General features: G+C 39.1%; 1 non-coding gene across 1 annotated transcript; it reads right to left on the bottom strand.

Moving 5' to 3' along the window:
• Window positions 1-24,728: 24,728 nt before the first annotated feature.
• On the bottom strand, window positions 24,729-24,834 carry LOC121968747. The gene has a single exon (XR_006108285.1). It is a non-coding gene; the product is annotated as a small nucleolar RNA R71 (small nucleolar RNA).
• Between the last annotated feature and the right edge of the window lie 47,255 nt (window positions 24,835-72,089).

Here is a 72,089-nt window from a genome sequence, read left to right as displayed (position 1 = left end):
GTGAGCAACTATTTATAATTTATAAAGAACCGACAACATGATCTTTTGTGTGTGACACCACACACCATGTTGTCTACTAAATAAATTAATTGAACAAATTACATTTAACAAATAAATGTAGATATTTGACCATTGTGATTCTTTATTTCTAAATAAATGTTTATACAAAAGTTAGGCTTTTAGTATACACTCTAACAAGGATAAGTCTTAGATGGTCGACCAACTGCTCTAGGAAAAGAGGAGATTTTTTGAGAGGTTAACTGCAACTAGGGATAGTCTCCGGTAGCTAGAAGGAGGTTGTATTTTGGTTGCTGTTGACAGTGTAACACAAAGAAAAGTAGCAAAATATATACGGCTTCCTCTCCAGCATGACCACGAACTGTGCCTGCAGGAGGTCGGGCACGGGGTGGAGAGCAGTAGGAGGTGTTTCCTGCTGATAGCTCGTTGGAGAGGAAGCATGTGAGGGTTGCCATGGTTTGTTTCGGCCAATTTTTGTCATTTCCGGTGGTGGATGGCTACAGAAACCTTTAACAACTCTTCACTAGCGGTGACCATGAATGCTCTAGCAGGGAGGCCAGGCAAAGGATGGAAGAGCGATAGGAGGTGGATTGCGGATAGCTCATACACGACGAAGAAGCACATGCTGCCACTACCCGATCTCTACAATCGGGACTGCAAAGGTGGTCAAAAAGATGCAGCTCTGATGATTAGCGTGATCAAGAGCAGCACTGGTGAAGTCAAAGGAAGGTACAACCTTGAGGGGCACTTGGGCGAAGGGTGCTAATTTGAGAGGGAGATTCAACCATTCAAAACATTTTGAAATTTGAATTTCAAATGTCAAAGGTGGGCTGATTTGGGGAGAAACTTAGAAGAGGGATGAAGTTTGATTTTTTTTTTAATTTCGAACCTTTGTTAATGTTTCCCCTCATTGGATCTAAAGGGAGATTTCAAACTCCCACACATTTTCAAAATTCAAACTTGGAAGGAAAGTGGGGCTGGATGAGGTGGCATCGGGGGATTCAAAATTGAGTTTCACATTTGAATTTCAAATTTGAAACCTCCCAACATTTAGTCCATTGAGAGGGAAATCCAAGGTGGAGCCAAGTTTGGGGTGTCGTAATAGAGCTCCACTCGAGCTACACTCCATACCCATGAAGTCAAAGACCCTTCTCAACTCCGGTGACCACCAACTACTGCACTCCGATAGGCGGTGGAGAGCCTTTTCCTGAGGGTGGACTCCACAACATGGTGGACCATTATGATGGTATCCCCTGCTAGTGGGGAGATCTGGAGGTCATGTGGGAGGAATAGGGTTGCTGTTAGGGGAGTTCTTGATCGGCAATGTGGTGGCTGGGTGTCTAGCCAACAGTGGGTCAAGCCGACGGAGGGTAAAATGGAGGATGGAAGGGAGAAAAAGAAGGGAAGGATGCTATATTACACGGATCTGATCGTCGTAACACAAAGGGCCTTAATGGACTACTACCGGAGATTCTTACGTGTTGAAGGTAGAGTCTCATGAAGGGCTAGAGCATAGAAGGACTGCCAGAGTTTCGAGGTATCACTAACTAGCAAGAGCATCTAGAAACAGTTGATGGTTGCCCGGACTGCACATGTACCATGATTGAGGAACTCTATTGTGCATTTGGGTCTCTCGTCACGAGTTGGTGCCTGGAGATCACTGCTAGATCAAATGCAGATGGTTAGCGATATGGAGGATGCATGGATGATGTGGACCATCGTAGATGAGACGTCCTGGCTGACATGATAGCACAGACAATGATAGAGTACATATATGTGTGAGGTCGGTGTAAGAAATGTATGCCTATGGCGATATGTTGTGATAGTGTTGGGTTTATGATAGTGTTGATTTATTTGCGCCCTCAAGTATATGGGTGTCATCAAATAATAAAATATCGATCCCACTGGGACTGGTTATAAGCACTAGTGATTACTCACGGTGAATTAGTTAAGGATTAAGAGTCACACACTAAGAGAAGAGAAATAGATTGAGAAAGAAAGAGAAAGAGAAAGAGTGTCTAGGAACTTGGCTTGGGAAATATTCTAGGGGTTCGATTTCATTGTGATATCAATCAATATAACATAAATCACCTATCGTCTATCCTTCATTCCTATACACTTATAGAAAGTTAGATTCATTACCGGTTTTCCCCCGTGGAGGTTAAGCTGGTATGTTATCTCAATTTGTATCCTATGTTACTAAATAGAAGTGATTCCTATGAAATCCAGTAACGGAATACCTTTATTACTAGGGCCCCTCAGTCATAAATCATAAGAGCACACTCACACTCAATGACATAGAAGTAGAAACAATAATGATGTCCAATTCCCTACTTTCTTGTAAAAGATTACCTCTCCTTTCAAGGTGATGCCCTAGATGTCTGGAAATGGGATACCCTTATCACTATGGCCCCTTGGTCATATGATCTTGGGTATTCCCTCTATGAGATTAGCAAATCAACTAGATGAGATCAAATAAATACATACATTCAATCAAATATGGTAATTAAGCTCAAGCACAATGCATACATATAAGATCAAAATGATACAAGGCATAACAATGTCATATAGATAGGAAATTAATAAATCCATGAGTTTTTACATCAATTCACATCATAATTACTCCCTTAATCCTTGAATAATAGATCTACTCCATGACCACCGAGGAAAGAATCCAAAGATATTGGAATTAAAAGCATCAAAATCCAAACTAAAAGGAGAAGGGAGAAGAAGCTTATTTGATGCGTTGAATGATCTTTGGATCTAATCCTTTCTTTCAGGGTCGATGAGATGATGAAAATGGCTTTAGATCGTCGAACGAAGTCCGGAGAGGGTATAGATCAGAACTAAGATGGATCTCCCAGGGAGAGAAACTTCCTCCCCTTGGAAAGAGGAAGAAATCCCCTTAAGTAGTGTTGGGCACGGGCTTGGCACGACACGTGCCATGGCTGTGTGGCATCCACACGACCACCCTTTGCTTGGCTTATGGTCCGGTGGCATGGCCGTGTACTGCTTTATCTCTGGAAAATCCACATGGCCTGTAAAATCCACACGGCCAGAGTCTGCTCCTTCTCTGAAAATACACACGGCCATGTGGATCCACATGGCCAAGGCATTCTTCTTCTCTGCTGCAAGGCATGACCATGTGGAATCCACATGATCGGGTGTTTTCTCCTTTCTAGCATGTGGCATGATCGTGTGGAATCCACACGGCTGGACCCTTTTTCTTCATTTGTTTGCCAAGTCATCTACATCGTCATTTCCGCTCCAAAAGTGCATCCTGTCAGTAGAAAAGCACACAAAGAGCAAATCTCTGATAAAGAAGAGTAATTATGCTAAAAATATGATAAGAGGTGTAAAAATATAAAGATCAAGCGTAAATAAAGTATGTAAATATGAGTCAAAACATGTATAAAAGTGTATATAATCTACGTACATTACACCCCTAGACTTGAACCTTTACTTGTTCTCAAGTAAAATGCTGCAATCTAAATTCATGTGCTCCTATAATGCATCATAATTCCTAGTGCACTTGCGTAACTCTATCAACTAGTTTCATTTGTAAGCATGATTGTGGAGTAACCTAAGTATGACCTAAGCATAAGTCCTTATGCACAGTGCAATGAGTGGCCCAAGCTTTTCATGTTTCAATCTCTATCGTAGTCAAGTTGTCATCCAATTGAGTTCCTTATGTTCCCGGTGATAGACACTTACCTACCACACACTTGGTTCATATTTCTTAGACTATAAAAGGTCTCAAAGGACTAACTTGGAATCAAGAGAAACATAACATTTATTTTCCCAATAACCTAACTCTATCTTAAAGGGGTAAATTGTTAATTTCCACTCACGACAACTATTTTTTTATCCCTTATTCAAATGATTTTTTTTGTGTTTTAAAGATGTAACATTAACATATATGCAAGTATAATGCAAATGTAAGGATTTTGATTTTTTTTAAATGAGTTGACATGATCCGAGGTCATCCAGTAACCAAAATATAATCCAAAAAATCACCATGGGAACCTGAGTGTTGAACAATTCAGATGAATCATGACTATTCTAAAGTTATCTACTATTTAAGCTTAAGTGAAGTGAAGGTAAGATCTTTAAGGTTAGATCAAAACTCAAATCTATCTCCTTACAATACGTAGCTCACTTCATGCTATTAAAGATAGATAAAAGAGGTACACTAAACATACTAGTATTATCTCCACAACAATATGAATGAAGAAATCAACGTGCTAACGACTTTTCTATTGAGCAAGTTAGCAGTAATGTGTGGATTGATATTTTCAGAATGCCATAAAATAACTAAAAAGACAGTTGAAGCGACAATCAAAATTATTGAATAAAAACTAAAAAATACTAATATGAAAATAAGAAAATAACATGAAAACAAGCAAAGATGCAACATAGAACTGAAAATAAAAATAAGAAAGGCAAGCACAAGTACTGAAAATGCAAAGAAAAAAATGCAAAGAACTTAGAATGTGTAAACACCCCCTTCCCAACTTAAATTTTTTATCATCCTGATGGAATCAATATGGTAGTGGAGGTGGGGGAAATCGAGGTCCTCATCCATGTTGCCTGGAAGGGAAACTAGGCATACCAGGGAGCAGGCCAAGGTACTCATGGTAGTTATACAGAGTATCCATCTATTATCTAGTGATAGTCATGGCCTCCATAAACTCTCTCATTCGCGCTTGGTCAGTGTTGTAATCTTGAACAAATTTGACCACCTAACCTTGGAAGTTCCTCTTGAACTGAAAATGATCGCGTACCTCTTAGAGTTGTTCATATGATAATTTAAAGCGACCTTATAGCATTTGTTGTTGGATTCTATGCTTCACATAAAGATAATCTAAAGAGGCGTAGAAATTAGAAAAATCAAATATGGATGGACTCATACTACAAGCAAAAGAATGCTTAGTAGGTTCTAGATATCTGGACGGCTGCGGGTGTCCAGATGACGAAGGCACAATATGGGGCTCGGTGTCCTCTACAGGGGAAAGAGCAAACTCTAGAGTTTTGTCAGTAATAACCTAGTTAGCTAGGTTGCAAACTGTAGTACACTCGGGACAAGGTAGAGGATTGGAAAATCATCCCTCCTAGGAAATGTAAAATCGTTCTAATCCTAGCAAATCATTTTCATGGCATGACATGTATCTATTTCGATCCTGTGGTTGTCATGGATGGCCTCTAAATCACTAAGTTCACAAGCCAGATTTATAACTATTTGGGTGATCAATTGGCCAAAGACTATTAACCCTGAGGTTACTTTCCTAGCTCTCGTAAGGGTTTGCAGAAAATGAAAATCGGTATTAAAGTCAACTTTATTAAGCATTGCCCAAAGAGAGTAAAGTTCAACTTTCTTAACTACCCCGTCACTATCTCCTCTACCAAATATGGTTTTCCTCATTACACGGTGGAGGTATCTGAATACGGGATTTTACATGTGGGGAGCCTTAGTTCTAGAGGACTCATAAGGATCTTTAACCCGGTAATAGAAGTCCAAAAAATATTCCAACTAAAACTAGAATCTATTGGATCGTAAAGTTCACTAGAGGAGGGGTGAATAACGATCGTTGAAACTTAATTGAGTAAGCAGCAGAAACATAAAAATAAGGACAATGCTAACACACCAAGTGCTTACTTGGTTTGGAACCTTCGTCGACTCCTACTCCAAGGCCCGCACTCATCAAGTGCTTTCGTAGGGCAATCCACTAATAGTTCATGAAAAGAGTTACAAGATTAGTACAAGAACTATAAAACTAAATTACCGACAACAAAGAAATTAAAACTGAGTCGCAAGTCGTCGGAGGTACTTCGTAGCATTACAGGAGCATCTTTGGAGCAGTGCGCAATAGAACAAATCGTGGTAGAAAGTTGTTTTTCATGCTTTGGTGGAAGGCTTGTTATATAGGTAGCTCCGGGCACCCGGATCCCTTCCAGGACCTGGACTGTGACATCGACCCAGCCAATCAGCGCTCTCCATGTTTACTATGAGATAGACTTTTGCATTCCGAGCACTCGAGCCAGTTCCGGGCGCCCGGATCCCTTCCAGGTACCCGAACCACTTTTCCAGCAAAGCTTTTTCCTGCAAGAAAAAGATTAGTCCGAGGCAATAAAAATATACTACCTTGCAAAATAAAGTTAGCACAATATAACAAATAGAGTAGTAATTAGATTCGGTCTCCTCGAGACTAGAATCTAGTCAAGATTTCAACTTAGATTTTTCAAATGGATCTAAGTTGGATCGACACCTACTATTCCCTCAAATGGGGAATGTGTCCTCACAAAGTCACTCTCCTCCAGTGACTTACCTTAACTTACCATCTTGCCAGACATCCGGTCATCCCATCGACCTATCTGGACTTCATGTCAGCTATCCGATTGGATCGTTGACCTAGCTGGACTTCCCTGCAATACTGAGTTATCACAATAGATAAAACAATAAAGTAAGATAGTGTTAACAGATTTCAAGGTTTGCTGGTCCGTCAATCGCGCGCGGTCGATCGAAAACCAGTCGGTCACATATAACTTAGGGTTACTTCCCCTAGGGTTGTCCAACTTCACTCACTAGGACTTCTATTGTCTGGCTTCACTCACCAGGACTTCCACCAACTAGCTTCACTCACTAGGGCTTGGCTCCACTCACCAGGTCTTCCACACCTAGCTTCACTCACTAGGGTCTGACTTCACACACCAGGACTTCCACCACCTAACTTCACTCACTAGAGTTTGACTTCACTCACCAGAACTTCCACCACCTAGCTTCACTTACCAAGACTTCCACCACCTAGCTTCACTCACTATAGCCTAGCTTCACTCACCAAGACTTCCACCACCTAGCTTCACTCACTAGGGCCTGACTTCACTCATCAGGACTTCCACTTTGCCTAACCTCTAGTTAGGGCTAGTCACTCAGTAGACTTCTCACCTGCCTATCCTTTAAGTAAGACTTACCTTTGCTAGTCATCGATTCCTGACTAGACTTCTCTCTTCCAAACATCAAATCCTGTTTGGATCAACCCTTGGTCAAATTGACCAAACTTAGGTATATTGTCAAACATCGAAACCCTAGAGGTCGATTGCACCAACAGAATCAAACATGTGAGATCCACCAGTAGGTAAGTGATAATGGCCAATTTGTTGTGAATTGGTATCAAATAATCACCAAACCCCTCTAAACTAATGAAGCATAGGGAATGGCTCGGATCATCTCTCTCAAGGAATGTAAACAATGATTAAATCTTTGGATCAATTTATTAGAATTGGGGTTTTGGATTTTTAGTTATAAATCTAACAAATAAAGTAGCAAAAACAAGTATAAAATTTACTCTAATGAAATGAACGCCTATCTACCCATTAATAGTGATCTCACAATGTATTGTCACTCTATGCCACGATGTCACCATCAACGTGATTAAACTAAGAAATGAAATAGCAAAGAAATTATGAAACTAAATCTAATGCAATAAAAGAAATCATATCTATCTATTAATCATGAACTCACAACACGTTGTCACTCTATGCTATGGATTACATCATTAGCATATCTAACATATTAGAAACTAAACGAGAGAAAAACAAGAACAAGACAAGAACAAAGCAAACAATTCAAATTCTTGCACTTATGAACTAAACATGAACTCAAGAACAGATCAGATCTCCACTCAAGGAGTTAGCAAACATTCAAATGAATTAAAAACAAGGAAAACAGTTCTAAACTTCATCTAAACCTAAACAATTCAACCACATGGAATTGAATAGTAAAGAAGGTAGAAACAAAGCTGGAAATTAAAAGAAAACAAGATTATAGAACTCAGAGGAGGAAAATGATGAACCAATGTGAGTTAAGAATCCCAAGAACTCACAGATCAGTGGGAACCGATCAATTCAGACGATCAATTTTGATCCCGAGATAGCATCAAATGAACTATGATATGGAAGAATCAATCAACAGCATCAAAATAGAAAGTGCACAGCAGGAAACACTCTCAGATCCTGGACATGATCGGAGCTTCGATGAAAGAAGATCGTCGGCTGGAAGGCTAAGAAGCTAGATTGAATCTGCTTGCTTCTCATCTTCTCCGCTTCTTCTTCTTTGCAAGAAGTCGCGATGAGTTGGTAGTCAGATCTGAAATAGAGGGGTGAAGTGGCGTCGCCAGATTAAAGATGAATGATAACCAGAGGAAGGGACGCTCTTGACCTCACTTGCTCATCAGCGATGAAAAGAGGAAGGAGATCACCGAATCGCCTAAGGGAGAAAACCGTGATCACACCAAAAATGCCGAATGCCCGCTACTGTGAACGAAGCACAATAAAGTACTACAACTTCTCAATTGAACTGGGTTTGATCGGATGGCTGAAACAATTCAAATCTTGATCAACGGTCAAAAGTCACTTAAAATCTGATCCAAAGGTGTTGATATTCATTAAAGGTTCAGATCTACTCCTCCTTAGGTTGGATTGCCTGGATCATGATAAATGGCTTAAATCTCCTCAAGTCTTGGATGGATGATCTAGATTACTCCATCGCTTGATCTCTTCATTTAAGCTCGGATTTGAGCCTAAATTTGGTTTGATCTGATCAGGTCTATGACCCTTTGATGCCTACAAAGAATATATCCAAATATTAGCATCAAATACCTCAAATATAAGATAATTTGTAATTAAGTTCACAAATGAATGCAGCTCATGAAATGTGATATAAACATGGAATTAACACATGAGAATATCAAATGATATGCTTATATGAATCAAAATATCATAACAAAATGATGGTTATCAAATTTCCCCCACACTTATTCTTATACGTCGCGGGCAAGCAAACAAAATAGAAAAAAAAACAACTAAATTTATCTCTACAATAATTCCCTAGAAATACCTAGAAGATGATAAAAGAGATTTAATTACATCTAAAGATCAAAAACAATCCTGAATACAATCCTTACAATAATCAATGAACATGATGATTTCAATCCAATTGAAGAATTAAGCAAGATACAAGCTCACAAGGTATTCACCTATTCTAACTCTCACACTCAAATAAGTGGAGCTCACTCAATGTCACTCATAACACTTCACTACCATAAGTTTGCTTATTTTTTAATTTTCCACCACTATAAAACATATAATGCATGAATCAAAAGGATTTATTATGAATTGAAATGGTATCAAAAGGAACTAAGTGAAGCAAGCAAAATAAACAAGAGAGAAGAAATAATGAGAAAGTGAGAGAATTAGAAGAATAAACCTGATGAGTTGACCAATTTGATGGGAAAAGAGATGAATGCCACTTGTCAATACCAACACCAAAGATCAAGCCAAACTCTCCTTCAATTTGATAACCACCAAAGAATCTTGGCACACTATATTCTCTACTTGATACTCTTCATTATGACTGTTGTTGTTTTTGTTTTTTTTCACACTTCAATTTCGGAATTTGGAGGCTAAAATAATCTCAAATCACCTTATGAAGAAAAGCTCATGCATTCCCCCACACTTAAAATATTGTGCATCTTGGATAATGCAACACATCATGCTATCCAAATACTTGATACTCTCCATTAACATGTCTCAGCCATAGCAAATATCAAGTTATTGCCTTGGACATAAAACAGCTTCAGTTTGAAATTCAATGATCTAACTTAACCACATCAGATTTGGGAAGAGTTCATAATTGATGCATAAGGTTCAGAATTGGAAACCTAAGGTAGCTTAAGGTTAAATCATATAGAATTCAACTGGGCTAAGGGTATCAATTGATTTCGGAATGAAAAGAGACTGAATTTATGATGTAGCTAATCAAAAATAGCATAAAGGTTTGGCACGCAACAAATCAGATTGATACTCAATTTCATAATTCTATTTTTTTTTCTTCTTTTCTCTTTTTTTTTTCATGCGGGATTCAATCAATTTCAACACTTCAATATCTGGTTGCAATTCAACAATCAAATCATCCAATTTTATGTAGTTAAACTTCCTCAAGATTACACCAGATTTCGCCTCCAATCCAATTGAAACAGTTTGAAAAACTAACTGCAAAAACTCAAATTTTCTAGAATTGAAAATCTGAATTGATTTTCTGTAATATCAACTTGATTTCTACATCTAACACTTAATTCCTGCATTTCTTGAGGGTTACATTCACCTCTCATCAGTAAGGAAACAAAACCAAGACTTTGAAACATCAACAGCCCCTTAACTCAATTTACAACAACTTATAACAGTCTTGTTGTCCCTATTTTTTTTATTTGCTGAAACAACTTGACATTTCATCAGTAACACTACCAACATCATCTACAAGGTCTCTAAAATGGAGTTAATCTCTGTAATTCATGAATTCATAGATCAAATTCAGAAATCAGGCTAAAGAACTTAGAATTGAAGCTGCCCTTTTTGAATTTTGGTTTTCTAAACCTTAGTTTCAGAGTCTGGAATTCAAGGAGATCTTGGCCGGCTTCATGAAGAGTTAAGCTTGGAAGTAAACATCATTCAGCACTACATTAATAGGGAATTGAATTCACCTTATTCTTGATCAGAAAATGGGTTGAAAGGTTGGCACCATTGCATTACTGCACTTCATCAATTTCTGAAATCAAATTTCATAGGCTGTTATGTGAGTTCAAAAATGGTTTTTTTCTGTGGGAAATTTGTACATAACAAAATACCAATTGCTAATGAGAGAACAAAGGCTTTACTTGAGCATTTCACTGATTTAAGAATCGCAAGAGCAATGTGGCACACAATAGTTGATACAAATTATGTTTTCTATAATGCTTAGTAGTCAGGTCCAAGGAAGTTGCATACTTTGAGTCATGCAGAAGTTGAGCTTCAATTGAAATTGTCATTGTCAAAGACTGACATTCATTCAACTGTTGCTCCCTTTTTTCCACTGTTCTTCATCATGAAATGAAACACTTGGTAAGATTGTTGCTACATGTATTTAGACAAGTCAATCAAAGAGAATTCTAAATCAATTTTTCTTTCTTTGAATTCCAGCCAAATAGCAAAAGAATGAAAACCCCATAAAAGTGATTCATCTACTCAGCAATTTCTGAAACTCAGATTCAGTAGTTTTTCAGTCCCAGCAATAGGAACTTAAGCAGCAACTCAGCAGAAGGATGAATTCTGCTTTTAGAATTCAAATTCTGAATAGTTTGCTGTTCTGATCTCTTTCTTTTTAGTAGCTAACACTCCTTTCCACTTCGCTTGAGAATTGCATTCCTATTGCCTTGATAGAACACCAATTAAGTTCCTATAGCAATTTGGAATTGAGGTTCAGTTTTTGAAAATTTCAGAAACTGTGGACTCAGTTTTCAGCTTCTTGGAAATTGAATATTTATGTACTCTCCTCAATTATAACTATTCTTAGTCATTTGTTAGATGGGGAAATGAACTCATCTTTGTATGGCTGAAGAAGCAACAAAATTTGTATCACAACAGAGCTCTAAACTCAGCTCTTGCTCATTTCTGCAACTATTAATTCAGAATTCAGAGATTCATTCTATGACTTCCAATTGGTTTCCTTTTTCTTCCTTTGCATTTTTCATTCATTTCCCTAACCCATTCAAGACTATATTCATATTATATGGAAAAAGAACCAGACAAGATTGAAGCACACCATAGCAGCAATTTTGGAACTTGAACATCTCCAATTCTGCATTTCCAAGTTCTATATTTTTTTTAAGTTTTTAGATCTCATGACATTCCAGATTTTCAATTTGGTGAAAATTTGGAAAGAGTGGCACACCATTTGTCACTGAGAATACAATAAATTTACTTGAGTTTCTCAATGATTTGAGAATTTCAAGAGAAAGTTGGCACACAATTGGCATATTGATTCCAAATTTCTTCACTATTTTTTTCCCAATCTATTTTTTCATTCTTTTTTTTCACTTTTTTTTTTTTTTTTTCAGAATCTAGGGATAGTCATACAGGATTAGAAAATAGAGTGGACTAAATCCTTTATTCATAAAGAAAAATCAAAGTGCATCAAGAATTCCACCAACAAGATCAAAAGCAAAGGAAATGAACCAATCCCCATGAACCATTGCAAAATCTCCAATATTTCCAAAAATTTATCATCTCATCATCTCTCCCCTACACTTAAAATCTTGGACATCCTTACTCATCAAGAAATTCATCCAAACTCTCAATGAAAGAATGACAAGTAAAGATGATCAAAGGTTAAAATGCTAGATGAAAATTATTGGACCCCATGGTTATTTTGATTTGATCAACCAAGTTACGTTAGGTCCTGCTTGTTATTTGATCCCTTTGTCTAAGTGTGCAGGAGCTTAGGAGCGCAGGAAGTCAAGCGGAAGACGCAGCTACCAAGAAGGACTACACGGGAAGGGAGCCAACGGGCTCGATGCGTCAGAAGGACGAAAAAGCTATGGAAGAGAGCTCCGATGGACGAGAAGAACGTGCACGATGTTTGAGGGACGAGAAGCTAGGACGGAAGCCCGCTCGAGGAGAAGGCCGGAAATGGGTTCAGGTGAGCCCTATTTCGGTTGGTCGCAATTACCCATGCAATCGGAGCCTCCGAAGAAGAAAACAAGTCAAAAGGAGCTGAAAAGTTAGCTGGAGGCGCCTTCAATGAAGTACTGAAGGCGCCTGCGCTGCCTACAGACTCGGAGACGCCTTCATTGTCTTGAAGGTGCCCTCAACCTTGTCCAGGGCGCCTTCAAGGCCATTGGAGGCGCCTTCGACCTTGCCAAAGTAGTTGTTTGTAATCGGATAGAGCTTTATCTGATCACACCCCTTGGAGACGCCCTCAACCCCTTTGGAGGCACCCTCAAGACTCGAGATTGAGTTTCCAGAAGCTATATAAAGACCCCTGGAGCTAGGAAATAAAACAATCAACTAAGTATTCAATTCCTAGCAACTTGTAAGAGCTTTTAGTATGTAAAAGGCTTCTCCGCCTTTAGAGAAGGAGATTGATAGTGCGCTATTCCACCGCCTTAAATTAACAACCCCCTAGGTTGTAACCAAGTCAACTATTGGGTCTTCCTTCCCGCTTTTCTGTTAATTGATTTTGTTTTGTTGCTATTATTTTAGAGTTGAAAGTTTTAGGAGGGTATTCTTTTTGTTTACAGGCAATTCACCCCTCCCCTCTTGCCGGCCCCGCTGCACCAACAAGTGGTATCAGAGCCAGACATCCTCAGAAGGACTGACCATCGACTGAAGCACAAAGTTCAAGACGATGGATGGAACAAGCATTCAACCCCCGAAATTCGACGAAAACTTCACTACATGGAAGCAAAGAATGGAGGTATTCTTTAAAATGGATTTCGACATTTTACTAACAATGAAATATGGTTTTTCAGTCCCGAAAGATAAAGAAGAGTACCAATGGACGAAAAAGGAGCAAGCTGATTTCGTGGCCAACGAAAAGGCGGAATTTCACCTGCTCAATGTTCTACCGCCCTAGGAGGTAAGTTGGATCGGAAGCCATGACTCTACTAAAGACCTCTAGGAAAAATTCTTGGAGCTTCACGAAGGCACCTCAGAAGCAAAGTTAGCAAGGCGGGACATCCTCTGGACTCAACTGATGAATCTCCGGATGAACAACGACAAGAAGGTAGCGCAACTCCAAGCGAGAATCAAAGAGTTGATAACTCAACTAAATAACCTTAGAGAATCGGTAACAAACCAAGACTCGATCCGGTACGCGCTCAACACCTTCCCAAGATCTCCAGAATGGGCGTCCTTAGTAGATGCATACTACATCTCTAAGGACTTTGACATAAGTACTTTAGAAAATTTGTTTTCTACATTTGAACTTCACGAGTCTCGAATTGCAGAGCCAAGTCAAGCGAAGTCAAATCTCAATGTTGCCCTACAAGCTGAGATGGACAATGCCGACTTTGAAGCATCAATCAATGAAATTGAAGTGGCGCTTTTGGTAAGAAAGTTAAATAAATTTATTAAAACTAATAAATTTAGATCGCAGTCATAAAGGCATCAACGCAATAAAATGACGGTTCGTTGCTACAACTGTGACGAGGAAGGGCACATCAAGGATGACTGCCCAAAACTAAAGAAAAGGGACAAGAGAAGTCTCAAAGGCCGACATCCTCAAAGCGCAAGAGTTTGAAGGCTACATGGGATGAATCATCATCCTCGGAATCAGAAGTCAAAGCTTTCTCGGGGTTAGTACTAATGGCCAACCATCTTTTCGAAGAAACCAGCTCGGAGATGAGCATAGATGAAGGGGGAGGATCATCAGAAGAAGAAAACTGCGATGAAGGGGGAGCATCAGAAATAGAGGTAAGTGAGGTACATAATATGACTCCCAAGCAGTCCTTTCAATTCATAAAAGTTCTCACTAAAGACTTAGTTAAATTAGAAAAGGAGAATAATGAGTTGAAGTTAAATTTAGCAAAAGCATGCCCACTAGAAATGTACGATAATTTAAAATTAGAGAATGAGAAATTGAAAAATGAAATTGAAAAATTGAAAAATGATTATGCATGCTTAAATATATTTCCAAAATCAAAACTCAAGTTATATGGAAAATTAAATTGGTACGTTAGAAAACATTAGGGACAACTTAGAAAAATTCTCGAAAGTTATGTATCCCCTAAGTTCTTGATTAATCCAATAGGAAGAAACCTTTACTGGGTTCTGAAATCTTTTCTAGACTAAAATTTTTTTTAAAGCTTTCAGCGAGAAAATTAAACGTTAAAATTTCTTTATGAAGCTTTGTCTAAGGAAGTGGTTGTTGCTCTAATAACCAAAAAGGCCTAGTGTCTCACCACGACACCTGGAAGCCAAAATATTGAAATAAAATGTTTAATTAACTTTCTGGTAAAGCATTAAAATTAGAATTAAATAATGCTTTAAAAAGTTTTTTCAAACATTTTTTAAATTTTTTCAAAAATATTTTTATACTTAGAAAAATATTTCATGCATAAAATTTTTACTTAAAATTTTTTTTAAATTGTTTAAAAATTGCCTAAGTTAAAATTTTCTTCTACTTAGAAAAATTTCAAAAATAGTTAAGTCTGCAAAATCTTTTAAAAAATTTTTAACACTTATTTTGAAACTGATTTATTTTAAATCTTATTTAAAAAAAATTAACTTAGAAATTATTTTGGCAATGATTTCTTTTAAAACTTTAACTTTTCCTTAGAAAACTTCTACTTGCAAATTATGACCCCATTTTTTGCTGTGATCAAAGGGGGAGAGATAGGAAAATTAATAATTAATAATTTCTTTTTCTTAGTGTTGAAAATTCTATTATTGCAATCTTTATGCTTAAACTGTTGGTTTAGTAATTTCTATAAATTACTATTTATCTATTTTTTTCCTAACTTGAACTTGGGTTGATGCACATAAAAAAAGGAGAGATTGTTGGACTCCATGATTAAGTTTTGATGTGATCAACCAAGTTGGGTTAGGCCCTGCTTGTTATTTGATCCCTGTGTCTAAGTGTGCAGGAGCTTAGGAGCGTAGGAAGTCGAGCAGAAGACGCAGCTAGCGAGAAGGATGGTACGGGAAGGGAGCCGACGGGCTCGGTGTGTTCGAAGGATGAAAAAGCTACAGAAGAGTACTCCGGTGGATGAGAAGAACCTCCACGACGTTCGAGGGATGAGAAGCTGGGACGGATGCCTGCTCGAGGAGAAGGCCGGAAATGGGTTCGGGTGACCCCTATTTCGGTTGGCCGCAATCACCCATGCAATCGGAGCCTCAGAAGAAGAAAACAAGTCAAAAGGAGCTGAAAAGCTAGCTGGAGGCGCCTTTAACGAAGTGATGAAGGCGCCTGCACTACCTGCAGACTTGGAGGCGCCTTCATTGGCTTGAAGGCGCCCTCAACCTTGTCCAAGGGGCCTTCAAGGCCATTGGAGGCGCCTTCAACCTAGCCAAAGTGGTCGTTTGTAATCGGATAGAGTTTTATCTGGTCAAACCCCTTGGAGGCACCCTCAACCCCTTTGGAGGCGCCCTCAAGACTCGAGATAGAATTTCTAGGAGCTATATAAAGGCCCCTGGAGCTAGGAAATAAAACAATCAACTAAGTATTCAATTCCTAGCAACTTGTAAGAGCTTTTAGTGTGTAAAAGGCTTCTCCGCCTTCAGAGAAGGAGATTGATAGTGCGATATTCCACCGCCTTGGATTAACAACCCCCTAGGTTGTAACCAAGTCAACTATTGAGTCTTCCTTCCTGCTTTTCTATTAATTGATTTTGTTTTGTTGCTATTATTTTAGAGTTGAAAGTTTGAGGAGGGCATTCTTTTTGTTTGCAGGCAATTCACCCCTCCCCTTTTGCCGACCCCACTGCACCAACAAAAATGTTTAAAGAAAATTTTGGGGAAAGAATTTGGAAATTATGAGGAAATAAGAATGGAAAGTATCCTTTATTTCCATGCATACATATGCTACTGTGATTTCAAAAAGAAGAAAAGCAAGTTCTAGAGTTCAATTATCATGAGCGCATATCCCACAAAAGAGAATAGAGTATAGGCTTAAGGTAGTCCTCTCTAGGTAATTTTTGGCAATCAAATTCAATTAATCAAAATAGAATCCATCGCCACACTAACCAATAGCATGCAAGTAAAGCACTTAATCATGTAAAATGACCTGGAACTTGATGGTCTAATTTAAGAATCTTCTATCATCTTAAAAGTATTATTAGAACAATTTTATGGAGAATTTATTCAAAATCAAATGCTAGGTAGACTAAACAAAGTGCAAAGTATGAAGTAAAATGTGAATGTAAAGTATAAAAGTAAAAGGAAGTGTAAAGCAAAAATAAAAGCAAAGAATAAACTCCCCTTTATTCCCGGTGGTTGAAGAAGATTTAGAAGTAGGAGCCATGTTGATAATGGAATAGTCCTTCCAGGTGATTGAAGTCGGTTGAGGTGCAAAATCCACTCCGGAAGTGGAATGATATACGTTGAAGTTATAACCTCTCCTTTCATATGCTCAAACAAGTTAAGTTAAGTCCTCTTTAGTCTAACCCTTGTGTCTAAATGCAAGAGACAACACATCTCGCAAGCATGGAAAAATATTAGTTTCTGCACTACATGGTTCAAGAAATGAATCACATCCAATAAAATCAATTAATTGTACCTCTATGAAATTTTTTGATGAATCACAAAAAATACTAACCTTGTCATATTGAAAGGTATCTGGAGGTTTTGGAATGGTGATTGTGACCTCCTCATCATTAAGTAGTAGTTTAGGCTTTGGTTTAGGTAATTCTTAGGGTATTGGTTCCAATGTGTAATCCCCTACACTTACATCATCAGTATCTAGTTCATGTGGTTGTGCAACTGAAAATGATTCTTGTGGTATTGCTTTCACTATGCAATCCGCTACACCCTCCTCATCATCAACATTAGTACCTGCATCATCAACAACAATATCAGCAGAATCAGAAATTCTTACAACTACAGCATCACAACAAGAAATAATAGAGGAGTCCTATGGAGTAATGGAAACAAGATAAGGTCTGTCAAAAACACTACAATCCCTCTTCTCTCTGAAGTGTGGTGCTTGTCGGTTGCTAATGATGATGCAAATTGGTTTAATTGCATCTGTAAATTTTGTATCCTTGCAAAATTTTGTTGTTGATGCTCTATCATCAGCTGGATACTCTCCCGAAGATCCTGTGTTGAACTAGGGGTAGGAACTTCATCTTGAAATGTTCCCTATGGAGTTGGATCACTCTACTGGACTAGATGTAGCCAAGTAGGTGAGTAATCACCTTGAAATCCATGTGGGCTCTGATATACTGGAAATGGCTTAGTAAATTGATCATGTGTGTCCTCATACCTGAAATGTGATTGATCCACCCAATTAGAATTATAGGAATTTAGAAATGACTCGTACCTATTTGGCTGCTCCATGGGTGGGTAGTATTGAGGTTTAGGTTGATAATACTGAGTTTGAGGATGATAATACCAAGGCTCAGGGTGATAGTACTGACTCCCCATCCTACCTCTAAAATGCTGATAGTATGGATCCATGGTCAAAGAAACTTCCCTATTCTTACATTGAATACTAGCAAATAAGATCAGAAGACATAGGGAACATACAAAATCAAACACATGGATATATGAATATGAAAGCACTAAAACAAAAAAATTTTAGTTTTCAAAATAAAGAACAATCCTAAGATTATCAAACACCGCTACAGTCCCCAGCAACGACGCCAAATTTGATAATGGTCAATTTGTTGTGAATTGGTATCAAATAATCACCGAACCCCTCTAAACTAATGAAGCATAGGGAATGACCCGGATCGTCTCTCTCAAGGAATGTAAACAATGATTGAATCTTAGGATCAATTTATTAGAATTGGGGTTTTGGATTTTTAGTTCTAAATCTAATAAATGAAATAGCAAAAACAAGTATGAAATTTACTCTAATGAAATGAATACCTATCTACCCATTAATAGTGATCTCACAATGTATTGTTACTCTACGCCATGATGTCACCATCAACATGATTAAACTAAGGAATGAAATAGTAAAGCAATTATGAAACTAAATCTAATGTAATAAAAGAAATCATATCTATCTATTAATCATGAATCCACAACACATTGTCACTCTATGCTATGGATTGCATCATTAACAGATCCAACAGATTAGAAACTAAATGAGAGTAAAACAAGAACAAAGCAAACAATTTAGATTCTTACACTTATGAACTAAACATGAACTCAAGAACAGATCAGATCTCCACTCAAGGAGTTAGCAAACATTCAGATGAATTAAAAACAAGGAAAATAGTTCTGAACTTCATCTAAACTTAAACAATTCAACCTTATGGAACTGAACAGTAAAGAAGGTAGAAACACAGCTAGAAATTGAAAGAAAACAATATTGCAGAACTCAGAGGAGGAAAATGATGAACCAAGGTGAGTTGGGAATCCCAAGCACTGACAAATTAGTGGGAACTGATCAATTTAGATGATCAATTTTGATCCTATGACAGCATCAAATGAACTATGATCCAGTAGAATCAATTAGCAGCATCAAAATAGAAAGTGCACAGTAGGAAACACTCTCAGATCCTGGACATGATCGGAGCTTCAACGGAAGAAGATCGCCAGCTGGAAGGCTAAGAAGTTTGATTGAATCCACTTGCTTCTCATTTTCTCCGCTTCTTCTTCTTCGCAAGAAGTCACAATGAGTTGGTAGTCAAATCTAAACTAGAGGGGTGAAGTGGCGTGGCCAGATTGAAGATGGATGATAACCGGAGGAAGGGACGCCCTTGACCTCACTTGCTCGCCGGTGGTGGAAGGAGGAAGGAGATCGCCGGATCGCCTGAGGAAGAAAACCGTGATCACACTAAAAATGCTGAACACCCGCTACTATGGACGAATCACAGTAGCTACTGTAGCTTCTCAATTGAACTAGATTTGATCGGACGACTAGAACAATTCAGATCTTGATCAATGGTGAAAAGTTGCTTAAAATTCGATCCAAAGGTGTTGATCTTCATGAAAGGTCCAGATCTACTCCTCCTTAACTTGGATGGTCCGGATCATGATAAATGGCTCAGATTTCCTCAAGTCTTGGATGGACGATCCAGATTACTCCAACGCTTGATCTCTTCATTTAAGCTCGGATTTGAGCTCAAATTTGGTTTAATCTGATCGGGTCCATGTCCCTTTGATGCCTACAAAGAATATATCTAAATATTAACATCAAATACCTCAAATATAAGATAATTTATAATTAAGCTCACAAATGAATACAACTCATGAAATATGATATAAACATGGAATTAACATATGAGAAGATCAAATGATATGCTTATATGAATCAAAATATCATGACAAAATGATGGTTATTAGTAAGCCAAAATAATTATTAAAATCACTAAAGATCCACTGGAATTCACAGTTCATCAATCTAAACTAATGTTATCAATATAATCCTCATTAGAAGAGTAGTAGACCTCAATTAAGTTAAAAAATTCAAGGACAAGGTGGGGATATGTTGGTTGATATGAATACATCATATCATTTCAATCAAAAGCACTAATCATCCAATCTATATCTTCCTTAATACCTATGACATCCATGGTAATTGGATCTAAATATCTAGTGTAAACAATTTTTCTAATAACAAGAGAATCATATCAAGATTTTGGTTCATCATTTCTAAAAATAATACAATACTCATTGTCGTTACCTTCATCACATGCACTTCGCTTGACTTTGCCCTTCGATATTGCTTTCTCTTTGCGTTTCTCCCTTCCCAGTTCTTTACCTCCGCTAGATTCGCCACTCTCATGTCATATTCTTTTCAAAAGATGTGATATGATGGGAAAATAAGTGAGGGAGAATGCTTATTTAACAAATGAAGAAGAGAGATCTTGTGAGAAGAGATGGATCTTGATAGATAAAGAAGCTTAAGGTTTAAGAAAAGAAGAAGAAGAAGAGTTCATAGATCTAAGTTTAAATCTAAACCTAGATCTAGATCTTGTAGAGATGAGATCTAAAAATCTTTTGTCAAGAAATTTAGAGATGAATGGAGAAGGAAGTGAATAGAGATATGTAGAAGAAGGATTGTGGAGAAGAAGAAGAAGGGAGAGAGTTTGTGAGGTGGTTGTGGTGGTAGACACAGTAGGCACACAGTGATGTCTTAAAGACACGGCCAAGTCAAGTGGGTCTTCACACTGCCGTGTCAATTGATATGGCCTGGTTATTCTTCCTCTCGACTGGAGTCACACGACCATATCATTTGACACGGCCTGGGTCAGCTTCCTCTCGACTGGAGTCACACGGTCATGTCAAATTAGCTTCCTCCCAGCTAGAGTCACACGACCGTGTCATTTGACACGGCCTGGTCCTTCTCCCTCTTGGCTAGCTTCATACAGCCATGTGAGGTCATACGACCAGCTCTTTGAGGTGTGTAAAGGCTGAGTTTTCTCCTCTTCAACTTCATCGGTGCCTCCACACCAATGAGACAATCATGGCTATCTCATGGAGGCTACATAAAACTTGAAAATAAAATTAAAAAATGGATAAGACAAACTAGAAACAAAATTGATAATTGAATTAAACATAAAATAAATCTTTGTGTTGCCTCCCAAGAAGCGCTTATTTTAGATCTTTAGCTCGACCCCGTCTGCGTTGATACAGATTATACCTTTGGAGGCCCGACATTCCTCCTAAGGTTGATGCTTCAAACTCTTCCTTCATTCTTTCCCTTACAGGGGCAGATGTACTTCTCATTTTTTAATTGGGGGCCTTCTCCCAATTCTTGACGGATCATGTACTGCATCTGTTAAACTCCCATAATGATGATAGTTCCATTCCTCAATTTTGTAAGCATCTGCCCTGCTATAATCGCTCATAAAAAGAGAGGCATGGCTAGGAGATTTAGATAAATCAAATTCTAACATTTTCTTACCTATTACTAGAGATAGGTTATGATTTTTAACATCAATAATAGCTCCGACAGTAGAAAAGAAGGGTCTTCCCATGATAATTGGGATCTTGGGATCCTCCTCTATGTCTAAGACAACAAAATCAGTAGGTATGATACAATCACCTACCTCTACTGATACATCTTCGACGATACCCATAGGGTACCTACATAAATGATCAGCTAGTTGTAGTGCCATAGTAGTAAGTTTAAAATTTTTTAGACCTAACTTATTACAAAATGAATATGGAATGAGGCTAACACTTACCCCCAAATCTCAAAAAGCTTTATCTATAAATGTAGTTCCTATAGTGAAAAGAATTGAGAAGCTTCTTGGATCTTGAAACTTTATGGGAACAATGTTCAGAAATAGAGTGTTGCACTCCTCTGTTGGCGCCATGGTCTTGAACTCTTCTATCTTTCTTCGATTGGACATGATCTCCTTCAAAAATTTAGTCAACTTTAGCATTTGGTGAAGAGCATCTATCAGAGGAACTTCAATGAGCTCATTGACCTTTTCTAGAAATCTGTGAAACTATTTATCTTTCTTAATAATGGAAAGTCTTTAGGGGAAAGAAATTGGTCGACTCAGAATTTCAGGTGGAGGTAGCTCTTCAACCTTCTCGGTACTCTCCTCCTTATAATGTGTTTCAACTACATTGGGTGAGGGAGGAGAGAGCTCTCCTTGAGTGTCAATCCCTTTAGGAGCAGTCACTTGGCTATTGATGTGCGTAGATTTTATATACTTTTATGCATGTTTTGACGCACATTTACATACTTTGAGCATGCTTGATCTATGCATTTTTGTACTTCCAGTTTTCCTTTTAGCATATTTACTCTTTTTATTCAGAGATCTGCTTTTGTGCATTTTCTGTACACAGGAGTCGAATTCGGTGAAGATTCTACATTCTTGGACAAAACTTATGAGCTAAGCAAGCGAGAAGGCACCTGACCGTGTACCAGACACGACCCTGCATTGGTAGGGAGCTCTGGCCATGTGGAGTTCAGAGGTCGTGTGGCAACAACAGCAAAGGAAGAAGGCCTGGCCGTGTGAACCTCACACGGCTGTGCCAAGTTTTGAAGCAAATCAGAGTTCAATCTTTACATGGCCGTGTGGATCTACATGGCCGTGTAAGGTTTCCAGATACCAAGAAGGCCCTGGACGTGTGCATCACACGACCGTGCAAGGTTCCCAGCACTTAAAAGTGTTCTGGCTATGTGCACCACACGACCATGCCAGGTTTCCAGAAGCTGGGGCAGTCTAGGCCGTGTGGATCTACACGGCCGTGCTTGGAGGTCTTGATGGGAGTTGTCCACGACCGTGTACACCACACGGTCGTGTATGGATGGCAGAGAGGGGAAAGGCTCGGGCCGTGTGAACCTCACACGGCCATGCCTCGGGGCCGTGTGGCGCCCGAAAGCCTCCCTCTATTTAAAGCCTCTTTGAAGATTGGAAAGGGGATCTTCTCCCCTTTGGGAGAAAGCAAGATTTGGTGGATTCCTCCCATTCTTGGGAGGATTTTTGGGTGATCTAAAGGGAGATCTTGGCGAATTCGACTCCGGGAGCAAGGATTAGATCCGAAGATGGAGCTATATTGTAGATAAGTTTTCTTTCTCTCCTCTTCTTGGATTGGGATTGAAGGAATGCTTGTAATCTTCCTATCTTTGGTTTTCTTTCTTCGTTTCATGGAGTAGATCTTGTTGTTCTAGGATGGAGGGAGTATTTGTGAGATAAATTGATGTAAACTCTTGTGGATTTGCCATTTCTTTGTTTCTATGATGTTGCCTAGTTTGTATCGATTGGATCTTGAATGATTAATTGTGATTAGGGCTTAATTCTCATTCTTGATTGATTGTTTGGATATCTTATGGACTTTGTAGAGATTAACCCTCACTCGATTTTCCGAGGGATCCATGTGACAGGTGCAAGCCCGTGTAAGGACGTTTGAGGGATAACCTTGAAGGGGAAATGAGAATATTCAAGAGGGTAGGATAGATTTTATGATTCAATCCTTGTATCTTTATGGGTTAAGAAGCTATGAACTTCTATGTTGGTATCCGAGGGAAGCATAGTAATAGGTATAATCCTGTGTAAGGACAACATAGGTGCATATCTAATTGATCACATTTAGGTACATTTTTCAGTCCTAAGCCGGTTATCTATTGCAAGAGAGAACCGACAACCTTCTACAAATATTAGACAATTGAGAAATAAGAATTGGTAAACCATTTACATTGAAGAGATCTTACAAAGAAACCAAAACTCCTAGAACCTCCCTTTATCATAACTCAAACCCCAAACTCTTGTTTGTTAATCTTTCATTTTAGATTTGTTTTTCATCCTTAGCATTTGAAACTAATTGATTAGTTGTTTAGCTAATTCGCTTTGAGATATTTCTAGTGCTTATTCCAGTCCCTGTGGATATGATAATCTTTTATATTACTTGCGACATTTTCGTACACTTGCGGAGAGCGAACAAGTTTTTGGCGCCGTTGCCGGGGACTGCGCTATAGCATTGGAGATTATCAATTGAGTTAGACTAAACATAGCGATAACTTTTCTTTTCATTTGCATAGTTGTAACTAACTGTTAGAATTCTGTTTTCATAAGTTTTTCCTTTCTTGTATAACATTCTTGTCAATCCTTTTTTCTAATTCTGTATTTTTAATTTCTAACATTCTAGTTTAACTTTCCTTTCTTTTGATTTAGTTTCTTTCTTCTTTTCTTTTGTAAACATATCTTGCAATCTTTAGCATATGAATTATTCTAGACATTTTTCTTGTTCCTTTTGTCTTTTCTTTCTTGTTTTCATTATGCACTTTCTTTCTTGCAATTTAAATTTTGCATTTTCTTTCTTATTTTTCATATTGCATTTTATTTCTTGTCTTTGATTCTTGATAAATTTTTTTTCCTTGAATATCCATGAGCACTAACATGTCAAGAAGGCCCATGAGAAATTTTTCTATACCCTTTTCTGCAAGATTTTTATCTCCCATTGTGCAACCTCAAATTGAAGCAGAAAGTTTCCAACTAGACCCAGAGATAATTTTCATGATACAAGGTCACAAATTTGGAGGAGAAGTATTAGAAAGTCCTTATCTGCATTTTGAAATATTTTTAGAGATTTGTGATTTGGTGAAATGTGAAGGAGTATCAGCAGATGCAGTTCGATTGATGGCATTTCCTTTCAGTATCAAGGATAAAGCAAGGACTTGGCTATATTCTCTCTGTCCTCAAAGTATCACAAGTTGGGAACAATTGAAGAAGCAATTTCTAAATCATTTTCCCCTCCAAGTAGAATAGTGCATATGAGGAATTGCATAACAAATTTTGCTCAGGCATATGGAGAATCATTATTTGAAGCATGGGATAGATTCAAGAGTCTTCAAAGACAGTGCCCTCATCATGATTTTGAAAAATGGTTGACTTTGCACATATTCTATGGGGGAATTTCTTTCTCAAACAAGAGTTTATTGGATTCATCAGCTGGAGGTTCTTTTATGGACAAAAGTGTAGATGAAGCTTATTCATTAATTGATCAAGTGACATTGAACCTCCATGAATGGTCAAACAAAAGTTGGATGGAATTTCCCTCAGATATTCAAGAAGTGCAAGCCATAAATGTAAGAGAGCCTGTCAAAAATGTTGAAATTCACAAGTCACAGAGTGAGGAGTTCAAACATTTGGGGGCAAAGCTTGATAGTATTGTTTCAAAATGGTTTAAAGAAGATCCCCCTCCTACACAGTTAAGATCTAATGAAAAGTGTGATGATGTTGGGTTGAGAAGTGGCAAAAATCATAAAGAACTTCTGAAGAATGACATGTTTAGAATTGAGGAGAAGAATAATAAAAGATCACAAGAACTCAGTTCCATTTCTCTAGGAAGTTCCCAAAGGCCACTGTTAGACCCCGTGGTAGTTTTGATGTGATCAACCAAGTTGGTTAGGTCCTGCTTTGTGTTTGATCCTTGTGTCTGAGTGTGCAGGAGCTTAGGAACACAGGAAGTCGAGCGGAAGACGCAGCTAGCGAGAAGGACGACACGGAAAGGGAGCCGACGGGCTCAGTGCGTCCGAAGGACGAGAGAGCTGCGGAAGAGTACTCCGGTGGGCGTGAAGAGCGTGCGCGGTGTTCAAGGGACGTTAAGCCGGGACGGAAGGCTGCTCGAGAAGAAGGTCGAAAATTGGGTTCGGGTGAGCCCTATTTCGGTTGGCCGAAATCACCCAAAAGAACAGAGCGTCGGAAGCTGAAGAAAGCCAACGCAAAAGAAGCTGAGTTGGACAAAACAGCTCAAGGCCCCTTCAGCTTGAAGGCGCCTTCAAGGCTGATGAAGGCGCCTTGAGCCTGGTCAAACAGACCGTTTGCGCAGCGGATAAAGTTTTATCTGCTGAACCCTTGGAGGCGCCTTGGACCCCTATTGGAGGCGCCTTGGACCTTCGAGATTAGATTTCCAGAGGCTATTTAAAGGCCCCTGGAACTAGAAATTCACAACAACTTCTAAATTCAACTCTGTAAGCAATTCCAAGCAATAGTTCTGAGCCGTTAGAGTGTAAAAGACTTCTCTGCCTTCAGCAAAGGAGAATTTTCTTAGTGTGCTTTCTTACTGCCCTGGATTAACAACCCTCTTGATTGTAACCAGGTTAAATTCTGTTTTTGCTTTTTATTTCTGCCTTTATTTTATTTTACTATTGCATTAATTGAGTTGAAATCCGAGGAGGGTAGTTTTATTTTTGTTTTCAGCAATTCACCCCCTTCTAGCCGGCCTTCGCTGCACCTACAATTGGTATCAGAGCCTGATCACCTCAGAAGGACTAACCGCCAACTGAAGCACTACGATCAAGATGATGGCCGGAGCGAGCATCCATCCCCCGAAGTTCGACGGAGACTTCGCCACATGGAAGCACAAAATGGAGGTATTTTTAAAACTGAATTTGACATTCTTTTAATAATGAAATATGACTATGCAGTTCCGAAAGATAAGGAGGAAAATACCTGGATGAAAAAGGAGCAAGCAGATTTTGTCGCCAACGGAAAGGCTGAGTTCCACCTACTCAGCGTTCTGCCGCCTCAGGAGGTAAATCGGATTGGAAGCTACGACTCCGTGAAAGATCTCTGGGAAAAATTCCTGGAGCTTCACGAAGGTACCTCCGAAGCGAAGCTAGCGAGGCGCGACATCCTCCGAAACCAGTTGACAAACCTTCGGATGAACCAAGGCGAGAAGGTAGCGTAGCTCCAAGCAAGGATCAAAGAGCTGATCACGCAACTAACCAATCTTGGAGAAGAGGTAACGAACCGGGACTCTATCCGGTACGCACTCAACGCCTTCCCGAGAACTCCCGATGTTGGAGTGTATACTGAAAGACTAAGCTTTTGTAAACATTTGTTTTGAATAAAGAATCATATTTGGTCAAATTATCTACATTTGTTTATAGTTGTTCAATTAATTTATATTGTAGATAACATAGCATGTGGTGCCACATGCAGAAGATAATGTTATTAGTACCTTATAAATTATAAACAGTAGCTCACGACCAAAATGAAAAGGAACAAATCATTAGAAGGTCGTAGTGTAATTAGGTATCAGTTTATCTTGACTGTATAATTACACTAGTACACTTAGAGTGTATTGAATAGGATCATTTGAGGTCGTTTCTTTTATACTGACTTTATAAAGGAACAAAGACCTCAGTTATTATGGAAGTGTGTGCTCTTAATCTTAATATAATAACAAGCACATATATTTGATATTTATTTCTTTAATTTATCAATGGGTGAGATTTAGTTCGATGAATCAATAAGCCCGATAAATTGGGAAATGATATCACTTATAGTGCGTGTTGTTGATTATAGAAGGAAACAGTGTCCTAGAGATACTAGGTTGATAATGTCCTCAAGAGGAGCTCATAAGGATTGTCATGTTAAACCCTGCAGGTGGACTTAGTCCGACATGATGATAAGGTTGAGTGGTACTACTCTTGGACTAAAATATTAATTAAATGAGTTGTCAGTAACTCACTTAATTAGTGGACATTCGATATCTTAAACACAGGGAGACTAACACACTCATAATAAGAAGGAGCCCAAAAATGTAATTTGGGATTGGTGCGGTAGTTCAATAATAGTTCTCTATTGGAATGAATTATTATTGATAAAATTAAGTTGTGTGTTCGGGGCGAACACGGGATGCTTAATTTTATCGGGAGACCAAAACCAATTCCTCCTCTCGGTCCCTATCATAGCCTCTTATTTATAGAGTATTGTACCCACATATACCCATCTTCTATACCCACCTAAAGGGGGCCGGCCAAGCTAGCTTGGGAACCAAGCTAGGGCCGGCCTAAGCATGGGTTTAGGGTGGCCGGCCCTAGCTTGAACCCAAGCTAGTAGGGCCGGCCATAATTAAATTAAAAAAGATTTTAATTTTAATTTTTATTATGTGGAAGATATAATTTATTAAATAGAATTAAAATTAAAATATCTCTTTTGTAAAAGATCTACAAAAGATTAAAGAAAGAAATTAGATCTCTTTCCTTATTTGTAGATTGGTGAGATATTTTATTTTCTCTTTAAGAATTATTCACATGTTGTAAAATTAAAATTATGGAAATTTCCTTTTATCAACCATGAAGAGATTTTTGAAGAGAAATTTTAATTTTAAAATTTCCGGAAACAAATTAGGAAGTTTTAATTTGTTGATTAAAACTTGTCTAATTTATTTTTTTTATGTGGCCGGCCAATATAGTTTAATTGGGGAAATTTTATTTTATTTTTCTCAATTAAATCATGTCAAGGAAATTAAGGAAATTTTATTATAATTAAATTTCCTAATTTGCCTAGGCCAAAGAATATAAAAGAAGGGGTGAGGGTGCCTTCATGGAAAAAACCTCTATTATTTTCTCTCCCTCTTTTCCTTGGTGTTGTGGCCGGCCATCATCTTCTCCCTTTCTTCTTCTTGTGGTGGCCGAATACTTCATCCCTCTTGGAGTTCTTGTGGTGGCCGGATACTACTTGGAGAAGAAGAAGAAGAAGGAGAGAAAGCTAGCATCTCTTGGAGCTTGGTTGGTGTTTAATTCTTCATCCTTGGTTAAGCTTCTTTTGTGGCCGAACCTAGCTAGGAGGAGAAGAAGGTGGTTGGTGATTTCTCATCTCGGAAGATCGTTGCCCACACAACGTCCGAGGTTAGAAGAGGAATAGGGTAGAAGATCAAGAGGTCTTTCTAAAAGGTATAATTAGTAATTTTTCTTTCCGCATCATACTAGTTATTTTTAGAAATAATACCAAATACAAGAGGCTTACGTTCTAGTATTTCGAATATGTTTTTCGAAGTTGTGTTCTTTTATTTTTTTTCCCCTTGTGATTTGATTGTTCTTTTCGGTTAACCTAAAGTTATTTTAGGAAATTAAATATTAGATTTCTATAAAAGGTTTTGTCTAGTCGGTGGTGGTTGCTCCCATATCCAAGAAGGCCATGTGCCTCGCCACGTCAGTACTGGGAACCTATTATGGAAATTAATATTTAATGGAATTAATAACTTAAGGTGATTTGGGTCGAACGTGTTAAGTTCCGCAGGAGACCCAAGTCAAAACCTAAAAGAGCGAATAGATTAAGTTTTGGATCAAACGTGTTAAGTTCTGCAGGCGATCCAAAATTTAATTTAAAACCTTTGTACAAAATTTTTGTACAGTGGAACCTCTAGGTTTTCCGAGTAGCAACCAACAATTGGTATCAGAGCTATGGTTTTGCCTCTGTGTATTTGGTATTAGGTTAATTATGCACATGTCATACATAATTTAGGCAGGTTAATAGTAGGATGTGCTAACTTTGTGGATGCAGGATCCAACTATTATGGCTTTTAATTATTATGTGTGTGATTGGACCCTTGGACATATCAAGGGCATTTATATGTGTGTGCATGATTGTATTAAAATACAGCAGGAGCTGTATTTAGTTTTATTAGGATTTTATTTTTGATCTAGATATATGTACATTCCTTTTATGGAATATAGGATCAAAATGTAAAATTCTATTTATGTCGCGGATCGAATCTTGCAAAGCATGGAACCTTCTAAGGACCAGAGGCGCAGCGGAACTAGGAGCAAGATGGAGGCGACAGCTAGACCCGGTGGCGGTGGCCAAATATGGCAGCAGCTTGGGATGACAACACACGGAGGACAACTAGAGACAAAAGCTATAATATTTGAAAATTAGATTTTCTATTTATTGCTTTTATATTGTGCTGTGTGTGCATGTTAGTTTAGTAGGCTAGCATAGTTAAAATTCCTCATTTATAAATAACTAAGTGGGAGAGGGATTTTTTAGTAAATCCCATGGTCTCCATTACTGGTTTGTAAGTGATGCAAACAAGCTTGCGCGTTGGCTTTGAGTGCCTTCCTCCATAACGGATAAGCTTGTTTGCGGATCACTAGAACAGACTTCCATTTATGGGTGACTATAGGAAGTTAATTAAAAGCGTGTGATCTTCCCCAACGGAAGGGGCATAATCTTATTAATGGACTTAGTGTCAAGTAGTGGTATACACTTAGACACATCTAATAGTATCCTCCCCATCGGAGTTATTTGTGTGACCAAATGATACCAACTATTAATTTTATTTGTCAAAAAGTTAGGTTGACAAGATAATAAAATTAATGGGTTAAAACCCTCCTTTTACAAATGTTGAATTTGTATATGTCCACACTAACGTGGCATACAAAATTCACGGTGTTTTGAGGTGTTGGTTAATTTAAAATAGTATTGTTTCAGGAATCAATATTATTCTAAATTTAGAGTTCTGACCAAAAGTTATTTGTGATTCTTAGGATGACTTTCAACCCACTGTCCATCATACTTCAACAGAATAGACTTACTGGACCTAATTACATAGATTAGAAAAGGAACCTAGACATTGTCCTTACTGCTGAAAGCTATAAATTTGTACTGACTGAGCCTTGTCCTGAAGCACTTACTGGTGAATCTACCCAAGTGGAGATTGAATATCATAGAAAATGGGTAAAAGAAGATGAGATGGCGCGGTATTACATTTTGGCTTCAATGTCAAATGTATTGCAACATCAGCATCAAGATTTACCAACAGCCTATGATATTATGAACAATCTCAAGGAACTCTTTGGTCATCATGTAACGCCCAAAAATACTCAAACTTATTTTAGAAATATTCTATGATTTTTCTGGAATTTTAGGATATTTTTACAGAATTTTTAGAGTTGCGGAGGTAGCAAAAACAAATAGAAAACGAAAACAGCCTAACCGGAATTGAACTCGAGACCTATCGTTTACGGATAATTTTAGTAACCAATTGAACCCAGCAGGGTCGTGCTGAAAGGAAAGGGAGGAAATTAAATTTATATTAGAGTTGGGCGAATTAATCCTTTAATATAAATAGGGAGGAATTAAGTGAAGAGTTATTTTGGGATCGTAGCTTTTCTCTCCTCAAACCCTCGCCACCGACTCCCCTTCTCTTCTCTTGCTCTCGGCGCCAACCACAAGAAGGAGCCTAGGGTTCCTTTCCTAGGGCTTCAAGAGCACTTTCCGGCGACGACTTCAACACGAGGACGCTCCCCTCCGCGAGAGGAATGTGTAGACGCGAGAAGATCGTCGAAAGGATCGTCTCCTTCGGAAATCTAGCGATTAGAATCATAAGAAAATATGAACAGGAGGTAAGAAACCCCTCACCTGCAGTATAAGTAGCTTTTCGTACGATTCTATGCTTTTAAATTTGCTACATGTAGATGTTTCGACGCATAGGGTGTATTTGACCCTCCTCGCAGATTTAGGGATCTAGTTGAGCACCTCTAAATGGGCCGGACACGTTTTCTCTTTTCAGTTGGAGATTCTAGACGTTGTCGGGTGCCTAAAGGTGGTCTCCCTAATAGAGAGGAGAGTTGGAGCACACTAAGCGTTCGATAAAATATCTAGCTCAGTAAAATGCTACAGTAGGCATTTTTAATGGCTCAGTAGATGCAATAGAAGCATTTAAATAGTTTAGTTAGCCTTGCCACAGCATATATGGGACTACGGTCCAATGGGTGGGCACCCACAGTCGCCTCTAGGTTCAGATAACCTAGTAGAAGCAAGGTAAATTAATTAGCTATAATTCAATATTTTATTTTCAGTAGTGGCACTGTACAGGATTTGATATCCATTGGGCTGGGCTCCCATAGTCGATCCCTAGGTTTAGATAACCTAGTAAACCTTGCTAAATTTGGGATTTGCAACCCCGGGTTTAGTTGAGGATGCGCGCATAGCATGTATAGTTGCCGGGCCCATTAGCAGTATGATTATGTATTTTACTCTATTATATTATAGTTTTTCAAAACTCACAAAGATTAGTTATGTTAGTTGAGTTTGAATTCAGTTCCAGACTAGTTTAATTCATGTTCAGCTCAGTTTTCCTTGTTGTTACACATGATAGTTATGGTTAGCTTTGTATGCCATGCTTTGGTGTTCATGTTCAGCTTTTATTACACATGTTTAGATGATAGTATGCCATGATTAGCTTTGATTTCTATGTATGATAACATGCCATGTTTCAGTCTAATCAGTGCACTTTCAAACAGCATGTTTTTAAAGCATATTGCATCGAATGCATGTTTTAGTGAGGTAGATGGTTTCTTACTAAGCGAAAGCTTATAGATACTTTCTTTTCTTATACTGCAGATAAAGGTAAAGGAAAGATGGACTAGCGGAGGCTGGAGGACAATGCTACGAGGATGTGTGTGGGAAGGAACTTGGAATAAAAGATCTTAGGGATCTAACAAGCTTTATTTATGCATTAGAACTTTCAGCAAAATTAGTTAACTGTTAGAACCTTATTATTCTACACATAGTACATTTGCATGCCATGAATTAGTGAATCATGCGTGATATCATGTTTAAAATGTTAGCTAATACATGTTAAAAATGTTTCTAGCTGTTATAGACTTGATGTGTATGAGTTGGGCACGAAATAGTGCTGAAATCAGGGGTTCTGATTCGAAATCAGAAACCCAGATCGATCTACAGATCGATCAGAATTGGGTTGTGCCACTGGATCGGTCAGCCGGCCGATCCAGATGCGAACAGAGAGTACAGAAGCTCACTGATCGGTCAGCCGACCGATCAGTGAGCCACTGGATCGATCTACCGACCGATCAGTGTATTCTTGGATCGGTCGGTATCTACCCGCATACAGAAGCAATATAGTTTATGGATCGGTCAGCCGACCGATCCAGAGTTTTTCTCCATGCCAGTATCAAGCTGGATCGATCACTGGAATCGATTCATGGATCGATTGAAATGCCTGATTACAGCTAGCAGGACATCCGAGAGGCATAGATTATCTTCCCTAGCATGTGTACAACTCCTAGGTACACCTAGAATATTAAGTTCAGATTTTACAGTAATCAGTTTAGTAAAATTTTAATCAATCCAGATTTTCGCAATAGTAATTTAGCATAGCATAATGTAGCGATCGGCCTCACAGCCTAGTCAGTAGAAGGCGAGTCGTTACAGAGTGGTATCAGAGCAGTTTCCATACTTCCTACACACACATCAGCATTGTACCTGCAGCTTCCAAGTAAGAATACCTCTCACTTTGTATGTTTATTGCTTTTCTGTTATGGATAACTAAAGCATGCTTGTTTATGATAGTAGTTAACATGATAACAATAGTTTCTCTATTATGTTTGTGTTAGTCATGTATGTCCTGCATGTCTTTAGAAATGGCACGAGGACGCCCAGCTAGAAGGGCACCAGCCACTGAGCCCCAGCATGAGGCAGGCAGTTCAGTGCCTCCCCCAGACCTTACAGCACTAGTGGCTCAGTTACAGCAGCAGCTAGCTGAACAGCAACAGGAAATAGCCACCTTAAAGGCTAGACAGTAGAACACTCCCACTGTCACCCCGGAGCCTAACTTAGCGACACCAGTGGTCTTAGAGGTTCCACCAGTCCAGCCTACGGCACCAGTAGCCCCAGCAGCAGGAACGCAGAGAGTCAAGCCAGAGAATTTCTCAGGCAGCAATGAACCATGGGATGCTCACTGGAAAGTACGATGGAGCTTCTGGACTGGCCAGAACATGAGAAGGTGAAGTGCGCCTCCTTCTGTCTGACAGGAGATGCACGTATGTGGTGGGAGAGAATCAGAGCGAAGCGCCCAGTGAACCAGATGACATGGGCTGACTTCGAGAAGGAATTCTTTGAGGAGTTCTTTCACGTGCGGGTCACCAACCGTCACTACGACGAGTTCACTGAGTTTCGTCAGGGCAACCTATCAGTTGAGGAAGCCGTGAAGAAATTCAACAGGTTGGCTCGTCTATGCCCTGAATTAGTCAGCACAGAAAGGGAACGAATCCAGTTGATGCTCAAGATGCTGAGGCCGGAAATAGCAATGAACGTGGCTGGTGGCGTTTATAGGCCACAAACCACAGAAGAATTAGTGAGCAGTGCTCTAATCACTGAGCATTACCAGAATAACATCAAGCAGCAGAAGCAAGTCCTCTCAGAAGCTAAAGGTCAAGGAGGCTCAGGCACTCAGAAATAGCAGGGCCACAGCTCCCATGGCTCTAACTGGAAAGGGAACTCCAGCAACAAGCGCAAACCAGGGAGTTACCCAAAAGGAGGGCTAGCCAGCAAGCAGCCCAGTTATCCAAAGTGTGCTACTTGTGGGAAATTCCATCCTGGAGTTTGTCGTAAGGGCACACGAGGATGCTTTGAATGCAGACACGAAAGGGCATATGGCCAAGCAGTGTCCAAACAAGACCAGTCTTCCTCAGCCACAGCCGATTCAGAATGGAGGCCAGCCAGCTCAGTTACATCAGATGCAGGCCGCTTTAGATGGTCCACATATCAGCCAGGGCAGATTAGAAGCCCCTCCAGCTACGACCAATGCGAGGATCTACTCACTCACCAGAGAGGACGCAGCAAATGCCTCGACAGTTGTTACAGGGCATTTGCTGAGAAGTTTGCAGTACCTCCAGAGGTACTCAGTAGCCAGTTCCTTACGATATTACCCTCAGGAGAAATCATGGCGTCTACGCACTGGCTCAGAGCAGTGCCGGTCACTATAGCAAACAGAGAGCTCTTTTGCGATCTGATAGTGATTAATATGACCGACTATGACGTCATCTTCGGGATGGACTTCTTTATCAAATATGGTGCCTCCATCGAGTGCCGTAAACAGAAAGTCATATTCCAACCTAAAGCGGAAGCACAGTTCGAATTCGTCGGAGAACCCAGGAGAAAGGCCAAGAAGTTTCTCTCAGAGATGAAGGCATAGAGGTTGATGGATTCAGGAGGTATGGGGTTCTTAGCACACGTAGTCAGCACCAGTCAGGACAAGGACCAATAGCTAGCAGAGGTCCGAGTCGTATGTGACTACCCAGCAGTCTTCCCTGAAGAGTTACCAGGACTAGCACCGGACAGGGAGATCGAATTTGAGATAGAGCTCATTCCCGGTACAAATCCTATCTCCAAAGCACCTCACCGCATGGCTCCAGCAGAACTGAAGGAACTTCATGAGCAACTACAGGAGTTGCTTGACAAGGGCTTCATCCGTCCTAGTCACTCACCATGGGGAGCACCTGTATTGTTCTTGAAGAAGAAAGACGGGAGCATGCGCCTGTGTATAGACTACCAGGCACTGAACCAAGTCACAATCAAGAACAGGTATCCTCTTCCCAGAATAGATGACCTGTTTGATCAGCTAAAGGGAGCAGCAATGTTCTCTAAAATAGACCTCAGATCAGGTTATCATCAGGTGAAGGTTAAAGAAGGGGACATACCCAAGACAGCATTCAGGACTAGATACGGACATTACGAGTTCGTAGTCATGCCCTTTGGCGTGACAAATGCTCCAGCTACTTTCATAGACCTTATGAACAGGGTATTCAGAGAATATTTAGATAGGTTCGTTATCGTGTTCATCGATAACATCCTTATCTATTCCAGAACTCAGGAAGAACACGTAGAGCACCTGAAAACAGTATTGCAGACCCTTCAGCAGAATCAGCTGTACGCCAAGTTCACCAAATGTGAATTTTGGCTAGATCAGGTGTCCTTCTTGGGTCACATCATCTCAAAGGATGGTATCATGGTAGACCCCAGTAAGATAGAAGCTGTGAGCAACTGGAAAAGACCCAAGAACGCCAGTGAGATCAGAAGCTTTCTGGGATTAGCAGGTTACTACAGGAAATTCGTAGAGGACTTCTCCAGGATAGCCTCCCCACTGACAGCTCTTACCAGAAAGAACAGAAAATTTCAGTGGACAGAGGACTGTGAGAACAGTTTTAGCGAGCTGAAAAGGAGATTGACCAGTGCACCTATTCTGACTCTACCAGAGAACGCAGATAGCTTTGACATATATAGTGATGCCTCGAAGTTGGGACTAGGAGCAGTGCTGATGCAAGATGGCAAGGTGATCGCCTATGCCTCCAGACAACTTAAGGATTATGAGAAGAACCATCCTACTTTTGACATTGAGCTTGCAGCAGTGGTGTTCGCTCTCAAGATTTGGAGACATTACTAGTATGGAGCTCAGTGCAGAGTGTATACAGATCATCAGAGTCTGAAGTACTTCTTCACTCAGAAGGATCTAAATATGCGACAGCGCAGATGGCTAGAACTGGTCAAAGACTACGACATAGATATCCTCTACCACCCAGGAAAAGCAAATAGGGTAGCAGACGCCCTCAGTAGGAAGTCAAGCGCTACCCTATTATCTCTAGCAGCCATGTCACCGCCCCTACAGAAAGAGATCACAGATTTCGATCTCGAACTCATAGTCGGACAGCTCTCTACTATGACATTAGAGTCTACCTTGCTTGGTGGCATCCAGACAGCTCAGGAGCAGGATCCTGAAATACAGAAAATCAAGCAAGGATTAGCAGGAACAGAAAGTGGAGAATTCAGAGTGTCCGCTAGCGGGGTGTTGTATTTTGATGACAGATTATGTGTTCCAGATCAGGAGGAACTCAGAAGGAAGATTTCAGACGAGGCTCACAAGACTCCCTATGCGATGCATCCTGGCTCAACCAAAATGTACCAGGACATGAAGAAACGTTTTTGGTGGTCTGGGATGAAGAGAGACATCGCTCGATATGTCAGCACCTGCCTAACCTGTCAGAGGGTTACGGCAGAACATCAGAGACCAGGGGGAGTTTTGCAGCCCATACAGATACCAGAATGGAAGTGGGAAGACATTTCTATGGATTTTATAGTGGGATTACCCAGAACCACGAATGGTTTTGATACCATCTGGGTAATAGTCGACAGATTGACTAAATCAGCCCACTTCTTAGCTATCAGGATATCCTACTCCATGGAACAGCTAGCTCAGTTGTATCTCAAGGAGATCGTTAGATTACATGGAGTCCCACGAACCATTATTTCAGACAGAGACAGCAGGTTCACGTCACACTTCTGGGAGTGTGTACAGACAGCTTTGGGCACGAAGTTAAAGTTTAGCACAGCCTTCCATCCGCAGACAGATGGACAGACAGAGCGAGTAAATCAGGTACTCGAGGATATGCTCCGAGAATGTGCCCTAGATTTCAAGGGAAGTTGGTGCAAATATCTGAGTTTAGCAGAATTTACATACAACAACAGCTATCAGGCCACTATCGGTATGTCATCTTATGAGGCTCTCTATGGGCGGAGGTGTAGATCTCCAATCTGCTAGTATGAGAGTGGTGAACAGAAAGAACTAGAACTTCAGACAGATCTAGTGGCAGATACCACAGCAGCTATACAGCAGATCCGCCAAAGGATAGAGACAGCTCAGAGCCGCCAGAAAAGCTATGCTGATATACGGCGCAGACCTTTGGAGTTTTTAGTTGGGGATTCAGTGTTCCTTAGAGTAGCTCCCATGAAGGGAGTAATGTGTTTTGGGAAGAAGGGCAAGTTAAGTCCCCGATATGTGGGACCATACCTTATCAGCAGAAGAGTGGGCAAGGTAGCATATGAGCTAGAGCTACCCCAGGAAATGGCAGCTGTCCACAATGTATTTCATGTCTCTATGCTGAAGAAGCATATCCCAGATGCCACCCAGGTGATTGAGCCCCAGTCGGTACAGATCCGCGAAGACCTCAGCTATGACAGTCGGCCTATTCAGATAATAGACCGAGCAGCTAAGAAATTGCGGAACAAGGAAGTACCATTAGTCAAAGTCATTAGGCACAGTCACACAGCAGAAGAGGCAACATGGGAGACAGAAGCCAGCATGAGACAGAAGTACCCAGAATTATTCTAAGTTCGAGGACGAACTTTTTATAAGGTATGGGGGATTATAACGCCCAAAAATTCTCAAACTTATTTTAGAAATATTCTATGATTTTTTTGGAATTTTAGAATATTTTTACAGAATTTTTAGAGTTGCGGAGGTAGCAAAAACAAATAGAAACGAAAACGGCCTAAGCGGGAATTGAACCCGAGACCTATGGTTTACGGATAATTTTAGTAACCAGTTGAACCCAGCAGGGCCATGCTGAAAGGAAAGGGAGGCAATTAAATTTATATTAGAGTTGGGCGAATTAATCCTTTAATATAAATAGGGAGGAATTAAGTGAAGAGTTATTTTGGGATCGTAGCTTTTCTCTCCTCAAACCCTCACCGCCGACTCCCCTTCTCTTCTCTTGCTCTCGGCGCCAACCACAAGAAGGAGCCTAGGGTTCCTTTCCTAGGGCTTCAAGAGCACTTTCCTGCGACGACTTCGACACGAGGACGCTCCCCTCCGCGAGAGGAACGTGTAGACGTGAGAAGATCGTCGAAAGGATCGTCTCCTTCGGAAATCTAGCGATTAGAATCGTAAGAAAATCTGAACAGGAGGTAAGAAACCCCTCACCTGCAGTATAAGTAGCTTTTCGTATGATTCTATGATTTTAAATTTGCTACATGTAGATGTTTCGACGCATAGGGTGTATTTGACCCTCCTCGCAGATTTAGGGATCTAGTTGAGCACCTCTAGATGGGCCGGACACGTTTTCTCTTTTCAGTTGGAGATTCTAGACGTTGTCGGGTGCCTAAAGGTGGTCTCCCTAATAGAGAGGAGAGTTGGAGCACACTAAGCGTTCGATAAAATATCTAGCTCAGTAAAATGCTACAGTAGGCATTTTTAATGGCTCAGTAGATGCAATAGAAGCATTTAAATAATTTAGTTAGCCTTGCCACAGCATATATGGGACTACGGTCCAATGGGTGGGCACCCACAGTCGCCTCTAGGTTCAGATAATCTAGTAGAAGCAAGGTAAATTAATTAGCTATGATTCAGTATTTTATTTTCAGTAGTGGCACTGTACAGGATTAGATATCCATTGGGCTGGGCTCCCATAGTCGATCCCTAGGTTTAGATAACCTAGTAAATCTTGCTAAATTCAGGATTTGCAACCCCGGGTTTAGTTGAGGATGCGCGCATAGCATGTACAGTTGCCGGGCCCATTAGCAGTATGATTATGTATTTTAATCTATTATATTATAGTTTTTCAAAACTCACAAAGATCAGTTATGTTAGTTGAGTTTGAATTCAGTTCCAGACTAGTTTAATTCATGTTCAGCTCAGTTTTCCTTGTTGTTACACATGATAGTTATGGTTAGCTTTGTATGCCATGCTTTGGTGTTCATGTTCAGCTTTTATTACACATGTTTAGATGATAGTATGCCATGATTAGCTTTGATTTCTATGTATGATAACATGACATGTTTCAGTCTAATCAGTGCACTTTCAAACAGCATGTTTTAAAAGCATATTGCATCGAATGCATGTTTTAGTGAGGTAGATGGTTTCTTACTAAGCGAAAGTTTATAAATACTTTCTTTTCCTTATACTGTAGATAAAGGTAAAGGAAAGATGGACTAGCGGAGGCTGGAGGACAATGCTACGAGGATGTGTGTGGGAAGGAACTTGGAATAAAAGATCTTAGGGATCTAACAAGATTTATTTATGCAATAGAACTTTCAGCAAAATTAGTTAACTGTTAGAACCTTATTATTCTACACATAGTACATTTGCATGCCATGAATTAGTGAATCATGCGTGATATCATGTTTAAAATGTTAGCTAATACATGTTAAAAATGTTTCTAGCTGTTATAGACTTGATGTGTATGAGTTGGGCACGAAATAGTCTTTGAAATCGGGGTTCGATTCGAAATCGAAACCCGGATCGATCTGGATCGATCGAGGTGGGTGTGCCATGGATCGGTCGGTGGCCGATCCGATAACAGAGTTAGCGTCGTTATGGATCGGTCGGCCGACCGATCCGATCGAGAGAATCGAAGCTCGCGATCGGTAACCGATCAGTGAGCCACTGGATCGGTCAGCCGACCGATCAGTGAGCCACTGGATCGGTCTACCGACCGATCAGTGTACTCCTGGATCGGTCGGTAGACCGATCCAGCCGTATACAGAAGCAATATAGTTTATGGATCGGTCAGCCGACCGATCCAGAGTTTTTCTTCGTGCCAGTATCAAACTGGATCGATCACTGGATCGATCCGACAGCCCAATCGATTCATGGATCGATTGAAATGCTTGATTACAGCTAGTAGGACATCCGAGAGGCATAGATTATCTTCCCTAGCATGTGTACAACTCCTAGGTACACCTAGAATATTAAGTTCAGATTTTACAGTAATCAGTTTAGTAAAATTTTAATCAATCCAGATTTCCACAATAGTAATTTAGCACAGCATAATGTAGCGATCGGCCTCACAGCCTAGTCAGTAGAAGGCGTGTCGTTACACATCAGGATAGGGCTTCTAGGCAAGAAGCCATGAGAAAGATAATGACAGCCACCATGCAAGAGGGTACTCCTGTGAGGGATCATATCCTAAAGATGATGTCTTATCTGAACGAAATACAGATTCTAGGAGGAGAAATTGATGGGGAAACCCAGATCGATATGATCCTCCAAACGCTACCTAGAAGTTTTGAGCAGTTCCGCCTGAACTATAATATGAATAAGAGAATTTATTCATTAGCGGAACTACTGACAGAACTTCAAGCAGCAGAAGGATTATTTCGTCACAATGCTCAAATTCACTATGCTAAAAATGGTTCTACTTCTAAACCGAGAGGAAAGAAGAAGAAGAAACAAGCTGGTTCAGCAAAGAAAGTGAATAAATCTCAGAGTACGGGATTTAAAGCTGGAGTGAAGAAGCCGAAGGGCAAGTGCTTCATCTGCAAGCAGGCAGGACATTGGAAGGCGGACTGTCCTCGTAGGAACCAAAACAAAGGTATATCTCATGCTCTAGTTGTTGAAACATGTTTAGCGGTGTTATCTACCAGCACCTGGTGTGTAGATACAGGAGCCACTGATCATGTCTGCAATTCCTTGCAGGGGTTCCAGGAAACCCGACGACTATCTGAAGGAGAGATTACCGTCTACATGGGCAATGCTACTTTGGCAGCTATTGTAGTGGGAGACGTCTACTTATCTTTTAGTAGAAATAGAAATTTGGTTTTAAGAAATTGTCTTTATGTACCCAGTTTTAGAAAGAATTTAATTTCAGTTTCTAAACTGTTTTTAGATGGATATTCAGTTTCTTTCAGTAACGATGTAGTTATTAAAAGAAATAAAGTGATTATCTGTTCTGGTGCATTGGTTGGCAATTTGTATACTTTAAATCCAATTTCTTCCACAAAGCAAAACATGGAAATTTATAACTCATCTTCTAACTCTAATAAGAGAAAAGAACCTTCGGAAATGAACCAAGCATATCTTTGGCATCTAAGGCTTGGTCATATTAACTTAAGTAGGATTCAGAGGCTTATAGCCGATGGACTTTTGAGTTCATTAGAGTTGGAAAATTTTCCAACTTGTGAATCTTGCTTGGAAGGTAAAATGACCAAGAGACCGTTCAAGGCCAAGGGGTATAGAGCCAAAGAAGTGTTAGAATTGGTTCATTCTGATTTGTGTGGTCCTATGTCTGTCCAGACAAGAGGTGGTTTTGAATATTTTGTCTCTTTTATAGATGATTATTCAAGATACGGATATATTACCTAATGCGCCGCAAGTCCGAGTACTTTGATAAGTTCAAAGAATACAAGGCTGATGTGGAGAAACGACTAGGTAAAAGTATCAAGACACTACGATCTGATCGTGGTGGCGAATACCTCTTAGGAGAGTTTAGGAATTACTTATCAGAGGCCGGGATTCAATCCCAACTGTCCGCACCTGGTACACCCCAACAGAATGGTGTAGCAGAACGAAGGAATAGGACTCTTATGGAGATGGTTAGATCGATGATGAGTTATTCAAAATTACCAACTTCGTTTTTGGGATATGCTCTGGAAACAGCAGTATACGTTCTGAACTTAGTACCTTCTAAATCAGTTTCTTCTACTCCCATAGAATTGTGGAATGGGCGAAAATCCAGTCTAAGACATATTCGGATTTGGGGTAGTCCAGCACATGTGCTGAAACCAGATGCTGATAAGTTAGAATCCCGTACAGAAGTTCGCGTGTTTGTAGGATATCCCAAAGGAACGAAAGGTGGTTTATTTTATAGTCCTAAAGACCAGAAGGTCATTGTTAGCACCAATGCCCAGTTTTTAGAAGAAGACTATATAATGGATCACAAGCCCAGTAGTAAAGTTGTTTTAAAAGAACTAAGAGAGGACACGTCTACTTTAGTACCTACAGTACAAGATGAAGTACCACAAGAGACTGCAACACGTGTCACACATGATACACAACCACAGACAGTGCCTCGTCGTAGTGGGAGGGTTGTAAGGCAGCCTGAGAGATTCATGTTTTTGGGAGAGTCTTCGGACTTGATCCCGGGTAAACATGAACCTGATCCCTGAACATATGACGAAGCACTCTAAGATATAGATGCAGCATCTTGGCAAAAGGCGATGAATTCTGAAATAGAGTCTATGTACTCTAATAAGGTCTGGGAGCTTGTAGAACCACCTGATGGTGTAAAAGCCATTGGATGCAAGTGGATCTACAAAAGGAAAAGAGGGACAGACGGGAAGCTAGAAACTTTCAAAGCTAGGCTTGTTGCGAAAGGGTATACTCAGAAAGAGGGAATCGATTATGAGGAAACCTTTTCACAGGTAGCCATGCTTAAGTCTATCCGGATACTCTTATCCATTGCTGCTCATATGGATTATGAGATTTGGCAAATGGATGTCAAGATAGCTTTCCTTAATGGAAGTCTTGAAGAGAACATCCATATGAAGCAACCAGAAGGGTTCATTGAAAAAGGCAAAGAGCATCTAGTGTGCAAGCTCAATCGGTCCATTTATGGACTGAAGCAAGCTTCAAGGTCTTGGAACATCCGGTTTAATGAAGTAAAACTGTCATATGGATTTATTCAGTGTCCGGATGAGTCTTGTGTATATAAGAAGTGTAACGGAAATGTGGTGGTATTTCTTGTACTATACGTAGATAATATTTTGTTAATTGGCAACAATGTCAAGGTATTATCAGACGTAAGAGTATGGTTGTCCAAACAATTTGATATGAAGGACTTAGGAGAGTGTGCACACATTCTTGGGATCAAAGTGATAAGGGATCGCAAGAAAAGAATGTTGTGTCTGTCCCAAGCTTCATATATAGATACAATCCTTGCTCGTTTTAGTATGCAGGATTCCAAGAAAGGTTTCTTACCTTTTAGGCATGGAGTAGCTCTATCTAAAGAGATGTCTCCTAAGACATCAAAAGAGATAGAAGACATGAAAGCAGTTCCTTATGCCTCGGCTGTAGGAAGCCTTATGTATGCAATGCTATGTACGAGACCTGATATTTGTTTTGCCGTGGGCATGGTCAGCAGATATCAGAGTAACCCTGGACAAGGACATTGGACTGCGGTAAAGCATATATTAAAGTACCTGAGAAGGACAAGAGATTATATGCTAATTTACTAAGCAGACGATTTGCTCCCTGTGGGTTACACGGATTCAGATTTCCAATCAGATAGGGACAATAGTAAGTCTACATCAGGCTATGTGTTTACTTTAGGAGGTGGAGCCATTTCATGGAGGAGTGTTAAGCAGAAATGCGTATCGGACTCAACCATGGAAGCTGAGTATGTAGCAGCCTCTGAGGAAGCTAAAGAAGCATTATGGCTCAGGAACTTTCTAATGGACTTAGATGTGATTCCTGGTTTGCCCAAAATCATCACAATTTATTGTGATAATAGCGGTGCAGTTGCAAACTCGAAGGAACCACGAGCTCATAAGGCAAGTAAACATATAGAGCGCAAGTACCACCTGATACGAGATATCGTGAAGCGAGGAGAAGTTGTCATCGCGGATAACCTGGCAGATCCTTTCACTAAGGCCCTTCCGGCGAAAGCTTTCGATCGGCATGTGGAGGGAATGGGAATCAGATGTATGGTAGAAGATATGGCAGCTTATTCATTAGTATAAGTGGGAGATTGTTGGAGTGTATACTGAAAGCCTAAGCTTTTGTAAACATTTGTTTTGAATAAAGAATCACATTTGGTCAAATTATCTACATTTTTTTGTAGTTATTCAATTAATTTATATTGTAGATAACATAGCATGTGGTGTCACATGCAGAAGATAATGTTATCAGTACCTTATAAATTATAAACAGTAGCTCACGACCAAAATGAAAAGGAACAAATCATTAGAAGGTCGTAGTGTAATTAGGTATCAGTTTATCTTGACTGTATAATTACACTAGTACACTTAGAGTGTATTGAGTAGGACCATTTGAGGTCGTTTCTTTTATACTGACTTTATAAAGGAACAAAGACCTCAGTTATTATGGAAGTGTGTGCTCTTAATCCTAATATAATAACAAGCATATATATTTGATATTTATTTCTTTAATTTATCAATGGGTGAGATTTAGTTCGATGAATCAATAAGCCCGATAAATTGGGAAATGATATCACTTATAGTGTGTGTTGTTGATTATAGAAGGAAACTGTGTCCTAGAGATACTAGGTTGATAATGTCCTCAAGAGGAGCTCATAAGGATTGTCATGTTAAACCCTGCAGGTGGACTTAGTCCGACATGATGATAAGGTTGAGTGGTACTACTCTTGGACTAAAATATTAATTAAATGAGTTGTCAGTAACTCACTTAATTAGTGGACATTCGATATCTTAAACACAGGGAGACTAACACACTCATAATAAGAAGGAGTCCAAAAATGTAATTTGGGATTAGTGCGGTAGTTCAATAATAGTTCTCTAGTGAAATGAATTATTATTGATAAAATTAAGTTGTGTGTTCGGGGCGAACACGAGATGCTTAATTTTATCGGGAGACCAAAACCAATTCCTCCTCTCGGTCCCTATCGTAGCCTCTTATTTATAGAGTACTATACCCACATATACCCACCTAAAGGGGGTCGGCCAAGCTAGCTTGGGAACCAAGCTAGGGCCGGCCTAAGCATGGGTTTAGGGTGGCCGGCCCTAGCTTGAACCCAAGCTAGTAGGGCCGGCCATAATTAAATTAAAAAGGATTTTAATTTTAATTTTTATTATATGGAAGATATAATTTATTAAAGAGAATTAAAATTAAAATATCTCTCTTGTAAAATATCTACAAAAGATTAAAGAAAGAGATTAGATCTCTTTCCTTATTTGTAGATTGGTGAGATATTTTATTTTCTCTTTAAGAATTATTCACATGTTATAAAATTAAAATTATGGAAATTTCCTTTTATCAACCATGAAGAGATTTTTGAAGAGAAATTTTAATTTTAAAATTTCCGGAAACAAATTAGGAAGTTTTAATTTGTTGATTAAAACTTGTCTAATTTATTTTTTTTATGTGGCCGGCCAATATAGTTTAATTGGGGAAATTTTATTTTATTTTTCTCAATTAAATCATGTCAAGGAAATTTTATTGTAATTAAATTTCCTAATTTGCCTAGGCCAAGGAATATAAAAGAAGGGGTGAGGGTACCTTCATGGAAAAAACCTCTATTATTTTCTCTCCCTCTTTTCCTTGGTGTTGTGGCCGGCCATCATCTTCTCCCTTTCTTCTTCTTGTGGTGGCCGAATACTTCATCCCTCTTGGAGTTCTTGTGGTGGCCGGATACTACTTGGAGAAGAAGAAGAAGAAGGAGAGAAAGCTAGCATCTCTTGGAGCTTGTTGGTGTTTAATTCTTCATCCTTGGTTAAGCTTCTTTTGTGGCCGAACCTTGCTAGGAGGAGAAGAAGGTGTTTGGTGATTTCTCATCTCGGAAGATCGTTGCCCACACAACGTCCGAGGTTAGAAGAGGAATACGGTAGAAGATCAAGAGGTCTTTCTAAAAGGTATAATTAGTAATTTTTCTTTCCGCATCATACTAGTTATTTTTGGAAATAATACCAAATACAAGAGGCTTACGTTCTAGTATTTCGAATATGTTTTTCGAAGTTGTGTTCTTTTGTTTTTTTCCCCTTGTGATTTGATTGTTCTTTTCGGTTAACCTAAAGTTATTTTAGGAAATTAAATATTAGATTTCTATAAAAGGTTTTGTCTAGTCGGTGGTGGTTGCTCCCATATCCAAGAAGGCCATGTGCCTCGCCACGTCAGTACTGGGAACCTATTATGGAAATTAATATTTAATGGAATTAATAACTTAAGGTGATTTGGGTCGAACGTGTTAAGTTCCGCAGGAGACCCAAGTCAAAACCTAAAAGAACGAATAGATTAAGTTTTGGATCAAACGTGTTAAGTTCCGTAGGCGATCCAAAATTTAATTTAAAAGAACACATGGTAGCTAGGAAAAGGTTCAGACCTTTGTACAAAATTTTTGTACAGTGGAACCTCTAGGTTTTCCGAGTAGCAACCAACACCCGATTGGGCTTCCTTAGTAGATGCGTACTTTAGAACAATTGTTTTCGACTTTTGAACTTCATGAATCTCGAGTTGCAGAACCCACTGGAGTAGAGAAAATCAGTCAGAACATTACCCTAAAGGCAAAAGTAAACGGTTCTGACTCCGAAGCCTCGGTCGTCGAATCCGAAGCGGCACTACTGGTAAGACGCTTCAATAAGTTTTTCAGTACTAATAAATTTTAATCGCAGAGACATCATCGAAAGAAGAGGATGGTTCGCTGCTACAACTGCAACGAAGAGGGGCACATCAAAGATGACTGCCCAAAGCTAAAGAGAAAGGAGAAAGAAAGGGAAAAGTCAAAATACAAGAAACCAGAACCCTCCAAGCACAAGAACCTGAAGGCTACTTGGTCAGATTTGACATCCTCTGAGTCAGACATTGAAGAATTCTTGAGGTTAGCGCTAATGGTGAACCATCAGCTGGAAAAAGACTCAAGCTCAGAGATGAGCATCGATGAAGGGGGAGGAACATCAGAAGAAGAAAGTAGCAGTGAAGGGGGAGCGTCACCAGATCAGGTAAGTAAGGTACGCAATCTAACCCCGTCTCAATCTTTTCTATTTATTAAATCGCTTTCTAAAGACTTATTCGAATTAGAAAAAGAAAATAAAGAATTGAAAATGAAATTAGCAAAAGCATGTCCACTTGAGATGTACGATAGTATAAAATCAGAAAATGATAAATTTAAATTAGAAATTGAAAAATTGAAATATGATGCATGCTTAAATAAATTTCCTAAATCAAAATTAAGAACTTATGGAAAATTAAATTGGTACATTAGAAAACATCAGGGTCAACTTAGAATTGTGCCCAAAAATCATGTACCTCCTAAGTTTTTGACCAACCCTGTAGGAAGGAAGCTTTATTGGGTTCCAAAATCACTGCTAGTTTAAATTTCTCTTTTAATTAAAAGCTTACAGTGAGAAAATTAAACATTGAAATTCTTTATGGAAGTTTTGTCTAAGGAAGTGGTTGTTGCTCCAATAACCAAGAAGGCCTAGTGCCTCGCCATGACCTGGAAGCTAAAATATTGAAAGAAAATGTTTAATTAACTTTCTGAAAAAGCATTAAAAACAAGAATTAAATAATGCTTTGAAAGTTTATCAACCATTTTTTTACTTAGAAACTTTTCTTGAAAATTCTGACTTAGAAATTTTTTGGGAACATTCAAAAAGTTTACTTAGGATTTTTTTTTTGACTTAGAATGTTTTTTTTGAAAAAATAAATTCAGTTTAACTTAGAAATTTTTTTTGTAAAATTCTAAAAATTCATTTTTGCTTAGAATTTTTTTTAAATTCAATTTAACTTAGAAATTTTTTTCTAAAAATTCATTTTTGCTCAGAATTTTTCTACCTTAATATTCTCTTGTTGGAACCCCATTTTTGCTGTGATCAAAGGGGGAGAGAAAGGTACAAGTTTAGGGGGAGTACGGAAAGTTTAAAAAAAATAAAATTTTAATATTCTTTCAAAACTGTGTTGCAATTTTATTTATTGCAAATTTATGCTTAAATATGTTAGTTTAGTAATTTGCTTTAAAATTACTATTTATGTCTATTTTAACCCTAACTTGAACTTGGGTTGATGCACATCAAAAAGGGGGAGATTGTTAGACCCCGTGGTAGTTTTGATGTGATCAACCAAGTTGGTTAGGTCCTGCTTTGTGTTTGATCCCTGTGTCTGAGTGTGCAGGAGCTTAGAACGCAGGAAGTCGAGCGGAAGACACAGCTAGCGAGAAGGACGGCACGAGAAGGGAGCCAACGGGCTCGGTGCGTCCGAAGGACGAGAGAGCTGCAGAAGAGTACTCCGGTGGGCGTGAAGAGCGTGCGCGGCGTTCGAGGGACGTTAAGTCGGGACGGAAGGCTGCTCGAAGAGAAGGCCGGAAATTGGATTCGGGTGAGCCATATTTCGGTTGGCCGAAATCACCCAAAAGAACGGAGCGTCGGAAGCTGAAGAAAGCCAACGCAAAAGAAGCTGAGCTGGACAAAATAGCTCAAGGCGCCTTCAGCTTGAAGGCGCCTTCAAGGCTGATGAAGGCGCCTTGAGCCTGGTCAAACAGACTGTTTGCGCAGCGGATAAAGTTTTATCTGCTGAACCCTTGGAGGCGCCTTGGACCCCTATTGGAGGCGCCTTGGACCTTCGAGATCAGATTTCCAGAGGCTATTTAAAGGCCCCTGGAGCTAGGAATTCACAACAACTTCTAAATTCAACTCTGTAAGCAATTCCAAGCAATAGTTCTGAGTCGTTAGAGTGTAAAAGGCTTCTTCGCGTTCAGCAAAGGAGAATTTTCTTAGTATGCTTTCTTACTGCCCTAGATTAACAACCCTCTTGGTTGTAACCAGGTTAAATTCTGTTTCTACTTTTTATTTCTTCCTTTATTTAATTTTACTATTGCATTAATTGAGTTGAAATCCGAGGAGGGTAGTTTTATTTTTGTTTTCAGCAATTCACCCCCCTCTTGTCGGCCTCCGCTGCACCTACAGCCACAAGTACCTTTCCCTCAACGATTAATCACACCAACACTAGATAAGCAAGTTGGACCTCCTCCAAAAGCTCAAAGGGAATTTGGGAAAAAGGAAGTTCAGTCTTTCCCAGGACCTTCACTAAGGGTTCCTTTTCCACAAAGGTTAGTGGGGGTCAATGAAAATAAAGACTTCGGCAAATCCTGTGACACTAATATGGTTGAGTGCAGATTTTTGGATGTATATGAAGATGAGGATTTTTCAGATGAGGACTTTATTGATAATGTAGTGGTAAATAAGTTTTCAGATCTACCTCAAAATTTTATAGGGTGTTATAGTGACATTGAATTTTCAGATGATGAATGTGATGTGGTAGATCAACTTAAAACTGCAAGTGAAGTTATTGATCCTCTTGTTATTGATTCTCCTATTGAGGACATAGATGTTGGTTTATTTTTTGATATATGTGTTGATGATGATGATATGGAAGAATGTGTAGGGAGCTGTGTTGTGGAAGTAACATCTCAAGGATCACCACCTTTGTCAACACAACCCTTAGAGGTTTTAAGAATTGAGCATGTTGTGGAACAATGTGTAGGGACTTATGCAGAGCTAGCAGAGTCTCAAGAATCACCATCATTGATATCATCAACACCTGAGCTAGAGCCAGAACCATCATTTGATTCAGAGGAAGTCACATCTACATGTTTAGAAATTTCAGGTATTTCTCAGCATAGTAAGGTTAGTATTTCTTGTGATATTTTGGAAAACTTTATGGAGGTACCTATAATTGACTTTGTTGGATGTGATTCAGTTTTTATTACTTATTCATCTTATCTTGATATGGTTCTAGCTCTATACTATATAACATGCTTGTGGGAGATTTGTTTTTCTTTTGGATGTGCAGATTTCACATGGGCCAATAATTGGAAGCTTAATCTGAACCGTCTTCGACCACCTGAAAAAATTTCCAAGAAGACGAAGATGGAGAGGGTTATACTTTACTTTGTAGCTCCTTTGATGAAAGCTCTCTCCATAATATGAGCCCTTGGTAGGAGGGTTCTAAAATATCTTACCCCTCCAAGAGCGAGATTTCGATGAATCTAATGAGGTGGTCGAGCTAATGACCTTAAACAAGCGCTTCTTGGGAGGCAACCCAAGTTCATTTTCCTTATTTTCTTTTATGTCTTTAGTTCTTTCTTTATAATAAACATGTATCCTCTACTTAATTTTTCTTGTCTATCTTATTTTTATAGAATTCAAAGTTGTGGAGGAATGTGAGCATTGGATAGAGGAGTATTTTTTTTAAAAACATGAATGTCAACCATTTGGAGCTCATTACTTGGTAAATTCTCTAAATTTCATAAATCTTCTCCACATTGTTTTTAGTTTTCATTGGGACAATGAAAAGTTTTGTAGGACCGTGATCGTTCGATAGAGGGGGGGTGAATATCGATTCGAAAACTCGAGTGTAAAAGTACGCAGTGGAAAAGTAAATGAACACAATTGATTTTACTTCGTTCGGAGCCTGTGACGACTCATACTCAAAGGCCTGTGGTCCTTGACCACTTTCGTTGGGCAATCACTAGCAATTCGAATGTGATTACAAAAAGAGTGCAAGAAATGCTAATGAAACAAAACACAAAGCTATACCGACAGAAAAGAAAGCTTAAAGAGCAAGGGCGCGTTGTCGGAGCTTTGTTAGCGTCGCTGGAGCACAGAGCAGCAAAGCAATCTGGGAATTCTGAGATGATCTTCAGGCTCCACCCCTGGGGCTTCTTTTATATGCTGCTCCGGGCGCCTAGATCCCTTCCGGGAGCCCTGGTGCGACGTGGCAAGTCCAATCAGGATGCTCCACGTGGTGAGGCGACGCAGAGGATAAAAGTTGCCTCCGGGCGCCCGGACCACCTTTTTCCAGAGATTCCTTCTCCTGCAAAACAAGGTTGGTCTGAGGTAAAATATACCCTGCAACACAGATTGTTAGCACAATGAATTGACAGAAAAAGTATGACTTAGATTCCATCTTTCTGAGACCGGAATCTAGTCACAATCTCGACTTAGATATCCAAAATGGATGTAAGCCGGATCGACGCCTAATGTTCCCTTCCTGGGAACGTGTCCTCGCAGTCACTCCCCTCCAGTGACTTACCTTACTTAACTGCCAGACGTCCGGTCAGCCCTTCGACCCGTCTGGACTTCTAGCCAGCTATCCGGTCAGCCCGTTGACCTAGCTGGACTTCTTGCCAAGCATCCGGTCAGCCCGTCGACCCGCTTGGACTTCGTGCCAGCTATCTGGTAAGCCCGTCGACCTAGCTGGGCTTCGTGCCAGACATCCAGTCAGCCCATCGACCTGTCTGGACTTATCCTGCACACTCGATCAGAGTGTTAGATCAACAATAAACCTAACTTAACCTATTTGTCATTCATCAAAACCTGGGTTAAATCGTTAGTGCTAACCACACCAACAATCTCCCCCTTTTTGATGGAATGACAACCTGATTAAGTTAGTGAAGACATTTGCAAGAAAAAAACAGATAACATCATTATGTGGAGGTTTTTTAAGTTAGTTTGTATTTTCAATTGGTTTGGCTAACTTAACCCACCTAACCCTCCCCCTTTGGCATTCATAAAAAATAAGCATGTGTAACACCCCAAATTTCATGATTTGGAGTCCTAAAAGATCTTATTAAAATCTAGAAATGCTTTAGAAAAATTCTATAGATTTTTAGAAATTTTTAGAGTATTTTTACGTAATTTTTGGAGGTCGTTTGGTATTTTTACCAAAAGAAAGAAGTTTTGACAAAAAACGTCCAAGCCGAGGCTCGAACCGGCAACCCTTGACCCGAGCAAAACCAGGCTGACCAACTGGGCTAGCAATTGTTACTTGAACAAATAAAGGAAGAAATTTATTTAAGTAATAGGAATTAATAACAAGAAATAATAGGGAGAAAAATGGTTGCAGCCGGGATTCGAACCCGCGACTCCAACCATGGGCCAAACCCGACTAACCAGGTGATCCAGCCGCCGGTTCTGTTTAGAAAAGGTAGGAAAATTATTTAACAAGTTAACAGAATATGGAGATTATAAAGAGGGATAAGTTGAGGTGGTAAATTCCCAAACCGAAAACCGAAAACCCTTTTCCCTATCCTTTCCTCTCCCGATCGCGAGCGACGGCGATTCCTTCTCGGGCGAAGACGAAGCCGCGGCTAGGGTTTCACTCCGGCGGCCGATTGAGGGAGTTTTCCGAGAGCTCTCCACCTCCTCACGATCCTTTCGTCGAGGAGAGCTTGTGGGCACGAAGAGGAGCCGAATTGTCGAGTTTTCCGCGAGCCCTAGAAGCATTAGAAGCCTTCTTCTCGGCTGTAAGTCCAAGAACGCTAGGTAAGTTGCTACTCACCTGCAGTAGGATAGCTCCGAGGTTTTATTCCTTGTTCCTTTCCTTTTTCCCGAAAGCTTGGGACAGATTGTAGGTGCTCTGTGTTTTGGATCGGATTCTATAACATGCTGTTTAGGTTATTGTTCCATTTGTTCTTTAACATGCTGTAGTATTTCTGCTGTTGGATTTTATTGTACAGCATGGGAATAGCTTTCGGATTTTATTGTATAGCATGGGAATAGCTAGAGGTTTAAGAGTAGCATGCGTTCTTTGTTTTCCTTCTTAGTTGGGCAGTAGCATGCTTGAAGAATTGATACTAGGGATATAAGAGATTTGCTTTCTCCTTTTTAATCTGGCAGTAGCATACTTAAGGAATTGATATGCATGTGTATAGAATTGAGATGAGGAATTGATTTGCAGTTTATCTCTTTTAGCAGCGCAGAATTTTAGTTCTCTTTTAGCATCTAGTTCTTTTGCGGTAGATCATGTTGTAACATGCTTGAAAATCTATAATGCTCTTTAAAGGTATAAGTTTTCGCAGGTCTTACATAGATTTTATAAAGCTATTATTATTGAACCCCTAAAAGCAAGTTTTATAGAAGTTAAAGTTTCTACCAGTTCAGTTCTTTTGGGTGTTATGAGGTGGCACGTACAACCCTTAATCTAAGTACATAATGTTAGTTTTCCTTGCTATTTAATAACATGATCAGGTCTGTTTAATACCATTGTAAACCTAGTTTCTTTGTTATTCTATAAGCATGAGCAGCTTGTTATGAATTCTAGATTTTTGGTTAAGTAGGTATGCATATTTTATTAAGTTTAAAAATGCAGAGTTTTATAAGTATAGTAAGCAGATTTTTTGATTTAAGCATTTCAAAGTGAGAATTGGCTTAAACATTTCAGTTTCTTTTTAAAGAAGTATTTTTTTTTTGAAGTATTAACAAGTATAAGAAATATAAAGAAAAGAAAGAAAAAGGCCAAGACCTTAAGTAGATCCCAAAGTCAAGACTTTAGGGATTTTGTGTCACGCCCCAGAGGAGTCTCTGTCCGAAGAAATTTCGGCAGCATCTCCCCTGTACGGCGGACAATATGAAACTTTCTACATATCACATATACATCAGCCACAAGCGGCTGGAATGATAACAAAAATAAAAACAAACACCACGCAGTTTATAAAGATATTCAGCCTCTGGCTGTCACAACCACGCAGTTAATAATAGTAATCAATAACAATAGGACTCTGACTCGAAATCCACCCTACTCCACTACACTCGTAAAGCTCAAATCCAACGAACTCACCTCTTCTGCCGTCCAGGCAGGCACGTAGTAGAATGAAATCCAACATCATATCTAAAATCCATCAAAAGGTATCACTCCATACAATATCCATAGGAAAAATCCAAAGACAATACTAAAACAAAGTCTGATATAGCAAAAGGCCAAAATAAAACAAATAACGAACTAGTAGAGAACTGGCTCTACGTGCAGATGGGGGGCCAGCGACTGGAACTGCTCCGGACAGCCTCAACCTGAAAATATCAACAATGGAGGCGGGGTGAGTCCAACACTCAGCAGGTACAATTGATATACAAAGTAGGGAAACAACACCTAGCACTAATCATGCGTACAGTCTCCTGATAAGAAAGATAAAAATGCATCTGAAGTAAACAGAAGAATACTGTACTAACCAGGTCCTGAGTATAAGGTCAAACAGTCCGAGTGGTATAGGAATCCTGTATGCATGTCAAACATAGGTATCCAAACAATATGCAGCATATAAATGCAGCAAACACAAGCACAAGCAATAAATGCATCATGCATATGATGCCAATGATGCGTCCTGGTCACCCCTGACACCAGTCGATCATCTCACACAATAGTGAAGCCGAGTGGGTAGGGCTGTGACAACCGTGCACTCTGTCGTCACTACTCCTGATGAGTGACCGAGTGGACGGGATGCTGTCGGAGTACACCTATCCTCCTACCCCAAATCATAAATGGGGGAGCGCAATGCTCTCAACTCCCGGTACACGATAACGGGGAGGAATCTCCTGATAGCATCATCTGTCTCAACCATGGAGGCGGTGTGAGTCCCTGCTGCAACACACTCTGCCTGAATCGACCACTAACCCATGAGTGGTGGTGTGTGCAGATCTATGTAACTGGCGATGTGCTCAACAATAATGGAGCGGACTATCGCACAGCATGCAATCATGCAAATGGTGCATGGCAATAACCATAAAAACATCCTGACCTAATCCATATATATAGAAAAGTGCACCCTAGGTCAACGGATCATATCGAATCAAAGGTACACAGAAGGTATAAAAAAAAAACCTATGTCCTGAACATGGTGAAGCATGGTATATCACTACTCCCTATAAGCATGTATAAACAAATAAAGTATACATGGGATGCAAATCAACCAATCAATCAATCATGTATCAGATAATGGGTAGTGACTAACCGAAAGAAATAAAGGACATAATTAATGCAGCTTGTTAAATTCACTACTATGTATATCAAATGACATAAGTCAAAAGTACCCGCCTCCGAAAATAGAAAGGTCCAATCTGACTCCGAGATACTCGTCTCGCGTCAAGGTCCTGTATAACCAATATAAACATAATTTATTTAGCTAACTCAAATGTATAGCTAAATAAAATCCTTAAGGCTAAATTAGGGTAAAACCCAAATCCACTCAAGCCACATATCACAATTAAATAGAATTAGGGCACCCTAGCAAGTCCACAACTAGAATGAAATCTAGTATATATACAAACTTACCTCTACAACTTGTCCAAATCTGGTTGGAAACATTGCTACTGTAAATCTGTAATACCCACTAAGCTTGTAAGATAAATATATGAATGTGGGATTTTGCCTTAGAAAAATAATAGGAAGTGAGTTGAACCAAAAAGGAAATAAAAAGAAATAAAAATAGGGAGAGGTCAAGGATTGAACCTTGAACCTCTTATATTATATTTCATAGAATTAATGGGTAATAACCAGTTGGGATAGGAATAATATGTTGACAGCAAAGGAGGGAAACTCATGATAAAGGTAAGAGTAAAAGCTAGCCAAAAGGAAACAAGTAAAGAGCAAGAGAAAGGCAACTTGCCTTCCTCCCTTCCTCTCCCTCTTCCTCTTTGATTTTGCCGAAAATAAAAGAGGTTAATTAAGGGGATTCATTCCCCCTTATTTCACCATGAATGATGAGGATAAATAAACAAATAAAAATAAAAATAAAATAGAAAAAAAAAAGGGCTAAGGGAGAAGGAAAGCAAAAACTAAGTTTGCTACCTCTTCCCCCTTAACATAAAAGGGAGCAAGAAAAGAGAAAATTATTTTTCTCTCATTTTCTTTCACTCATCCTCTCCCTCACCGAGAACACCACAGTCCCCTCTCCTCCATCTTCAGCCCCAAAGCCAAATTTTTCCCTAAGAAAGCCTAAGATACAAGGAGGACTTAGCAAAGGAATCAAGGGAAAGGAACTAGAAGAAGAGGCTACTTCTTCTTCACCATACCTTAGATCCACAAGCGAAAAAGGATGTAAGCTTCCCCTCACCTGTGATACAAGGCTTTTATGTGCTTTTCAGATTTTATAAGGATTTTAAAACCTAGAAACAAGTTTGAGAAAATTCGGCCAAGAAGAGCTTTCAAAATCTAATGGTGTTTAAACTAGTCTTCAGTACATGATAGATTTTTATATGCTATGTAAAGGGGTTCTTCTTCATGATTTTATACCTATATGATGCTTGATCAGAGGAGTACTGAACCCTAGAATTTCAGCCAAAAAAATATTCTTAAGAGACTAGGGAAATTTATTGTTTTACCCAACTAGTACAAGGTTCTCCCTATGAAATATTAAGGATTATGTATTAGTTTTTCTTCCTTAGAAGATATTTGAAACTAAAAGAAAACCACTCATATGTTTCGGCCAAGAAAAGGTTTAGGGTTAGGAAGACCTTTAAATTTAAATAACCATGCTCATGTGATAGAATACAAAGATCTTAAAGGATTTGTATGCTTGAATATTGCTAGAATTTCATGAACTCCTTCTTAGGGTTTTTTGGCCATGATGAAATGGATAGCTTAGAAAAGCTTAAACAAAATTTTAATATGCTCAAGACCTCTGTGCTGTTTAGATATGAAAGTTGTTCAATGCCCTCATGCTTAATTAGGGTGTAGAAAAATTAGTGGCATGACATATAACATGTATGACCACAAGGGGTCCTAGCTTATTCATGAACCAATTTATATATATGTTTCTTAGTAACTTTTGCCATGAAACTTACTTAGGTTTTTCATGATTTAGGCCACTTAAAAACCTAGCTAAAGAATGGTAGGTTTCGGCCATGAGAAAAAAATAAAAGAAAAAGAGAAAAAGAAACCTAGAAAGCCTAAGACACAATTCATATGTATACTCATTATGCTTGTCTTTATACATGCTATGAAACTTGTATAAATTCTCATGCTTTTAGGCTATTTGAAGCAAGTTTATATTCTGTGAGTTTCGGCCAAGTAGGGTTTAAAAGACCTAGAGGCCTTAGAAATGAAACCAAATGTGTTAAAAGTACTTCTTATGGAAATAGGATAATGTATTGATTTTGTCACATACTTGTATAATTTTTCCATGATCTAAATGGACCATTGTGAGTCTCGGCCATGAAGGTTTAGATGCCCTAGAAACCCTAGGACTTAAATTAAATATGCTCATGTCACTCTACATGAAATATGATAAGTAGAAAGCCAAGGTTCAATTGCTATATGTTGCTTTATGACCTAAAATGATGCTAGGGTATGTTTCGGCCATAACTATTGGATGATGCCTTGTATGAATTTATACATAATGTTAGACCAAGTTCACATGCTTGTATGCTTGTTTGTAGCCCTAATGAGAACTTGTTAAATTTCGGCCATGACATATGTTAAGGGCTTAAAGAACTTAGGAACTAATTCAAATGTGTCAAATGTGTTTACCTTGTTCCTTGGTAAAAATGTTATAAATATGATTTAAAGTTGTCCATGCTTTTATGTCATATGGAACCTTGTTTCACACCTTAAGGTTTCGGCCATATGAAATTAGGGACTTGAGGAACTTAGAAACTAAGTTAATCATGTTTATAATGCTTCCTATGAAAATGTTATGATAATTTAGGTGCCACATGCTTGGATGTTGTGTTTAACCTAAATTGAGCTCTAAAGGGTTTCGGCCACAAGGGTTTAGGAAGCTTAAAACCAAGATAAATATGATACCATGTTTCCTATGATAGGATAATCACAAGATACACCCTTATGCTTAATATGTATGCTTGTGATTTATGACTTATGATATGATATGCATGCTTTTATGATATGATATGCTTTGTGCTTAAAATATGCATGCTTATGTTATGATATGTGGTTAAATTATGCATGCTTTGATGCTATGTTTAGTGCTTAAAATATGCATGCTTTCATGATATGCTATGTGGTTAAATCATACATGCTTGATGATATGCTTTATGCTTAAGATATGCATGTTTTTATGATCTATGCCTAAGTGATGCATATTGTTATGACATGATGTATGTCTAAGTGATGCATACCTTTATGATATGATGTATGCCTAAGTGATGCATACCTTTATGACATGATGTATGCCTAAGTGATGCATACCTTTATGATATGATGTATGCCTAAGTGATGCATACTTTTATGATATGATGTGTGCCTAAGTGATGCATTCTTTTATGATATATGATATGTATGACATGTACTTTACTTTATATGTGAGTGGCTTGTACCAAGGGTGGGCTCCATAAGCGCCCCGGGGACTAAGGACCTCGTTAGGGATGGGCTCCTAAGTGACCCTAGGACTAAGGGCCTAGTATGTTTGCCTCGTAGGGTTCAAGACTTGCTACCTTGGACCTACAAGGTTGCGCGCAATATGTAAGTGGTACATAGCCGGGATCCCCCTTATGTTGAGATTATTTTCAAGTATATATGTAAAAGAAAATGGTTTTAAAGATCATGAGACATACACATGTTTTTCGGATACATGTTTTCCAAAATCATATTGCATACACCTTATGATTATGCTATGTTTCATGTTATGCTCTTGATTATGATATGCCATGATAAGGTATGATTATGTTATGTTCATGCTATACCTTATAGACATGTTTCGGCCATGGATTTGTTGATGCTTGATATATAGATTTCGGCCATGGATATGATGATGCCTTGATGTACATGTTTCGGCCATAGTATGATGCTTTGATATACATGTTTCGGCCATGCTTTGATATACCATGATACTTGTTTGTTATGCCATGTCTAGCTATGTTTTATGCAATGCACTATGTATATGTTTCGGCCATGGTGATGCTTGATATGCTATGACTAGTTGTGATTATATTATGATGCATGATATGCTTGAATAGAATGCTATGTTATGCCATGATTAGTTGAGATTATGACTTGTTGATGCATTCTTGATTTTGTGCTGATTGTTGGTTTTAGTGAGTAGGAAAGGAACTTACTGAGCCATGAGTGCTCATAGCTTACTTTCCTTGTACCACAGATAAAGGAAAAAGCTGGATGAGTTAGAGGAGCAGCAGGAGGGGCAACGAAGATGTGTGTGGCAGTGGCTAGGCAACCAAATAAATAAGAACCTGCTTAAAGTTTCTTTAAAGAACTATGCATTGGTATTTTATGACTTGTGATACCTAAACATGTGTGGCTTGACATTATGGTTCCACTGGATTTGATGTTATGATTTTGATGCCATGTGATAGTATAGTTCAAAAGAAATTTAAAAGAAAAGTTTTATTAAAACTATGAAAATTATTTTAAGTCTTCCGCTGTTTTAAAAAGAAAAATTTATACGTAGAGTATCGTAGCCCCGTCCCTTAGGGCAAAAAGAGGGCGGGCGTTACAAAATCAACAGTCGGAGCAAGATTAAATTGCCAATCTCCCAAACCGATAAACCTAAATCACAATTCCAACACCTTCATTAATCAAATTAAACCCAAACTCAGTAAAAATTATACCACCTACACCTTACCTAAATTCACAGCAAGTATCACTGATCCACTGAAGGTTTGTTACTGCTAACAAGGGTTGATTGCTGCTAGAAACCTCAAATTTACACTACCGAATCACTGCTGAAATCACTTGTTGTTACCTCATCCGAATAACCTTACTCTGAAGAGGAGATGAAGCTCAGGTACGGGAGAACATCGGCAGTGGTACTCGGTTGCCAGCGAGATGGAGGACTAGGGCACGGTGTAATCTCTGCGCGTCGACGTCCAGTGGCTACTGATCACCGCGATGGGGCCGAGAGCAAAGGTGTCCGGCGGTGGCTCGTCGGACCAGAGGAGAAGAGAGGAAGTCTCAGTGGCCGACGCTGCTTCGGTCCAAAGAGGGCAGCGGCAAGGGATCGGCAGAGGAAAGGCAGCCGGCTGCCGGCGCTAGGCTGAGGAGGAGCGACGTCGGCGAGGCGCTAGGGCAGAAAAAAGAGAAGATGTAAGAGGAGAGGAGGAAACCGAGAAGAGGAAATGGAGAAAACCGCCGTGAGCGCCGGTTAGGGCTCGGCGTCGGGAATGGCTCGGGCGTGCAGGGGCTTTCGACGAGGAGGAGAGGAAGTAAAGAAAATAAAGAAAAGACAAAATAAATAAAGAAAAGGAATTTAGAAATTCAACTTTTCCTCATTTAAATGGGGTAACCTAAATAGCCTTTTTTTTCCGGAACCTCATTTTATCCTCGAAAACTCGTCCATACAAGCTCCGAAAAATTCCAGAAAAATTACCAAAAATTCCGGAAAAATCCCTTATTAATATTCGCCTATTTTTCGGTATTTTACATTCTCCCCCACTAATAAAAATTTGGTCCCCAAATTTCATTATCTACCATCAGCAAGTATCAACAACAGATATAAAGTATAAATGCTGAACGGTAAATAAATCACATACCTCAAGTGAAAAGATGGGGATATCGAGCTCGGATAGTATCCTCGAGCTCCCAAGTAGCCTCCTCGTCTGAATGATGCTGCCATCCGACTTTAACCAGCCGGATAGTCTTGTTCCGCAACTGACTCTCCTTCCGGTCTAATATCCGTACCGGAAATTCCTCATAAGTGACATCAGGCTGAAAGGAGAACTGAGATTTTCTATCAACACAAGTATCAGATCGGGTACGTATCTCCTCAGCGTAGATACGTGGAATACGGCGTGAATGCCTGCCAAGGACGGCAATAGTGTCAACCGATAAGTTACTGTTCCAATCCTTTCCGAGATCTGGAAAGGTCCAATTTATCGCGGAGCTAGCTTACCTCTGAGGCCAATCTCTTCACCCCTTTCGTGGGTGAAACTCGTAGAAATACCTGGTCGCAAATGGAGAACTCTAAGGGTCTCCGACTCCGGTCAGCATAACACTTCTGGCAGTCTTATGCCTCTGACATCCTCTGTCTGATAATATGGACCACTTTGCCTCACGTTGAGCTCTATGAGGTCTCAACAACTGGGTCTCTCAGATTCTCGTCCTGATCGACGACTGAGCAACTATGGTAACAAGAATACCATGCTCTGTCTGTCCCTGCTCCTCAATGTCTAACTCAGAGAAATCCTGAATCAAATCTGTGACCACAACTCGGTGGCAAGCTAAAGTCCTTCTGGACCTCTAGCTAAGTGCATCGGCAACCACATTAGCTTTTCCCCGGTGATAGCTAATGGTACAATCATAATCCTTCAGGAACTCCATCTATGTCCTCGGTCGAAGATTAAATTCCTTCTGAGTGAACAGATATTTGAGACTCCCATGGTCAGTGAGAATCTCAATGTAATATCATACAGGTACTGCCGCCAAATCTTCAGGGCAAAAATAATAACGGCCAACTCCAGATCATGAACTGAGTATTTTCTTCTCAGGCTCCCTCAACTATCGAGAAGCATATAAGAACGCTCTACCGTGCTACCTCAGAACAGCACCCATACCCTGTAGAGACGCATCGGTGTAGAGGACAAATTCGTCCTCTTCTGAAGGTAAAAACCAAAAACCAAAGCCGACACTAGTCTCCGCTTCAGCTCCTAGAAGCTGGTCTTGCAATCCTCAGTCCAAGTAAACTTCACGCCTTTCATGGTCACGCGTGAAAGTAGCATAGCTATGCGGAAGAAACCCTCGACGAAAGGTCTGTAATATCCTGCGAGTCACAAAAGACTGCGAATCTCCTACACTGATTTCGGCTGCTCCCAACGGTAACAACCTCTATCCCTGTGGAACCACGGTACACTCCTACTAGTGACCGTGTGTCCCAAACATCATAACAAAAGACAATTCAAACCAGCACTACTGATAATCACATATAGATGTTCTCGTCGAATCATCTCTAGATCTATGCAAAGGTAGTGTACGTGACTCACCTCGGATCCGTAATAGATCACAACATCGTCCACAAAGATAATGGAAACCTATCCAAACATCCTCGACATACCAGGATCATCGAGTCCCTGAAAACATCTAAGGCACTGTAAGCCTATATAGCAAAAAAAACCAAGACACATAATGTCCGTATCACAGACATTCCTATCCATAAGATCTCTGACAATAAGTCTGAAATATGATCACCAACGATAAAAATCACCTAAGCATAGATCCTCCAGTGTGAGAGCAACGCTCCATCACAGAAAATACCACATATGGGGGAGCAACGCTCTACCACAAGAAATCCTCAATATGTAGGAGTAACACTCCACTACAAATAATCCATAACATATATCTGCAATAGATATGGGAGCAATGCTCCGCTACAAGCAATCCAAAATATGTATATGTGGGAGCTCCGCTCCACCACAAACGATCCATAAGTGTCCAAGGCACCTAACTATCCAACTAAAGGCTGCACGAGATCACTCGACCACATATCACTGTGGGCAGCCAAAGGTATAAACAACCTAGTAAACAAATCAAATCCATAGTCAACTCTATCATCATCCTAGTGGGTTGGTCACCCACTAATAGGAGAATTAGTTGACAGGGTTATACAACCAATAACATAATGTAGGCACTCAGCATTCTACATTCAACATAGGTAAAATCATCATGATGCTACCCACCATACACCTGGCACACATGCACACACAACATATGTATGATCGACATAATTCTCCAATTAGTACACACCAAACATACCCACAACATAGGCATAAATCATCGTGCTACCTCCAACAATGCATACCGAACCCGTGTGCATATATCAACGTAGGTATAATCGACAATACACCTCAAACAACCTCACATGGCATATATACACCTATGCCAAGAGTATAACCAACATATACTTCCAATAAAGCATACTAAACCCAGGTGCACTCACATATCAAACATCATCAAAAGATACCTCAGATACCACACCAAACACATATGTACATATCCCAACTCAGATTAAATCGACAAAATGCCTCCATCAAAACACCACCGATGTACTTATACTACATCTCGGATTTAATCAACAAGATATCTTCAATAATACCTCCAGATACATACACCGAACTACATATCTATAATCCACAAGGAACCTTCAAACCATATCAGAACATGGATACATATACTACTTGCAAATGGACAGTCTACCACAGGACTCCTACAACCCAAAACAATCATGATATACATGCAAAATCAGCATACCAGCTCAATCAAAGAGACCAACCTTATGCTACCAACACTCATGGGTTATCGTATATCTAAACAAAATTCATGCATATGTATCAAGCATGAATACATCAATCAAAGGCAACCCAAAATAAAGCAACCTAATCATCCAGTAACAACCCTGCTATAGGTTCAAAGGAACTAGTATCGGACAAGAAAGATATACACACCATGGTATAACATTGCAAGTCAATGTCATACACTACCAAGACTATATCCAATGGGAAAAATTTTTATCATCATAAATCCAAATGTACTCTCCCAGTTTACACTAGTAACGATTGTATCCCATAAGTGTTAAGCAATTAGCTCTACACTTCCTTACACCAGTGGGGTCACATATCCCAATGCACCCTCTAAGTTATCCCACCAGGTATATACAGTCCACAGTCAAAGTCTTCACGGACTAGGATACATCGATCCTCTAAACCAATCCAAGCTGAAAATGATTTCTGACTAAATCAGTCCTCCCCACGTCAGTACAAAACATGTACTCAAAGGTGCTCTAGATACATAACTAAGCACAAATAAGCTAAAGGTTCAAACCTCTAAAAATAGAGTATGGCAATCCTCTACTGATCAACCAACAAAACTAAATCATTCATCTACTAACTAATCAAGAATACCTTAATCCTCCACAAGCAACTAAGGTATATCCAACCACATAATATCATGTGTATAAATGTGTACGACCCAAAAGAAAAAGTCAAAATTTAAGAACATCAAGACACTCTCATCTTCATCCTCAAAAACATCAGCCCACACTATATCAGATGAATAAATCTCTACTCCCCATGAGGGCAAGTTAGCATTCAAAACATCAATCATTATTTATCCACATAGTCCTATATCAGAGGAAACATATATCAAATTTTTTTTTTCATCCTGTTAACTATCCATAACCAATCAGATTTATTAAAATCTCATAGGCACATTCAACCGTAAACTCTCCAGCACCCAATTTATAATTTGATCACCAACCATAATCATCAAACCTGTGAATATCATAAATGACACTCACTATGTCACCATCAATGACAACCCAAATATAAATCATCAAAATAGTTATCCACTAATAGATCATCAAAACAAATATCTAGTAATTGATCATCAGACAACCATATAACATTTACTCTCATAAATCATTAGAAATCAACATATCATAATATCTTATATCACAATATCCCTCAACCTCAAACCATTCTCAACAATGATCAAACATGGTAACCCCCAATGACCAATTTCCATCGTACCTGGTACCCTAATATCCAAAAGATATGAGTATAAAACTCTCCTGGCTAAGTCAACAGGAATATGTAAGTATCATCCACTACCCAGCTAACAATAGCAGAGGCTGGTATGTGCCTCCATCTCCTACGAGTAGTAACAGAAGCTAACACTACTGATGGTATGATAAGAAAAATCATCAGAGATTATAATCCTTTATCTCTATTAAGATCAACCATCCTCAATGGCTAACTCATCACAAGTAATATGTGCTACAGCAACCAGACAGGTACTAAATAAAGAATGCTAATACCTGTCATAAACTATAAAATTAAACATCATACCTATATGCCGTCTGGAGATGTTCCGTCGCTGTCCAGTCCCCAACTTGACCTCAAAATTTCCGATCATAAAAATCACCGGAAATCCATATAAATCCGAAACGGAAATCTAAACACAATCGTAATGGAAAAATCCATGTCACTCAAACAACTACCCAGTTTAACTCGCAAACTTGGGTTAATCCAAAAATCTAGAATACCTAAAGCAGGTGTCATAACCCACTCTGATACCAATAAATTGGTATCAGATAAATCCTGAAAATCCAAAATACAAAAATCCAACAAGTATCGCCAAACTTGGCACTCTGATACCAAGTAAATAAATTGGTATCAGGTTATCCCAAACATCCAAAAATACGAAAACAAAAGATCGTATACCTGTGCTCTGATACCACTAAATTGTCACGCCCCAGAGGAGTCTCTGTCCGAAGAAATTAAGCAGCATCTCCCCTGTACGGCGGACAATATGAAACTTTCTACATATCACATATACATCAGCCACAAGCAGCTGGAATGATAACAAAAATAAAAGCAAACACCACGCAGTTTATAAAGATATTCAGCCTCTGGCTGTCACAACCACGCAGTTAATAATAGTAATCAATAACAATAGGACTCTGACTCGAAATCCACCCTACTCCACTACACTCATAAAGCTCAAATCCAACGAACTCACCTCTTCTGCCGTCCAGGCAGGCACGTAGTAGAATGAAATCCAACATCATATCTAAAATCCATCAAAAGGTATCACTCCATACAATATCCATAGGAAAAATCCAAAGACAATACTAAAACAAAGTCTGATATAGCAAAAGGCCAAAATAAAACAAATAACGAACTAGTAGAGAACTGGCTCTACGTGCAGATGGGGGGCCAGCGACTAGAATTGCTCCGGACAGCCTCAACCTGAAAATATCAACAATGGAGGCGGGGTGAGTCCAACACTCAGCAGGTACAATTGATATACAAAGTAGGGAAACAACACCTACCACTAATCATGCGTACAGTCTCCTGATAAGAAAGATAAAAATGCATCTGAAGTAAACAGGAGAATACTGTACTAACCAGGTCCTGAGTATAAGGTCAAACAGTCCGAGGGATAAGGAAATCCTGTATGCATGTCAAACATAGGTATCCAAACAATATGCAGCATATAAATGCAGCAAACACAAGCACAAGCAATAAATGCATCATGCATATGATGCCAATGATGCGTCCTGGTCACCCCTGACACCAGTCGATCATCTCACACAATAGTGAAGCCGAGTGGGTAGGGCTGTGACAACCGTGCACTCTGTCGTCACTACTCCTGATGAGTGACCGAGTGGACGGGATGCTGTCGGAGTACACCTATCCTCCTACCCCAAATCATAAATGGGGGAGCGTAATGCTCTCAACTCCCGGTACATAGTGACGGGGAGGAATCCCTGCCGGATAACACGTTGTGTCTCACTACCCATGAGTGGACCAACGGTGCCTAACAGAGTCCCTGCAACACACTCTGCCTGAATCGACCACTAACCCATGAGTGGTGGTGTGTGCAGATCCATGTAACTGGCGATGTGCTCAACAATAATGGAGCGGACTATCGCACAGCATGCAATCATGCAAATGGTGCATGGCAATAACCATAAAAACATCCTGATCTAATCCATATATATAGAAAAGTGCACCCTAGGTCAACGGATCATATCGAATCAAAGGTACACAGAAGGTATAAAAAAACCTAGGTCCTGAACATGGTGAAGCATGGTATATCACTACCCCCTATAAGCATGTATAAACAAATAAAGTATACATGGGATGCAAATCAAGCAATCAATCAATCATGTATCAGATAATGGGTAGTGACTAACCGAAAGAAATAAAGGACATAATTAATGCAGCTTGTTAAATTCACTACTATGTATATCAAATGACATAAGTCAAAAGTACCCGCCTCCGAAAATAGAAAGGTCCAATCTGACTCCGAGATACTCGTCTCGCGTCAAGGTCCTGTATAACCAATATAAACATAATTTATTTAGCTAACTCAAATGTATAGCTAAATAAAATCCTTAAGGCTAAATTAGGGTAAAACCCAAATCCACTCAAGCCACATATCACGATTAAATAGAATTAGGGCACCCTAGCAAGTCCACAACTAGAATGAAATCTAGTATATATACAAACTTACCTCTACAACTTGTCCAAATCTGGTTGGAAACGTTGCTACTTTAAATCAACAGTCGGAGCAAGATTAAATTGCCAATCTCCCAAACCGATAAACCTAAATCACAATTCCAACACTTTCATTAATCAAATTAAACCCAAACTCAGTAAAAATTATACCACCTACACCTTACCTAAATTCACAGCAAGTATCACTGATCCACTGAAGGTTTGTTACTGCTAACAAGGGTTGATTGCTGCTGGAAACCTCAAATTTGCACTGCCGAATCACTGCTGAAATCACTTGTTGTTACCTCATCCGAACAACCTTACTCTGAAGAGGAGATGAAGCTCAGGTACGGGAGAACACCGGCAGTGGTACTCGGTTGCCAGCGAGATGGAGGACTAGGGCACGGTGTAATCTCTGTGCGTCGACGTCCAGTGTCTACTGATCACCGCGATGGGGCCGAGAGCAAAGGTGTCCGGCGGTGGCTCGTCGGACCAGAGGAGAAGAGAGGAAGTCTCAATGGCCGACGCTGCTTCGGTCCAAAGAGGGCAGCGGCAAGGGATCGGCTCAGGAAAGGCAGCCGGCTGCCGGCGCTAGGCTGAGGAGGAGGAGAGGAGGAAACCGAGAAGAGGAAATGGAGAAAACCGCCGTGAGCGCCGGTTAGGGCTCGGCGTCGGGAATGGCTCGGGCGTGCAGGGGCTTTCGGCGAGGAGGAGAGGAAGTAAAGAAAATAAAGAAAAGGCAAAATAAATAAAGAAAAGGAATTTAGAAATTCAACTTTTCCTCATTTAAATGGGGTAACCTAAATAGCTTTTTTTTTCCGGAACCTCGTTTTATCCCCGAAAACTCGTCCATACAAGCTCCAAAAAATTCCAGAAAAATTACCAAAAATTCCAGAAAAATCCCTTATTAATATTCGCCTATTTTTCGGTATTTTAAATTTTGGCACACAAGGTGCTAAAGAAAATGCCAAGGCATTATATATTAGAAGTATTAAGAGATAACAAGTATTTTACTTTTATCAATGGCATTGTACTGGACTTTCAGTAGTCCTTGGGCTGGGCTCCCATAGTCGGTCCCTAGGTTTAGATAACCTAGTATGCAGGACTCTCAGTAGTCCTTGGGCTGGGCTCCCATAGTCGGTCCCTAGGTTTAGATAACCTAGTATGCAGGACTCTCAGTAGTCCTGGGCTGGGCTCCCATAGTCGGTCCCTAGGTTTAGATAACCTAGAAAATCCTACTAGATTCGGGACCAGCTATCTCGGGTCTAGTTAGGGATGCGCGCATAGTAAGTACCGTTGTCGGGCCCAAGAAGAAGTTGATTATTATTTTGAAGTATTATAAGTATAAGTTTTTGAACAAGTAAAGCAAGTTTTACTTAACCATAAAGTATTAAAGATTAAGTTAGAACAAATGAAATAAAGTTTCATATAGTTCTGAAAATCAGTAAGTTTAGTTCTTTATTCTACCATGTTTATCTAGTGGATGAGTAGTTTTCATGTTTACCTATTAGATGAGTAGCATCATTAGCGATTAGAATTACATGAGTAGATTTCTTAGCTTTTCTTTGCTATTAGTTTAACATGAGCATTTATGTTTATGCTTTATTTCTTTTTAGAGCATATAGTTTTTAGTTCTTTTCGTATACATGCACATTCGTGATTTTGTGAGTTAGATAGCGCTTACTAAGCAAATTTTGCTTATAGACTACACTTCCTCTTACTGCAGATACAGGAAAGGAAAAGATATAGAAAGGAAGGCGACAAGGTGGCGCGGATGGTGTGTGATGCCAGGACTATGGAAGCCTTGGGACTTAGTTTAAGAATTTATTAACATTGCCATTTATTAAGAATGTATTAGATGAGTCATTTAGTCTTCCGCTGTTAGTTAATTGTATGCTTTTATTTTGTTTCTGCTATTCATTACTTGCATGATTTGATTTCATTAAACTGCGTGGTGATGTTATTCCTTTTGTGTGTTTGATATGTGTTCCAGCCGCCTGTGGCTGTGTATATTATGTTATGTATGTCAGTTTAAGGTCACCGGTACAGGGGAGACTCTGCCGAAATTTTTCGGTAGGGTTTCCATGTGATTTTTAATCATACCGATTAAGTAGAGTTAGTAGTTAAGTAACGGTCATCCTTAGAGAGTAGTAGTAGTAAGAAGAGTGGTCGTTACAGCATGTTTAAAGTAATTAAAAAATACAGACTTCAGACAAAGTAAGGTGTCATGTCAAGTTAATCTGGGGGAGTTAAAAGTTAGTAATTTATCTTTTGTAAAAGAGCTAAGTTTTGAGACAAGTTTAAAAGATCTATTTTTCAAAACTAGGTAAAATTTGATTTTCTAAAACTGAGTTGGTAAAGGATTCAACTTTCAAGACTTAAGAACATAAAAGACTAGTTTTCAAACATAGGTGTATATAAAAAATTTAGATTTAAAGGCTAAGTTTTGTGAAAAATAGCTAATTTTTCAAGTATAGCTTCTAAATAAGTTCTAAATTTCAAAAAAAAAAAAAATTAAAATAGGTTTCAACTCTTTTCAAACATAAGCAAGATTTCAAAGCTAAGTTTTAAAATATGTTTCAAGATTAATTGAAGTCTAATTTTCAAGTTTGTAAAAAATTAAAAAAATTTTAAAAAAAACTTAGTTTATAAACTTACGTTTAGTTTACAAAAATTAATTTTTGTAGAATTAAGTAGAATTAAGTAAAGTCAAATTCTCAGAACTAGATTTTTAAATTCAATTTTCAAAACTACATCTAATTTTGAAATTCAATAACTTAGTTTTCAAAAATAGGTTTAAGAAATTTTTTTTTTAAAAAAAATGTTTTGAAAAACCGAAAAATTTTAATTAATTCCTCCCCCTGGACCTGACATCAAATCAAATGTCTAACCAGTTAGTTACTGACTAACTTATCAAAAGATAGCAGCTTTCACTTGGTTAGTCAAGTTAAGGTCAATCTGAACTTGATTAATATATATTTTATTTTTAACGCCTAGACTTATGTCGATGCACTGAAATAAGCATCTTAAGTCTTAGGCAAGTGGCCTATGCATCTCACCCCTTTCTATTGTTTGGCAAACACAAGCAAGGTAAGCCTAGGGTTTTGGTGAGATGCTCAAAACTAGTCCTATGGGTACATGCTTTCTAAGGATTCAAAAACTAGTCTAAGGCCAAAACAGTTTTTGAAAATCTAAAAATGGAAAGTTTTGAAAACAAACAGGTTTAACTTATAATTTGAAAATAATTTTTGAAAACGATTTTGAAAACCCCTAGTCTATTAAGCACATCCCTAATTTTCGACGTAAGTTGCTAAATTCACTTTCAGGGAGTGGTTTTGTGAAAATGTCAGCTAAATTTGATTTGGACTCAATGTATTTGAGTTCAATATCACCTTTAGTAACATGATCCCTGATAAAGTGGTGCCTAATTTCAATATGTTTGGTTCTTGAATGATGCACAGGGTTCTTGGTTAAGTTAATTGAACTTATGTTGTCAATTAATACTTTTACATTTGTGATATTTAAGTTGAAATCTTTTAGAGTATGCATCATCCATAATAATTGTGCAACACATTCGCCTATAGCTATGTATTCTGACTCAGTGGTAGATAGAGCAACACAATGTTGCTTTCTGCTAAACCAGTTGACAAGTGATGAACCTAATAATTGGCATCCACCACTTGTGCTTTTGCGGTCTAATTTACATCCAGCATAATCTGAGTCAGAATACCCTATTAGTTCAAAATTATTGGTCCTAGGATACCAAATTCCTACATTTGTTGTTCCCTTAAGATATCTAAAAATTCTTTTAACTTGTGTCAAATGGGATTCCTTAGCACAAGTTTGGTATCTAGCACACATACTAACTGCAAATAAAATATCAGGTCGGCTTGCAGTTAAGTACAGTAGGCTACCTATTGCACTCTTATAATATTTTAAATCAACTGGTTTTCCATTTGGGTCATTATCTAAGATTGTGTTTACTGCCATAGGTGTTTCTATTTCTTTTGTATTTTCCATTCCGAATTTTTTAAGTAATTCTTTAGTGTATTTGTGTTGATAAATATAATTTCCTTCATTTGTTTGTTTGATTTGTAATCCTAAGAAATAAGTTAATTTTCCTACTAAGCTCATTTCAAATTCTTTTTCCATTAGATTAATAAATTCTTCTAAAAATTCTGAATTTGTTGAACCAAATATTATATCATCTACATATATTTGTGCAATAAATATGTCTGTATTTAATGATTTAACAAACAAGGTTGGGTCAATTTGACCTTGGTTGAATCCTTTAGATGTTAAGTAAGATGTTAGCCTTTCGTACCATGCCCTGGGTGCTTGTTTAAGTCCATATAATGTTTTCTTTAACTTAAAAACATAATCAGGGTGTTCTAGACTTTCAAACCCAGGAGGCTGACCTACATAAACTTCTTCTTTAATTAGTCCATTAAGAAAGGCAGACTTAACATCCATTTGGTATAGTTTGAATCCCTTGTGGGCTGCATAACTTAGTAACATTCTAATGGATTCTAATCTGGCTACTAGGGCATATGTCTCATCATAGTCAAGTCCTTCAACCTGACTAAACCCTTTGGCAACTAGTCTAGCCTTATTTCTAGTAATTTCCCCAGTTTCACTTAATTTGTTTCTGAATACCCATTTTGTTTCTATTATTTTCTTATTCTTAGGTGGTGGTACTAGGTCCCAAACTTCATTACGCTCAAATTGGGCTAGTTCTTCTTGCATAGCTATAATCCAGTCTGGGTCTAGTAGGGATTCATCTACAGTTTTGGGTTCAATTTTTGAAATCAGGGAGATTTGACTCAGGTTCCTAAAAGATGATCTGGTTTGAACCCTTAGGTCTGGGTCACCAATTATTTGATCAGTTGGATGGTTAGGATTTACTTTTATAGTTCTAGGGGGTTCATTTTCTTGAGTGTGTTCATCTTCTTCATAGTCTAGGGATTTATTGGTTTCTTCAGAATCATTAATTTCAGTAGGTTGAAGTTGAGTTTGTCCTTGGGTTTCTTCAAATTTTACATTTGTGGTTTCCTCGATTTTTAGCGTAATTTTGTTATATATTCTGTAACCCCTACTGTTTAGAGAATATCCTACAAAAATTCCATTTTCTACTTTAGAGGTGAATTTTCCTAAATGTTCTCTAGTATTTAGGATGAAGGCTGGACACCCAAATACTTTAAAATATTTTATGTTAGGTTATTTGTTATAAAATATTTCAAAGAAGGTTTTATTATGTCTTTTATTTAATGTTGTTCTATTTTGCACATAGCAGGCTGTGCTAACAGCTTCTGCCCAGAAATATTTTGGTAGGTTATATTCATTTAACATAGTTCTAGAGGCTTCTAGTAAGGTTCTATTTTTTCTTTCTACAATTCCATTTTGTTAGGGGGTTTTAGGACATGAAAATTCGTGATGGTAGCCATTTTCAAGACAGAATTTGTTAAAATTATGATTTTAAAATTTTCCCCCATTGTCACTCCTAATTTTTTTAATTTTAAGATATTTTTCATTTTCAATCTGTTTGTAAAAGTTTGTAAAGATTTCAAAAGTTTCGTCTTTATGTTTTAAGAATATTACCCAAGTAAACCTAGA

Source organism: Zingiber officinale, chromosome 3B (assembly GCF_018446385.1).
Source record: "Zingiber officinale cultivar Zhangliang chromosome 3B, Zo_v1.1, whole genome shotgun sequence".
Lineage (NCBI taxonomy): Eukaryota > Viridiplantae > Streptophyta > Magnoliopsida > Zingiberales > Zingiberaceae > Zingiber > Zingiber officinale.
Note: the sequence above shows the minus strand (reverse complement) of the source record. Positions and strands in the feature narration are given on the sequence as shown.